Here is a 70,156-nt window from a genome sequence, read left to right on the forward strand (position 1 = left end):
AAAAAAAAAACCCCAAAACCTAAAAAACCCCATGAGACCCATTTATATGCCATCTATAAGAAACTCATTTCAGACCTAAAGACATCTGCAGATTGAAAGCAAGGGGATAGAGATATATTTATCATGCACATCGGTGTCAAAATAAAGCCAAAATAACAATACTTACATTGAACAAACTAGACTTCAAAACAAGACTGTAACAAGAGACAAAGATGGACTCTATTTAATAATGAAGGGGACAATCCAATAAGAAGATATAACAATTGTAAATATTTATGACCCAACATAGGAGCACCCAAATACATAAAAACAGTTCCTAAAAAACACAAAATAACTAACTGATAGTAATACATTAATAGTAGGGGATTTTAACACCCCATTTACATCAACGGATAGATCATTCAAACAGAAAATCAACAGGATTGAATGACACATTGCACCAGATGGATTTAACAGATACGTTCAAGAACTTCCACCCTAAAACAGAATAAACATTCTTTTCAAGAGCACCTGAAACATTGTTTAGATAAAACACATATTAGGTCACAAGTCTCCACAAATTAAAAAAGATTGAAATCATAGCATGCATCTTTTCTGACCATAATGCTATAAAACTAGAAATCAACCACAAGAAAAAAACTGGAAAGACCACAAATACACAAAGGTTAAATAACATGCTACTAAACAACAAATGGGTCAACAAGAAAGCAAAGAATAAATGAAAAATTACATGGAAACAATTAAAATGAAAACATAGTGGTCCAAAATTTTTGGGATACAGCAACAGTGTTTCTAAGAGGAAAGTTTATAGCAATACAGGCCTACCTCATGAAGCAAGAAAACTCTCAAACAATCTAACCTTATGCCTAAAGGAGCTAGAAAAAGAGCAATGAAACCCAAAACCAGCAGAAGGAAATAATAAAGATTACAGCACAAATAAATGAAATAAAAACTAAGAAAAAACATGAGAACAGATCAAGAAACCAGGAGTTGGTTGTTTGAAAAAACAGAAAAAAATCAACAGGATTGATAAACCTAGCTATACTCATTAAGAAAAAAAGGAAAAGGGCTCAAATAAACAAAATCACAAATGAGAGGAGAAATAACAATGTTACAGAAATACAAGGAATTATAAAAATTATGGAAAATTACATGCCAACAAATTGGACAACCTAGAAGAAATAGATAAATTCCTAAAAATATATAACCTTCCAAAACTGAAATAGGAAGAAACAGAAAATTGGAACAGACCAATTATTAGCAAGGAAATTGAATTAGTAATAAAAAAAACTCCCAACAAACAAATTCCAGGACCAGATAGCTGTACAGGGGAATGCTACTACAAGGATGCCCACTCTTGACACTTTTATTGACCATGGCACTGGAAGTCCTAGCCACAGCAATCAGACAAGAAAAAGAAATAAAATGTATCCAAAATGATAAGGAAAAAGCAAAATGCTTAATTGACTGAGTCACTAAGTGTCCCTCAATATACAGAAGTCTGTTGCATTTCTGTACACTACATAATGAAGAAGCAGAAAGAGAAATTAAGAACCCAATCAATTTACAATTGAACCAAAAATAATAAAACATTGGGGCACACGGGTGGTTTAGTCAGTTAAGCCTCTGCCTTTGGCTTGGGTTATGATTCCAGGATCCTAGAATCAAGCCCTGCATTAGGCTTCCTGCTCAGTAGGGGTCTGCTTCTCCCTGTCCCTCTGCCCTTCCTCCCTGCTAGTGTTCTCTCTCTCTCTCTCTCTCAAATCAATCAATCAATCATTCTTTAAAATAAATAAATAATAAATAAATGCATCTTTAAAAAAATAATGAAACACCTAGAAGTAAACTTATCCAAACAGGTGAAAAAGCTATACTCTGAAAGCTACAAATATTGATGAAGAAAATTGAAGATGACAGAAAAATATGGTAAGATATTCATGCTCGTGGATTGGGCCAACAATATTTTAATGAATATTGTTAAACTGCTACCCAAAGCAATCTGCAGATTCAATGCAATCCCTATTAAAACAAACAAACAAAAAAGCCCAGCAGCATTTTGCACAATTAGATTGTTAGAACAAACAATCACAGTTGTTAGAACAAACAATCCTAAAGTTTGTATGGACCCAAAGAAGATGTCAAATTGCCAAAGCAATCTTGAAAAAGAAAAAGCAAAGCTGGAGGTATCACAATTCCAAACTTCAAGTCATATTACAAAGCTATAGTAATCAAAACAATATGATACAGTATGATACTGGCATAAAAATAAGCACATAGATCAGACAGAACAGAACAAAAAACCCAGAAATTAACCCATAACTGTATGGTTGACTAATCTTTGACAAGGCAGAAAAGAAGAGACAGTGGGAAAAAGACAGCCTCTTCATCAAATGATGTTGGGAAAACTGGAGAGTCACAAGCAGAAAAATGAACTCAACTACTTTCTTACATCAGACACAAAAATGGATTCAACATAGATTAAAGACCTAGAGGGGGTATAGCTCAGTGGTAGAGCATTTGACTGCAACATAGATTAAAGACCTAAATGTGAGACATGAAACCATAAAAATCGCAGAAGAGAGCAGAGGCAGTAATGTCTCTGACAATGGCTGAAGCAACATTTTTCCAGATACATCTCCTGAGGCAAGAAAACTAAAAGCAAAAATAAATTATTGGGACCACATGAAAATAAAATGCTTTTGCGCAGCTTTTTGTTCAATAAAACTAAAAGGCAGCCTACAGAATGAGAGAAGATATTTGCAAATGACATATTTGATAAAGGGTAAGTATCCACAAATCTATGAAGAAAGAATACAACTCAATACCCCCAAAATAATTAAAAAATGGGCAGAAGTATTAAAAAATATTTTTCCCCAAAGACTACATCCTGATGGCCAACAGATATATGAAAAGATGTCCAATATCACTCATCACCAAGGAAATGCAAATCAAAACTACAATGAGATATCATCTCATACATATCAGAATGGCTAAAAGCAAAAGCACAAGAAATAACAAATGTTTGTGAGGGTGTGGAGAAATAGGAACTCTTGGGCACTGTTGGTGAGAATGCAAGCTGGTGCAGCTACTGTGGGAGACAGTCTGGGGATTCCTCAAAAAGTTAAAAAGGTAAAAATAGAACTACCCTATGGTCCAGCAAATGCACTACTAGATATTTACCCAGAAAATACAAAACCACTAATTCAAAGGGATATATGCTATGTTTATAGCAGCATTATTTAAAATAGTCAAGTTATGGATGCAGCCTAAGTGTCCATAAATAGATGAATTGATAAAGATTGTGCTGTATAAACATCATGCTGTATATGCACCACGGAATATTATTCAGCCATAAAACAAATGAAATCTTGCCATTTACAACAACATGGGTGGGGCTAGATAGTACAGTGCTACGTGATATAAGCCAGAGAAAGGCAAATATCATATGATTTCACTCATCTATGGTATTTAAGAGACAAAGCAAATGAACAAAGGAAAACAAAAGATAAATCAAGAAACAGACTCTTAACTGTAGACAGCAGATGTTTACCTGAGAGGCGGTGGGTGGGGGGATGGGTGAAATAAGGGGAGGGGATTAAGGGTATGTTTGTCTTGAGGAGCACTGTGTACTGTGTAGACCTGCTGAATCACTATATTCTACACATGAAACCAGTATAACACAGTATGTTAACTATACTGGAATTGAAAAAAAAAACAAACCTAGATGCATAAATCAGTGGAACAGAATAGCATGCCCAGAAATAAGCCCGTGCATGTATGGCCAATTAATTTACCACTAACGAGTCAAGAATATACCATGGGGAACAGTCAGTCTCTCCAACAAATGGTGTTGGGGAAACTGGACGACTCTTATACACAAAAATCAACTCATAAATGGATTAAAAACTTGAACATAAGATCTGAAACCATAAAACTGCAAGAAGAAAACATAGGCTGTAAGTTCCTTGTCATTGATCTTGGTGATTTTTTTTTTATTTTGACACCAAAAGCAAAGATAACAAAAACAAAAATAAATAACTAATAAATAATTAATAAATAATTTTTGAACGACTCCAAAATGAAAAACTTCTGCACTGCAAGGGAAACCATCAGCAAAACAAAAAGGCAGTGTATTGGATGAGAATAAAATATTTGTAGATCATAGATCTGATAAGGGGTTAATATCCAAAGTATATAAAGAACTCCTACAATTCAATAGCAAACAAATAAGGTGATGAAAGTGGCTGAGGACCTGAATAGTCCTTTTTCCAAAGATGGCGTACCAATGGCCAATATGTGCATGGAAAGGTGCTCGACATCATTAATCATCAGAGAAATGCAAATCAAAACCACAATGAAATTGCACTTCATGCCTGTTAGAATAGCTATTATCAAAGACAAGAAGTAACAAGCGTTGGTGAGGATGTAAAGAAAGGGAATCCTTGTGCACTACTGGATCAGCCACTCTGCAAAAGAGTAGGGAGGTTCCTCAAAGCATAAAAAATAGAACTATCATATGATCCACCAGCTCCACTTCTGGGTATTTATGTGAAGAACACGAAAATGGTAACTCGATGTGGTATTTTCTTCCAATATAAGGCTGCTCCATTGACATGGGTAACCTGGGTAGACCCCTTGGTCTTCTTAGCTAGATCTTCCGGAGAACTCGCTGTAGCATCTGCTTGTTGCTTCCCTGGGGCACCTTTATGCTTGGGAAGTAGGTTCTTTCTTTAAACCTCTGCCCGTTTTTCTTCTGCAGCGTCCTCACTTGTCAGTCTTCGTGGAATTGCAGAGTCGGGAGTCTTGCTCTGGAGGACATTTGGGCTTCTGGGAGTGGTGTGGCTGGTTTGCTCTTCATGTAGACCCCTACAGCCTCACGATCAACATTAAGGCTGTTTGCTTTCTTATCATTTGTGTGTTTGCTGGACTAGCACTTTCAGTTTTCTTCAAGAACTTTGCCTCTGCATTCACACTTGGCTAATTGTTTTGTACAAGAGGTCTAGCTTTCAGCCCGTCTAGGTTTTTGTTTTTAATTTTATTTGAGAGAGCGAGACAGTGTAAGACAAGCGGGTTGGAGGGGCAGAGGGAGAGGGAGAAGAAAACTCCCTGCTGAGCCGGGAGCCAGATGTGGGGCTCTATCCCAGGACCCTGAGATCATGACCCGAGCCAAAGGCAGACCTTAACCAACTGAGCAACCCAGGCGCCCCAGCTTTAGATTTAAAGCGAGATGTGGTGACTCTTCCTTTCACTTGTACACACAGATGCCATTGTAGGGTTATTGATTGGCCTGATTTCAACATTGTTCCATCGCAGGGAAGAGAGAGGCCTGAAGACAGGGAGAGTGATGGGAATGGCTGGTGCGGGGAGCGCTCAAGCACACGCAGTATTTATCAAGTAAGTTTGAGGTTTTATGTGGGTTTGGTTCATGGTGCCTCCAAACAGTTACGACAGTAACATCGAAGACTATTGACCCCAGATCACCATAAATAATGGAAAAACTTTGAAAAACTGCAAAAATTACCAAAAAGTGACACCAAGACACACAATGAGCAAATGCTGTTGGAAAAATGGCACGGATAGACTTGCTCAACACACAAGCCTTCAATTTGTTAAAAAAAAAAAAATCTGCAAAGTAAAATCAAGTGAAATGCAAAAAAGGAAATTAACGCAAAAATAAATTACTAGTTAATGATATTTTCAGAACAACTTTATTTCAACTTGGACAAAAATTAAATTACATCCTATAGATTAAAACAAATTCCAGACTTAAAGACTTAACAGCAGAACACAACAAAATAATTATATACATGTTCTGGCTCTTGGTGGGGAAATACATTCTGACTGTTGGAGAAAGAAGGAACACTCTCAGAGTATATATTTCTGAATATATATGAAAAGCTAAAACTTTTCTGCAATATTGCAATCAAGCAACAGAATGGAGAAAAATTTACAAAATAAGCTAATTAGGAAATATCTGCTAATATATTTAAGAAATACATACGTGTCTATGTAGACACATAAATACAGTATAAATGTATGTGGTTTATAAATATATATGGTATATACAAATATACAGTCTGTACTAAGATCTAGATGATGCTTTAATCAAGGAAGAAAAATTAAAGAAAATACGAACTATGATTCAAGGCATTGTTACAGAAAAAAAATAACATCCCACAGCAACTAGATTTTAAAAATGTACATTGAATACAGAATGCAAGAAACTCACAAGAAAAATGCAGTTTTTTTGAATGTAGTTTTGTTGAACAAGTGGCAGTGAGGGTGCGAACACACGGCAAACAGGCTTGAAGTGCCCTTTCCAGGTCCGGGGCTGGGACTCCCCAGGGGCTTTGGTCAGACCAGCTTCAAACTCCCTTTCCATGCAAAGGAAAAGCCCGCATGCAAAGCCCGCGGTCTGGACGGGAGTCGTCCAGGGGAGAGAGAACCCTTCTGCTCTCCACGAGTCCTCGTGTATTTCCGCACCGGGTACGTCCTGATATTGCTGCTTTCCAGCCCAAACTAACGTCTCCGCGTAGGCTCCGTCCAGGTCGGGGTGGGAGAGGGATCTCGTGCCGAGGCGACAAGGAACCTGGACGGAGTGAGACCTGCCGAACCGTGCAACCCGCTTTGCACAAGCAGAGCAAAGCGCACCTCACTACGCGGCGGTCCACCGGGACTTAGGCGGAAACCGGTGCTTGCGTCCCGCCGCGGGCCCGGGGAGGGCGCGTCTGCTCTGCCCTCGCTCTCCGAAGGGCGCGGGGGGAAAGTGCGGGCCGGTCTTCCCGGACCCAGAGCAGAGCAGCTCCGCAGCGCCGCCCAGCCAGCAGCGCGAGGCACCGCCGGGAGCCCCGCCGCCCGCGCTCTGCGCTGCGCCCCGAGCTCCGGGCCGAGTCCCGGGCGCCCGGCCGCGGCCGAACTACAACTCCCGCGGCCCCTCGGGCGGCCGCGCCGCGCCCCCATCGGCCCGCCCAGCCCGCGGAGCCCCGCCCAGGTCGCGGGCGCCGGAGTCGCCGGGAGTGCGGGCGCGCGGCGGCGAGCGGGCGGGCGGCATGGAGGCCCGCGGGCCGGACGGCTGCTTCCTGGGCGACGTGGGTAGGTGCGGGCGCGGGTGCGGGGACTGCGGGCGCGCATCGGGCCCGGAAGCAGGGGCCGCCGGGCTGCTCTCGGGCGGGACAGGTGCGTCCGAGGACGCGCGCCCGGCGATCGTGACGCGCGCTGCCTCCGGGACGCCGGCGGGGCGCTTTGGTGGGCCGGGGCTGGAGCGCCGCGGTTCCCTTTCCCGAGCAGCCTCGGGGATCCCCGAGCATCTCCGGCGCGCTCTGCGTCCGGCTCCTCGACCCCGGCCAGCGCGTCGCGGAGCCAGTCATGGTCGTGACGCGTCAGTCGTGGGACTTCCCGCCTGCAGACCCACCGGCGCGCCGCGCACCGTGGGCAAGGCGCGGGGAGGGGGTGGGCATAGTCATGGCCAAGCTCAGAGCACCCGGGAGGTGCCCGGTGTGAGAAGGTCGTGGCGCACTGTCATTAGCATCCTACAGGTACACCCAGTTGTCATAGAAGGCATCTGCTCCGGGAGGAGGAGATGCCCTTGCGACAGGTCACCCTGTGTTTAAAAAAAAAAAAAAAAAAAGAAAGAAAGAAAGAAAAGAAAAAGAAATAGAAAAAAAAATCTCGGTTCTTCCCCGAATCTCGCTTACCATCCGGGCTACGGAAGAATAAAATGAATTCGAGGGCAAAGGGACATTCCCTGGGGGAAGCAAACATCTTTGCCAATGAAGTAATACTACAGCAGATGAAATGTGCCCAGAACGCACTTTGAAAACCTAGAAGCCAAAAAAAAAAAAAAAAAAAAAAAAAAAAATTGTCTAAAATACCTTTACCTTAGTAAAAACAGCATTGCCAATAAAGGTGGGAAGTCATAAGAGTCAGTTTCCAGTGTGAGGAGTTACAGCACTAGCAAGGCAGGTGTTTGGTCTTGCAAAACAGCCACCTTCAACCAGATCAAAGGCATTTAATAAGCATCTGGTTTGACCTGGCATTCCACCCCAGGCAGGCACAAGACTTTGACCCCACCAGCGTGATCTGTGTTTGGTTCAGTTAAATAAGCAATGAACAGCTAACCAGGGCAGCCAAAACTAGTTGGCATATTTTTGTTCATGTAGAGTGCTTAGTAACAGAGCATTTACTTCTGAGTGCTTTTGTTTTCTTTTTGTGTAGTTTAAGGAATCTTGAAGAGTAAAGCATAATCCAGCAATGGATTTACGGCTTCTGAGGTTCATGGATATTTTTGACTGTCATTGTTTTATTTCCCTTAAAAAAATATGCCCTGACACTTTCATTCTCAATGCTAATGAATCAGCTGAATGTATTGGATCTGGGGACCTGCTATCCCAGCAGAAGCAGAGGCCCACTGTAGGAACTGCAATCCATTTTAACATTCTGATCTGAAATTCTAGATGCATAGTATACTTACATTTTCCATTTTTTAATAGAACACCTCAGAGAGGTAAAGACTGTACTTATTGAGGCCATACTGTAAGGCTCTGCAGAGAATTTAGGGCAAGTCATCTCCTAAGTGAATCCAGTATTCATAACTTTGCAAACATAATACAAGATGTTATGGACCCAAGGTAAGTGTCCATTTGCAAAGTTGAAAAAGTGATCCTATATTCAGGATCTATACTCAAGAGCTGTACTCAAGAGGCTGCCAGAAGACGACAAAAGGGTTCCTTAAGGATTTGGGGGCTCTAAGCCAGATGAACCAATTTTCTCAGTCATTCTTGGCCAAGAACTCCGAACATAGCTCACTACTGTCTGGGGTAATCAGAAGGTCTGATGGAGAGGGAAAGGAGAGTTTCTGGGACCACCGTAAGAGCCTGGATCTGCTAGGTTATGTGCCAGCATTCGTCACCTGTCCTGGGGGAGCTGCAGTCGGTCCCTATATCTGATGATTTAAAGGTACAACTGAGTTCACACAACGAGAAAGAAGCAAGGCTGAAGTTAAACCCAGGAGGATTTTTTCTGGGTTCCTTGTTTTATGCTCAAAGACTCACACCCCTCCCATCAAATACCTTCATCTCTAAATCAATTTGTAGGGTCACTTGAGTGCTTCCCTCCCACCCCCACCACCCCCAGCAGTAAGTCTCAAGACTGGGCTTAAAATACTCCATAAACTGTGTTGTAAACATACACTTTCTCACCTAGGCTTTGTCATTCCATTTATAGAGCATGGGAAGAATTGATTTAGCAGAATTCCTAAGGGTTTAGGATTTTTGAAATGTTCAGTGACCACTGGCTTCAACTTAAAGTCCCCAGATTCATTAACCCCTCACCAGAGAGCCCGTCTGCCCCCTGAAGCCATGCTCTGACTTCTCCTCTCTAGCTATGAAAGTCCTAGATGAGATCTTCACCCCTTAGAAACCCGTTTCATCCGCATTGATAATGTTTGCTGTAGCCACCCTGGTTCGTTTTCTTAGCTAGATCTTCTGGACCACATGCCGCTTCACTTGGCATTTTTATGATTTGGAGACGGCTTCTTTCCTTAAACCTCACAAACCAGCCTTCTAGCTTCTGTCTTTCTTTTACAGCTTCCTCGCCTCTCACCTTCCATGGAACTGAAGAGAGGTAGGGCCTTGCCCTAGATTGGGTTTTGGCTCAGGGCGATGATGTGGCTGGTTTGATCTTCTGTTCAAACCACCTACACCTTCTCCGCATCAGCAGTAAGGCTGCTTCATTGTCTTAGCATTCGTGTGTTCACTGGAGTAGCACTTCTCATTTCCTTCAAGAACTTTTTCTTTGCACCCACAACTTGGCTGTTTGGAGCAAGAGACTTAGTTTTCAGCCTGTCTTAGCCCTTCCACATGCCCCCGTTCCTGAGCTTAATCATTTCTCGTTGTTTTTAAAAACATTTTTTTGGAGATTTATTTTAGAGAGAGTGACAGCGCATGTGTGCGAGTTGGGGGGGAGGGGACGAGAGAGAATCTCAAGCAGCCTCCCTGCGGGGTGCAGAGCCCAACGTGGGGCTCCGTCTCATGACCCTGAGACCATGCATGGCCTGAGCTGAAATGAAGAGTCAGGAGTTTAACTGCCTGAGCCACCCAGGGGCCCCTCATTTCTAGCTTTTGATTTAAAGCGAGAGACATGGGACCCTTCCTTTCACTTGAATAGAGAGGCCTGCGTGGGGTTATTATTGGTCTTAATTTCACTGTGTGGTCTTAGGGAATTGGGAGGCCTGACGAGAGGCGGGCGGGGGAACAGTTGGCTGAGGAAGTCGGGACACCCACATTTGTCGATTAAGCTCCCCGTCTCCTAGGAGCATGGTTTGGGGCCTCCCCAGACAGGTAAGTAACACCAAAGGTTATGGATCGCAGGTCACGACAACAAAGGTAATCAAGTGTGAAATACTGCAGCAATGACCGAAGTGTGACAGGCACAAAGTGAGGTAAAAACCGTTGGAAAATTTGCAACACAGGATTGCCACAGGCCTTCAATGTGTAAAACAAATTAAAAAATTAAAAAAGCAAAAAACCCAAATTACCTGCGAAGTGCAAGAAATCGAAGGCGCCCCCTCGCCTTCCTGAGCTGCAGCCCCATCCTGCTGCGACACTGGGGGCCCCACGCTGCTTTCCCCTTTGTGAGATTGCAACCCCTCACCCTGCCTGCGGGTTTGGCTTCTTCCAGACCGACTTTAGGGTGGTAGCTGCTTTTTACTAGCCCCCAAGACAGGCGTGCCGGTGACTGGTCATTACCATGGGGGAAGCAAACATTCTGGGGTCCCCTCAAGAGAAGGAGTAGAAAGTCCCACAAGCTTGGCTTGTCTATTTTGTGACATGGGGAGAAGGAGAGGAGAAGGGAGTTGGGGGAAATCGGAGGGGGAGACGAACCATGAGAGACTGTGGACTCTGAGAAACAAACTGAGGGTTTTGGGGGGGAGGGGGGAGGGGGGTTGGGAGAGTCTGGTGGTGGGTATTATGGAGGGCACGGATTGCATGGAGCACTAGGTGTGGTGCATAAACAATGAAAAAAAGCTGTTCTAGGGGGATGTAGTAATAAGATGTGCCTTGTAAGGAGAGAGAGCTGCTATCATGAAGAGGTATGTGACGTGATCTCGTCTTTTGAAGTGCTGTGACGGTAAGGATAGGTCGGTATTAACCCAGCATGGTCATTTAGCACTTTTTTTTTTTTAAAGCTGAGTGTCTGGAAGACGCCACTGTACCCTGGGTTATGGACACCGAGTAAACACAGCTATAGTGGGTGCTTTCGGGTAGTTCACGGTCTCAGCTAGTTCGTGCCTTTTTGTCTGCACTTGGCCCAGACGGGCACCCTCATTCCCACCTAGTAGGGAGCCCAGTGGGCAGCAGGGCACCAGGCTCCCGGTGACCCCAGACTCACCACGGTCAAGGCTCCGGCGCTCCGTCCCACCGCTCGTGCAGGCTCCGTGCTCAGGAGGCAGCGGGATGGCTCCAGCACGGCTGTGCTCGGGTCCAGGCCGCGTGGAGGTGAAGGAGAGGGGGGGTCTTCTGGAAGTCCGTGGGAGAGAGGGGAGTTCTGAAGCTGTGAAACCACTGCCAGTCCCCCCTCCCCTCCTGGGAGCCACAGTTGGGTCAGCTGTGCAGCAGGGATTCCTGGGATTGGCTTAGATCACTCGCGGGGTGAGCCGGACACTCAGCCGGCTCAACCGCCCCGGCGCCCATCCCCCAGGGAGTCTGGGGCTGTTGGGACCAACTCCGTGATCACACCTGGTGTCTTGGGTTTCGTAAGGGTCCTTGGGGTTGCATGGGGTTCTCTGGCCCTGGAGGCGGCGGCGCGGCCCCAGCGCTCGTGTGCTCTCCCGCGCAGGTTTCTGGGTGGAGCGCACCCCCGTGCACGAGGCGGCCCAGCGCGGCGAGACCCTCCAGCTGCAGCGGCTGATCGAGAGCGGCGCGTGTGTCAACCAGGTCACGGTGGACTCCATCACGCCCCTGCACGCGGCCAGTCTGCAGGGCCAGGCGCAGTGTGTGCAGCTGCTGCTGGCAGCCGGGGCCCAGGTGAGGGGCCCTGTGGGACGGAGCCCGAGAGGGTAGGGACGCCACCTGCTCCCCAGAACCTAGGGAGGGAGGGAAAAGAGATACGAGGCCCGGGATTAGCCTTGTGCTGTGCAAATGCACGGGAAGGAGAGAAGGCCCTGGACGGGAAGGAGGAAGCCAGCGGGGGCCTTCTCTAGGTCGGCGGCACGCTGAGGCCCAGTGTGGTCATGGCTCGGCTATCAGGAGCGTACTGGTGGCCAGAGAGAGGCCGTCGTCGGCAGGGAGAGGCAGGGGGAGCGCTCTGCATGGATGCAGGGGCAGGAGCAGGCCTGCACATCACACAGGCCCAGGAGCTGATGCTTGGGTCCGGGGGAAGGTTATGGTCCCAGAGGACTGAGCCGGTTGCCGCTCTCCATGGGAGGTAGGGGCGGGCTGGCCCAGAACACAAGGCTCGGGTTTGTTTCCCCGGTGCCTGCCAGGACGCGCCGCAGCCGGTTGTGTCCGGCTGGCGGGGCAGCTGGCTGCGGGGCACTGGGAGGAGCCGACTGGACACCCACAACCCGCAGCCGCTGGAACCCGGGCCCCAGTGTGCATCCTGAGCTTCACCAGTCCCACCGCCACGCCAGCTCCCCAGAGCCTCGCCTCTGACGGTGGCCCCCGAGGAACCGGAACACAGTGTAGTGTGTCCCTGAATAACAGCGGAGTTCTAGACAGACCCTGCCGGCTGATGGAGTCGCCTTCTTCCTTCCTGAGGGTGTTCTGGCTGGAGGGGCCGCGTGAAGCCACCGGCACTCTGAGCAGGAGTTCAGACTCATCCCCTCCTGTGTCCTTAGCTTGCAGTCTGGGGCAGGGGGCAGGTGGCAAGAGGGAAGCAGAATTGAGCCTGTCCCGAGAAGAGCCCCGAAGAGGACGCCTCCCACACTTGCAGGCTGACTGGCACTCCCGACCCCCGTTCCTTTGTCTTTGAACACCCTTGTCTGGCGCAGTTCCTTGGCACACACTTGGACACTGGTGCTCCCAACAAGGGCCTTTGCAAAGATGAATGTGCATCGGGGGAGAGCGGGTCCCGTGGGCTTCCCCTCTGCCCTGATGCCCGCCCCGCTCCTTTCTCCCTGCCACCAGGTGGACGCCCGCAACATCGATGGCAGCACACCCCTGTGCGATGCCTGTGCCTCAGGCAGCATCGAGTGCGTGAAGCTCCTGCTCGCCTACGGGGCCAAGGTCAACCCGCCCCTGTACACGGCATCCCCGCTGCACGAGGCCTGCATGAGCGGTGAGTCCACGTGAGCAGGCAGTGTAGACGGGAAGCCACAGGTTGGTAAGGAGGGTGCCAGACTGCTTCTGGCTCCTGGTCGGGGGTTGCCTGGCTGTCAGAACCTCCGCGTTTTCTCCTTTTTTCCCATCCAGGGGTGCAAGATGGTTTTCACCCAGGAGTCGGGGGGCCGTGGTTTCCAGGTTGGGGTTCTGTTTCTCAGGGTGCCCTCCAGTGCCTTTCAGATGTTAACACTGCAAGTCCCTCCCCCTGCCGTGGCTCCTCTGTCTCCCCAGCCTTTTGCCCTGTGGCTCCCTGTTCTGGTTGGGAGGAGAGACCCAACATATGCCCGAGGACAGGTGCTGGCAGGGGAGGAGGTGCACCCTGGAGGCTCGGAACAGGTGGGATTTCATCTGCCCCGCGGGAATGGATAGGATTCAGTGGAGGGGAAGAGGAAGGCCACTCCGTGCACAGAGAAGGTGACTCATCCAGGCTTACTGGGCCTGAAGTTCCCAGTGGAGGGTCAACAGAGAAGACTGGAAATTTAGGGCAACACTGGCGGGTGGGAGATCGTTAAATGACAGACTACGGAGTCTGGATTCTACTCTTCTGAGCAAAGGTTGCATGCTCCTGGCCGCTATTTGGGTTGGCGGGCACCCTGCTGGTCTTGGTTGGGGGGGGTGCGGGGCTGTGGGGGTGGGGCGTGCTCTTCCACATCTCTTCACGGAGCCACTGTCCTCTGTGGCCTCCCGCCCCGCTGCCCAGTGAGGTCGGCTTTGGTCACCCGGACCTCGTGCTGAGACCGTACCACCGCCATCCAGGTCAAAGGAGCATCGTACAGTTCCAAGGACACTTTATGAAACCCGCTACACTACGTGTGATCGTGTCCTTGGTCCAGTCTCTCCTCGAGGTCCTTGGGGGACCCCCATGACCAGAGGGTGGAAGCCAGAGTCTTCGGCCCGGCCTGTGAGGCGTTGGCAGCCTGCGTCTCACTCAGAAGCTCTCCGAACCCTCTCCCACCGCTGCCCCCCACCACCGCGTCCCCCAGTCCCACCTAGAGCTGCGCAGTGCCCCCTGCCATTCCACACCTGCGTCTCTCTGCATGTGGCCTGAAATCCCCACTTTGCAGAATGTCGGCTGGGACATGAACCATCTCCTGCTTCGGCGTTACCTACCCACTGTCCTGTGCTCTCTCGCCGGGCTGATGTGTGTCTGGATTGTCTCTGGTCATTGATTTGCCCTTCCGCGTGGAGGGCAATACGGACAGCTTTATAAATTTATGTCCCGCTCCTGGGCAGACGGGGGAAGGGGGAGAGCTGGTCTTGTATCTGCTTAATCGCCTCAAACTCAGAATGGTCCTTCTGCTAAAGTAGCGTAGTTTGGGGAGGCGCATCTGCTGCTCCTCAGTAGAGGCCTGAAGGGGTGGGCGTGTCCTGACATGGAGAGGGGAGCCGGGAGTGCAAGGCCCTGGGAGCCCAAGGGGGACGGATTCACTTAGAAGGCTTGGGAGAAGGATCGGCAGGGTTTATATAGTACGAGGGAGAGCAGGGCACAGAGTCAGAGCCGACTCAGGAGCGATGCCGATGACGAGACAGACCGGCCAGGCACAGGGACCCCCAGGAGGGGAGGGAGAGGCCTGTGCGGCGGTCAGGACATCCCCAGGAGCATGGCCGGCAGAGGGCTGGAGCCGCCAGTGACGGAGCGGGAGTCCGTGAGGAGGGGGGATGCAGCCTGGGGCAGGATGGACCTCCGCGCAGACCGAGTTGGAGATGCCGGGGAAGAGGCAGGAGAAGCCCCGGCGGGGACAAGAGCAGGGGACCTACGAGGTGGGGAGGCTTAGGGAGGTTCATCCAGGAGCCGTGGCCTCGGGCTGGCAGCTTCAGAAGCTCACGCCCAGGCTCGCCGCCCGCACACAGCTCGGGAGGCAGCCCGGAGGTGGGGAGCTTTTCCCTAGCTGCCGTGGAGCCGAGTCCAGCGGTTCAGGGTGGTATCCCAGACCTTCCGCTCTCCCCCAAGAGGGTCCGCTGCCTGGCAGGCTCGGTAAACCCTGCAGGCCCTGAAGGGACCTTCTTTGGCTCCCTGGGGCCACACGGTATTGTGAATGGTGTTTGGTTGGGCCACAGCCCTGGTGCCCCCTTCCTCCCCCGTAGCCAGGCTTGGGGCTCACCTGTCCGGCTGCCGCTGCCTTGGGCTGATGGCAAATGCACACATTCATTCATGGTTTCCGTCCTTTCCCATGCGTTTGAAGGAAGCTCTGAGTGCGTGAGGCTGCTTATTGACGTCGGGGCCAACCTGGAGGCGCATGACTGCCATTTCGGGACCCCTCTTCACGTGGCCTGTGCCCGGGAGCATCTGGACTGCGTCAAAATGCTGCTTAATGCAGGTAGGCCGGCCTTTCTCCTGCGCTGCCCAGGGTGAGTGTGTCCTGATTCTCCCTGTGCTTCTCGGGGCAGGCGTGCTGGTGTTCATACCCGCGTGGCTGAAGGCAGGTGTGTCCTGTTTCTCCCTGCACCGCTGGGGCAGGTGTGCTGGTGTTCATACCCGCATGACTTGATGCAGGGGTTTTGGTTACCTGTCCATGTCCTGGCCATGAGCGGGGCAGTGCAATCAGACAGACCAGCTTGGAAAGTGGCTCTCCCACCCACACAGCTGAGACCGTGGGCCTCCGTGTCTGTATCTCTAAAGTTGGGAAGAATAAACCCCGTTTTGTGGGGTTGCTGGAAGGACTTGTACTCACGTTTCTGCAGGATCTGCTGCTCGATAAAGGCCAGTCGTTATTTCGAGTGGGCACGGGGACCAGCCACCGTGCCTGCCTGATGGGTTTGCATCTACATCAGAAAGAGGTAGGGGGCTTCGTGGGAAAGGAGCCGGCAGCACGTTTGGAATCTGGGTCCTTGTTCAGGCTCAGGATAGGGGTTTCGAAATAAAGCATAGCCCGGTCCAGTGAAGGTTGGATTCAGGACCTGTTTACCATGGTGGTTGTTGAAACATAGCCAAAGTGGGTGCTGGCAGAGAGTTTTCATTATGAACCCAGTGTAAATATTTTGTTGGAAAATTGTAGCTCAGCCATTCTGGGTGTAACTTAGGATAAAAAACAAAACTGGTCAGAAATAGAACGATGACATGCTCTCTCCGGACGGCAGTCATTTGAGTGTAAGTTACATGTGCTTTTCTGTTCGGGAGTCTGGTTCACTTTCATGAGCCACTTTTACGTGTTTTTAGTGAAAAAGACTTATTTTGTGTCAGGTTAGCCATTGGGATGGTCTTCCTTCTACACAACGCTAAACCGTCGGGACGAGGAGTAGTCTGAAGCTTTCCAGCAATCACTCTGCTTTGCGGTCAACCGAGGGTCATCAGCTGCTGTGACTGCTGAGCTGAAATGGCCACGTTACCGTCAACCGCTGTCCCCAGAGCGCCTGCTGTGCATGCACTCAGGACACCTGGTGCCCTTTCTTCTTTAGTTCCTTTAGTGGTGGCTGGAGGGGAGAGCATCGAGTCAGGGCCCTGAGCCCCAGCACCCGTCTGTATCAATTAGCACTTTACGGATCCAGTTACTCTTGTAAGCAGCCACGTGCAGGGGGCCGAAGGGAAGTCCTGGTCCAGGAGAATGAAAGGATCAGAAGGAGGCAGGTGTCAGGGTTACTTTGCTCCAGGGGTTGTCTGCATCCTGAAGCTGGCATGTCTCCGAATCTTGCAGGTCTGCTGTCCACTCTGCGGGCTTGATCCTATGCCTGGCGTCCCTAATGAGCTGAAAATGACAGCATCAGGGTTGGGCTCAAATCCACTTTTCTTCCCGAGGCTTTGGGTAGTTTTCTCTAAGACTGAGAAATAGCTTCTCCAGCTGTCTCCCGCACATTTCCCCTTAAATCTCAGGAGCCACATTGGGTCCTGGTTCGGAACCCAACCTAGTCTCTTTGTCCGGGCTTGGCACATTCTGACTGGCTCAGGCTCAGGTTATTTGAACCAGTTACTGGGGGTGGGGAGAGAGGGATTCACCAGTCAGGACCCATTCCCGGGGATAGAGGCCAGGCGGTCCCCCTGCCCTAGCAGCCACTGTCCCGCAAGTTCCAAGGTGTGGGCTCAGTGTGGGGGGCTGGTCAGTCTGGGAAGGCAAGTGGGGGGCTTTCCAACACCTGGGGCATGGAGTGAGGGACAGAATGGAGTGCTCTGGGGAAGGCTCCCCCACACAGCAGTGGTGACCGCCACTACCAGGCCCCGGCCCTGGACTTGACTGTCGCTGTAGGTTTAGATGGTCGCCTTTGACAGCTCCTCCTTCCTAGAGCAGAGGCGGTTTCCAGCTGCCAGCGAGGGCACCCCGGAAAGGAGAGAGAGGGCAGCATGCGGGCTCTAAGGGACGCAGTGATTCTTCACGTGGTGGGGTGGGTCGCAGAGCCCTTGGAAGATCCACGGGAAGCCTCAGAGGCCGGGGTGGGCGCGGAGGCGGCGGGTCTGGTGTGGAGCCGGAGACTGGAGCCGCCGCCGGGAGCGCGCAGAGGAGCGGGGACCGAGCGGAGTGGGGACGGTGCTGCGCACCTTCTCTGCGGCGGGGCCGGTGCGGGCGGGGCGGGGGGGGGGGGTCCCGCATCCTGGTGGCCGGCCCTGGCCTGCGCGTGCGCTTAAGGCTTTACTCCGACTCCGCTTCGGTCCCGTCGTGCTTTGAAATCAGAAATCAGACTTTGACCCCTTTTTCCCTGAAGACTGAGGTTGAGAATTTTTCATGCCCCGATGCCTGAGGTTGTTTTGCTTGGCTTCCTCTCCCCTCCCCCGCTCTCTCCCTCCTCCCTCTCCCCTTCCAGTTCCCCTGCCCCCTCCATCTCTTCCTTCCTCTCCCCACAGCCGGTCCTTCTCTCCGCACCCCAGTTGCAGGTACATCATCATCAGCCCCCACAAAACCACCTTCTCCCCCTTTTTTCTTTCCTCTGTCCCTGCCCCCCAGCCCCCATTTTACTGTGTGTTCGCTTCCTTTCTCTGTGTTTTGTAAGCTACACCCGGAGGGTTGTGTTCCTGACTCTGCCCTCGGTGCTGTTTGTACCGTGTGTGCCCAGGTCCGTGGTTCGCCGAGCCGCAGCGCATGCCAGTGCCCCCTCCCGATCCCCCTCCCGCGTCACCCCCAGTCCACAGCAGCCCGGAGCAGGAGAAACAGCCTGTTTTGTACCTTGGGATGCCACCTGGTGGAAAGAATCACTGTGCGGTGGTTTTGTTGCCTGAGAAGCAAGGGGGGTGTGAGTCCGAGAGCTCTTCCTACCGCCGGTTTTCTCCTTGACAGCCTGGGGCCCCGTCTCTCTTGCTAAACAGAGACAGTCTCTTTCCATCCCGCTTGGCAAGATCATTGCCACAATCAATGACCTGAGGCAGCTCCTGCATTTCACAGTCTGTACACTTTACAGTTTATTTTTCGTCACCGGTTTGCGTCTAGCACTCCTACCCCTATTTGCTTTACGGCCGCGACTATAGAATTCTTTATTCTCCCAGGCGGCACTGGAAGAGCGCCCCCCAGCATGTAGGGGTTTCATGGGGGAGGTTCTTTTTTTAATTTATTTTATTTTTTAATTAACATATATTATTAGCCCCAGGGGTACAGGCCTGTGAATCGCCAAGTTTACACACTTCCCAGCACTCACCGTAGCACAGACCCTCCCCAGTGTCCATAACCTCCCCCCCGCACCCCCAGCAACCCTCAGTTTGTTTTGTGAGATTAAGAGTCTCTTATGGTTTGTCTCCCTCCCAATCCCATCTTGTTTCATTGATTCCTTTCCTACCCCCCAAACCCCCCATGTTGCAGCTCCACTTCCTCATATCCGAGAGATCATATGATAGATCTCTTTTGGGGGACATAACTTCACTAATGCTGGGCCCTTTTCCTTAGCTTCTTTAAGATACTTTTCTCCTATCCCGTTTCTCTTATAACTTCCTTATCCACTAGGAGCAGACTTCAAAGAAGTTGGTTAAAAAAAAATCCTGAGGGTCCAGGAGATCCCCTTGCGTAGAATTGGTGATGGCCATGCCCTAGGAATGATGTTTTACACAAATCCTATTTTTATCAAAATATTTTTGATGCATCTAAAATATTATAATTAGTACTTATTCACCTCTTTCTGAAAGTCTACTGTTTTTTAAAAGATTTTATTTGAAGGAGAGAGAGAGAGAGCATAGACAGGGAAAAGGACAGTGGTAGAGGGAGAAGCAGGCTCCCTACTGAGCAAGGACCCCCCCAATGTGATCCCCAGACCCCGAGATCATGGCCTGAGGTGGAGGTGGACACTTAACTGCCTGAGCCCCCCAGGCGCCCCTCTGAACGTCTACCACTATCCTGAGAGCAGGTGGGTGGCAGAGCTTACGAGACACCTCATCTCTTACCTGAACTGTGGAAGATGTTTGGGGAACATGACCTGTGTTTCTTTTGAGCTTCTCTTTTCTGAAAGCATAATTACTAGGAAGTATTCCGTCCTTCCTGCAGCACAGCTTTCCAGAGCCTCTGTCCTGCACCTGCCGTGCATGTGCTCGCACAAGCAGGAACAGTGTGCACAGGAGCGGGAACAGCAGGGGAGTTTCTGTAGCGCCCCCTGAGCTCTCAGAGCCTCAGAATCCATGGGCACAGCCTGTATGAGGTCTTAGAACTGCCTGTTAACTCACAGGGAAGTTTTCTGTTTTCTTTTTCTTCTTTCTGGTTCCATTTCCAGTTCTCTCACTTTCCTACAGCTGTTGGTCTGTAGCTCTCCTACCATCAGAAAAAAAAAAGTAATTACTGCTTTGGGATCTTGAAAAAGAGGCTTCTCGGCCTCTCCTTGTGATAATTGTTCTCCGCTCTGGACCGGCAGGGGCCAATGTGAACGCAGCGAAGCTTCACGAGACCGCCCTGCATCACGCAGCCAAGGTGAAGAACGTTGACCTCATCGAGATGCTCGTTGAGTTTGGAGGCAACATCTACGCGCGGGACAACCGGGGGAAGAAGCCGTCCGACTATACGTGGAGCAGCAGCGCGCCAGCCAAGTGCCTGGAGTTCTACGAAAGTGAGGCCCTGCCGTCCTTGTCGCGTGGATGTGCTTGGTTGGGTTCGCACAGCACGGGGTAGCCTGCAGATGCTCCGACAGTCTGTCAGTCATGTCCGAGCTAGCCAGCCGTCCTGGGCCCCTGTGAACCACCCCCACCCTCCAGGAGACAAGGACAAAGGATCTGGCTGAGGACCACACTTCTTTGGGTGCAGATTCTTTTTTAAAAGATTTTATTCATTTATTTGAGAAAGAGAGAGGGAGTGCCCAAGCAGGGGGAGTGGCAGGCAGAGGGAGAGGGAGAAGAGGAACCCGAAGTGGGGTTTTTTTTTTTTTTTTAAATTTTATTTATTTATTTGACAGAGAGAAATCACAAGTAGACGGAGAGGCAGGCAGAGAGAGAGAGAGGGAAGCAGGCTCCCTGCTGAGCAGAGAGCCCAATGCGGGACTCGATCCCAGGACCCCGAGATCATGACCTGAGCCGAAGGCAGCGGCTTAACCCACTGAGCCACCCAGGCGCCCCGAGAGGGAAGCAGGCTCCCTGCTGAGCAGAGAGCCCAATGCGGGACTCGATCCCAGGACCCTGAGATCATGACCTGAGCCGAAGGCAGCGGCTTAACCCACTGAGCCACTCAGGCGCCCTCCGAAGTGGGGCTTGATCCCAGGCCCCTGGGACCATGACCTGAGCCAAAGGCAGACACTTAACCGACTGAGCCACCCAGGCACCCCTGGGTACAGATTTTTTTTTTTTTAAGATTTTATTTATTCATTTGACAGGCAGAGATCACAAGTAGGCAGAGAGGCAGGCAAGAGAGAGGGGAGGGAGCAGGCTCCCTGCAGAGCAGAGAGCCCGATGCGGGGCTTGATCCCAGGACCCTGGGATCATGACCTGAGACGAAAGCAGAGGCTTAACCCACTGAACCTCCCAGGCGCCCCATGGGTACAGATTTTCAAATGATTTTATACTGCCTTACCACCACAAGAGGCTTACAGACGCCTCTCAGTTGGGGGAGAAAAAAACCAATTTACTCACATGTTTGCTGGCCCCACCCCACCGAAATCCGTCTGAACTTTGAGGCAGATGCCATCCATATGTGTCCAACATGTCCTGGAGGGTATTTCTTTTCCTGTTCCAAATAACTGGCGGCATGAAGTAACGGGGGAAAATGAATTTCCCCAGGATTTTTTTTTTTTCTTCTTTTCCTCTCAAAGAATTTTTTATTTCATAAATCTTCATCAGTCGAGAATACTGTGTTTGGCGAATTTGTATTTTTATCAAGCAGATGTTTGCAGCGTATGTGGGTTTTTAAAGAATCGAATCATTGTAAAAGCCGACTCTGTTACGCAGGTGCCTTGGTGGCCGGGGCCCCAGGGACCTTCCTTTGTTGGCCCTGGTGTGCTTACCCTCCTGAGCCACAGCTGCAGGCTTCTCCTTTTGTCCCGAGGTCCTGACCCTCAGCCTGCGAGCCAAGCTGTGTCTGTCAGAGCCGTTCTGTGCTGTGTGCGTGTTGTCCCCGAGTCCCTCTCTGCCCCGCGGCTCGGGCGGTGAGAGCAGGGCCTGTGGCCTGGGACCTGCCCGGCGCTGGCCCTCACCCTGTCTGGAAGTTTGAGAAATGAGCCTGCTAGCCACAGAGCAGTCTGGAAGTTTGAGAAATGAGCCTGCTAGCCACAGAGCAGTCCTTTGCTGACGAATCTGTGTGCCAAGCTCTAACATTACAGAAAAGGGGTAAAGAAAAGCCTCCCCAGAACCCCGCAGAATGAAATCCCAGTGGACTCTACCCAAATTCCATTTCCTGATCTTCCTTCCGGGCTCCTTCGCGCCCCTCCTGGTAGCCTTCCCGGAAGGCACGCCGGCCCCGTCCTAGCCCGAGGGGAGGGGAAGCGTTTCCAGGTCTGCCGTGGCGTTTCCTGACGGGGAGGACGGTGTGCTCCTTCCTTCCGCTCACCGCACGGGATTCCTGTTCCGTCTCTTCCAGAAACACCTCTGACCCTGTCGCAGCTCTGCCGGGTGAGCCTGAGGAGGGCCACTGGCGTCCGAGGCCTGGAGAAGATCACCAAGTTGAACATCCCTCCCCGGCTCATCGATTATCTTTCCTACAACTGAGCCGCAGGCCTGGGAGGCAGGAGCCGGCCAGGGCGCCGGGGGTGGGGGTCCCCTGCTGCCGGCCTTGCCGAGCCTAGCGGCTGGGCCGCAAGGACTGGCCTTGTCTGCAGCCGCCCGACTGCCGACTGCTGGAGCCGGAACAGCATTCCCTGCGTCCCGGCTGCCTGCCCTGCTCTGTCTCCTCTGCACACTCGTGGAGGATGCTTCCAAGGCCCTGGGAAGGCGCGGCCTCAGCTTCTGCAGGAGCGTGGCCCCGTGCTGCCTCGCCTGGAATTCCGCACTCTCCTCGGGCCCAGCCATCCGGTGTCCTTTCACTGACCTTCCTCAGGGGGACTCTCAGGGAGGACTCTTCTGGGAGCACAGGAGAAGGCCACGCGGGGCTGAGGGTCCAGGGCCCTGCTGCCCCGGAGCCCGGGGCACCTTCGGCACTAGCACAGTCCTGGGTGTCCGAAGGGGGAAGGACCCTGTGCTGCAGAGGTCAGGTCCTGACCGTGTGGTTGGGGACAGCTGCTTTGATGACATCCTGCTACTTGGACGCTTTTTTCTGGAGCTGTGCTCGGCACTCTACAAGGCCCCCCTGTGCCCAGGCAGACCTGACACTCAGGGGGCTTTGCAGGGGTGTTGGTCGGGGAAGCCTTGGGCAGATTACTCCCCACACCTAGCACAGGAACTCTCCATGCCTCAGCTCTGCAGAAGTTTATGTTGGGGATACAATCTTGAATTAGAGCAGACACAGGCTGCCGCACTGAGGTTTTGTTTACAGGTCTGCAGAACCCCAGAGGACGTGCAGGAGTGTCCACATGTATTCCGGGAGAGGCTTCCAACGTGAAGGACTGTTAGGAGCCCCTCTAGGGAGGACCGCTCCTCTGGATGAATGGATTCTCTCCTTACCCGAGAGTGTGCTCACTCCCCGAAGCTCTGAAATTGTTAGGTCAGGGAGATTGCTGGCTCCCGGGATGATCAGCTGCTAACTCGTGCCTTTAGTAGGGACTTCCGGGATGTCTGTGATGCTGGGAACTGTCCGAGTGCTGAGCTGCGTAGGAATCAGACTCTTTCCCCGAGGCAGGGGAAGAAATCGTTTTTCCGGTTTGTTCCTGTAGTAACAGAGACATGAGCTCTACACTCTCGGCCATGAGACGAACCCTTCAGTAGTACAGTTACATGGCCTCTGTGTCAGATTCTCTCTCCTGATTTAAAAACACAAAAACCAGGCAGTTCAACTAGAGGACGTTTGCATAATTCGTGCAGGTGTATTTGGTTTCTGGGGACACGGAGAAGGCACCACTGGGAAACGAGGCTGGGAGTTGTGCCCGAAGGCTGGTGTCCCGACCTGCTCCCAGGGGAGTGTGTGGGGCAGAAAGAGGCTGCACTGGGGAAGCCAGGCGTGGGCGCGTCTCGTCTCCTCGGGGTTCCTTGGTGGGGCCGCAGATCTGGGGAGAGTTTCATGGTGGTGGCCAGTGGGCATTTTCTGGCTTGAAAATGACATTGATGCATTGTCAAGGTGGTGCCCCGCTGAGTGCCGGGAATGGGTCACTCCCCTTCCAGTGCCATGTGAGATCCGAGTTCGGGGCAGATGGTTTTGCACGTACTAACAACAACAACAATGAAAAACTCTCTGGGTTCTGCCCATCCACCTGTGTAACAGAAACTGGCCTCTAGGCACGAATGCTGATGCGCTTTCTCCCGTGGACTAGAGTGCAGAGTCCGTCCCCACACTCGCTGCTCAATAAAAATTGTTTCATAGAGTCCATCCTGACGTTCACACAGCCCTTTTGTTGGAAGCAGACGCACTGAGGGGGCCTGGCCTTCTCCCAGATTCCTGTCTTCCTGCCTCTCTGTGTCCTGGTGCTGATGTCAGTGACTAGGATTTTAGGGCCTCCTGTAGCTTTTCTCTGTCAGCCTTACCGAGCTGTAACCAACGTGGAACCCACCTGCAGCCTGACCGTAGGTACGTTTCTCTGCTCCTCTGAGCCCAGATCTTCCCAGCCACGGTGCAGGGAGGAAAGGTCAGAATCTGATCATTTAAAGGACATTAATAATCAAGTCCTGAATTGTACGAATGAGACCATGAGGCCCTGATAGCCTGTGTTTTTGTGAGTCTGAAGTTAGGTGATTAACAGAGGCCTTGAAAAACATAAAGTGCTCCCCACACATCACAGTTAGGTGGGTATGTGTGTACTGTGGCTTTACGGGTGTTTGTACAGCTTATAGCTGTGTCAGTGATTCTCTTCTGACTTTGGGACAGTCCCACTTATTTCAGGAGAAACATCAGAAGACCTCTCTGTTGGCATTTTAGAACTCGACGTGCAGCCGACAATCAGGAGGCCCTTGTGGCACAGATAACAACGGACTGGTCATGAAAATACAGAAAGATCTAGAAATCGTAAGGAAAGGTTAGGGCACCTGGGTGGCTCAGTTGGTTGAGTCTCCCTTTGGATCAGGTCCTGAAACCAGGGTCCTGGGATCGAGTCCTGCATTGGGATCCCTGTTCAGTGGGGAGCCTGCTTCTCCCTCTGCCCCTCCCCTTGCTCATGCTCTCTCTCTCTGACAAATAAAATCTAAAAAAAAAATGAGATTGATAACCTGACAGAAGAAAGAAAACAGGCAAAGACTCTGGACAAGAAATTTTATAAAAGAGAAACCTCAACTGTCCCCTGATAGGAAAGGGTAGTTAGTAATGATCAGGGAAATGCGAATTAGGGGCTGTTCAATTCAACAAAAAGATACCAGTATGTAGTGTCATCTTGATGAAAATCGACAGGTTTGACAGTAATGTTGTTGGGTCTTATGGGTGTATAGGGCAGGGGCTACTCGTGGGGTACAGACTGAGAGGTGTATTTTGGAAGGCAGGAAATGATGTCTGTGACCATTAGAAGTACGTACCACATGTACCCAGAATTTCTCCTTTTATAAACTTACTTTAAAGACACTCAGGCGTATCACAAAGAGACTCCGTAAGGAGGTTAGTGCCACAGTGTTTGTAACCATGAAAGGCCCCATTAGTCGGGATAAGTTGGAGAATATAGTCATAGACAGCCTGTTCTCTATTAAGCTGAAAGTGGATTTGAGCCCAGTGCTTTCACAGTAATCGGTCTAAAACTTCTTATGGCAGACAGAAAAAAGTTGCCAGCCTTTGTGTATGTATGATACGACTCCATCTGTATAGACTGAAATACAGAACAGTCTGAGTGTCTAAGGGTGCCGAGTGAATAGGAAATACATGGAATGATGGAACCTATGTGGTGCTCAGGTCCCCTCTGGGCCAGGAAGTGGGTGTGTGACTCCAGGAGAGACACCAAGGAAACTTCAACTATGTGCTGTTTTGTTTCTTGAAACAAAGTTACAAAGCAAATACAGAAGGCCACTCTTTCAGGCTGGGCAGCCAACAGACACCTGCGTCTTTGCTGTCTGTGTGTGGGAGTTTACTGTTTTCAGAGTAACAATTTAAGGCACAGAGGAGGAACAAAGGCAGAAATGTCTTTTTTAAAAAAAGAGGAAGAGATCCCTGGTGCTGTTATAACATGATTCTGTTTCAGAATATCTTTCCGCCTCTTACTGGCAAGGAGCACCTGTTTCGGTGATGAGACCTTGTCTTTTGCAGCAGGACCTGACACTGTGTTCCCTCCATCCTTGTTTTTGGGCTGAGGAAACAGGTCGCAGCTACTTTCTTAGGGTAGATTTTGAAAGCCCTGAGTGCACTTGTGACCTCCAGAACCCCCCTGCCTCTCGTCCAAAGGGCAGTATTGGCTAAATCCCCTTTCCTGCTTAGCTTCACCTGCTCTGGGATGGCCCACCCCCTAGGTGATTGTGAACCTTCTAGATGTGGCTCTATGCAAAGTTCCCAGCCTCAAATCCTACCCTTTGGAGACATGGGAGCCTGAAGAACTGGTTCAGTAGGAAGACCCCTTGTCCGGCTTTGAGGTGCTGCCCACCCCCCACAGGTCAGAGGGGGCAGGCACAGGGAAAGAAGGGGTCTCCTAGCACCCTTCACTCTCCTGCCCCTCTGGGTCCCTTCCCATCGCCAGGGAAGGAAGTGGAGTCTCCTCCTTCCCTTCCTGATGACTGCGCGTCCAGAGATGCTGCGCGTGGTACCCATCTGCACTTGGGTTGAGTCTGTGCAAAGCTTTGAAGTTGTTTGGGACCAAAAGAATGCCTTGGCACATCCGTCCCCTCCCCGGGGTTGCTCTGGTAGAGCTGGCCGTGCTTTCTTTCCAGGGGGCAACCACCCTGACTTGTAAGCAATGGAGTTCTTTATTCAAGAAAACCGTCTTCAAACCAGCTCCGTACGCAGCTCGGCTGCGGGCTCTTGTGAGCAGCTGTGCTGTCTCACACTCGTCAGAGGGCTCGCGAGGGTGCGAGCAGGCTGGCTGCGTGCCCGCCCTCTGGGCAGCTCTAGCATTTACGGTTCTCCCTGTAACAGCCTGGAAAGTATTTCCAGACCCTGGAGTCTTTGCTTTTTCCTTTTCTCGGTGTTGGTACCACATGGCTTTGGCAGCTGAGCCCCAGGCATGTTGGCGTGAAAGTCTTGTGATCTCTGCCACTCCGAACGAAAATATGTCTTAAGTTGTCCAATCTAAACAAGGTGCCTCCTACAAGCCCAGTGCCTCACAACCACAAGAGAAGGGAGAGAAGACTCATGATAGGCCTCCCGCCCCCGGCCCCACACACTTACTTCTTTATTTAAAGTTTTTCTTTCCAGCAGCTGGTCTCCAGGTGTGCGGTTCTTGTGAACCAGACTTCAGAGCGGAGAGGTTGCAACTGAACGCAGAGCCAGGAGGTACAGTGAGTTCAGCTCTCTGCTTTCCGGGTGACCAATACAGAAAACTCCCATTGCTGCTTCTTGTTACTCCAAATCCCAAGGCATATTCCGCGGTGTTAAAGACAGAGCATTAGATGGGACAAGCGGCAGGAACCTTTACTCAAGCCATGGTTCACTTTCCACACCCATCCACCAGCCAGCCTAGCGTCCCTCCAACCATCCCTCCGTCCCTTCCTATCCATCCATCTGTCCATCTGTCTGTCCATCCATCCAGCCAGCCAGCCAGCCTTACAACCAACCCCCCCTTCCACGCATCCAGCCCTCCCTACTCCCCCGTGCAGGTACCCCCCCCATCCACTCAGCCATTCCTTCCTCCTTCCCTCCCTCCATCCATACTCTCACCCTGTTTTCTTTTATTTTTATTTATATATGCATTTTTAAAAAAAGATTTTATTTATTTGACAGACAGAGATCACAAGCAGGCAGAGAGGCAGGCAGAGAGAGAGGGGGAAGCAGACTCCCCATGGAGCAGAGAGCCTGATGCGGGGCTCGATCCCAGGACCCTGAGATCATGACCTGAGCTGAAGGCAGCTGCTTAAACCACTGAGCCACCCAGGCGCCCCTTATATATGTATTTTCAAAGTTATTCTATTTTAAGTTCTCTGCTGCTCACTAAGGATTTTAAAAGATCCATGAGAACAAACCTCAGCCGGGAAGGATTTCAAAGACCATTTCTCAGGGTGCAGACTTGGGAGCAGGTGCTGAGTCAGAAATGTAGCGGTTTAACCGTTTAAGGGCACGAGCCTCAAACAGGACAGAAGAGCCAGCTCTGCTCTTGGCAGGCGGGAGGAGAGAGACGCCCCCAGATGCGGTTCTCAGGTCTTGGGTTAATAAATGCAATTGCATTCCTTTTTGTATTCCTGGTTCTGTGTAGCTTACAAAGCTTTATTTTTTTAAAAATATTTTATTTGATGAAGAGAGAGAGAGAGAGCATGAGTGGGGGATGGGACAGAGGGAGAGAGAGAGGCAGGCTCCCCCCTGAGTAAGGAGCCTGATGTGGGGCTCGATTCCAGGACCCTGAGATCCTGACCTGAGCCAAAGGCTGAGGCTTCAACGGAGACCCCAGGTGCCCCTACAAAGCTTTATTAAATGTCCATAATTGGCACTAGTTTTCTAGAGTGAAGGATTCATTTGGTTTTTGCCTTTTCTCCCAAGCACAGAAGCCAGAGAATGAAGTTCAGTCCTGTGGAATTTTACGAGTGGAGAGTTTACAGTAATCCTTGCTTGTGTTTATGGTTTCCAAGACATGGACCAGACTTTTCCACAAGGCCAGACCAGGCACCCAGGGAGCAGGGGGACTTTGCCATGAACCTGTGGGAATGTACGCTTTGTAGAACGCGTGTGGATCATTAAAAAAAAAAAAAAAACAACTGAAATGAACGGAGCCATGAAAGAGAAATCCATCACAAGCTACTTTCAATGTGTCTGATCTTTAGTGTTTTTATTTTTTGTTCTCGTCTTTTGGGGTAGGGGTCTGAGAGGTCCCTTTTCCTTTTATTTATTTTTTTGGTCCCTTTTTTCTTTTAAAAAAGTATAAAATTTTATTCAAGACACATAGCAAATATATGCTTCAGCCCCGTCTTCTGGACAACTGGAAATGGGATAAGAAGGGTAGCTACAGGGGGGGGGGTGGTGAAGGCTGAGGCATGGCAGAGGGGGAAGGAAGAGACCCGTCGAGCTGGTGGTGGGACGCCAAGCCATGCTGGGGGATGCCACGTTTCTCAGCTGCCCTTCGCAGCCTCCTCTGAGGGGACACCAGCCAGCTCCGGAGGAATGGGGGCTTCCCACTCAGGCAGGCTGACATTTAGGTACAGCTTTGGATGAACACGGCACTGGCCAGAGCAATCCTATCTGAACGCCTGGATGACATCAAACCCCGATGCCCACATCTGCCTCTCCCTGCCCCAGCTCTTCCGCCAAGTGGTGACTCCTGTGACCTGGGAGCCGCACCTGAAACTCGCCGGAGGCCATGACCTAGTCCGTGAGTGGACCCCGTCCCTGCATTGGGGCAGCGGAGTGGTGAAGACTCAATAAAACCAAATGCCATCTCTGATGACAAGGAAACTGTCACCCAAGACGGGAGGCTTTGGTTCCTATTTTGAACACAAAGATCCCAAGTTCGCAAGCCGACAGTATTCCTTTTCATTCTAGAAACATTTAATTGACCTAATTGCTTATGATGGTCAGGATGTTCTGTGGGACTCTGCCCCGGTCACAGAGGAAGAGAACCCAGAGGAAGGCAGCCAGTTGCAAGCACAGGGCTCTGCTCGGGGCTGCGGGGAAGAGTCTCAGGAATGAGCAGCCCCGTCCCATTTGGGAGCACGATGGGGTCCAGAGGGTGGACGGTCAAGAAACACGACTGGGCCTACTCAAGACGGAACGCAACGAGATACGATTGCAGAGTGAGGTCGCTGGTTCATACGGAATGTGAGAAACAGCCGGAAGAGGTGGAAGGGAGGCACTTTGGGGGACTTGGAAGGGTTCGGGAAGTTTGTCACATGGGTGGCTTTCCTTGTCCTCCTGGAAAGTGCACTTCCTGAACTACTGTGCATCACCGGAGAGGCCAGTCTGAGCCAACAAGGGGGTAAGAATAAGAGAGATTTAAAAACAATAGTATGTTTCTCAAGCGAGGGGGCAAAAGTTGGATGAGAAGCAACAAGGTAGGGGTTAGAGATGCTGGAAATCCCGCCCAGCAGCTGAATCACGATCCGGAGTAACATTCCGGGGCACTGGAGAGACACGGGTTCTGCAAGGGAGGTGAGGGTTACGCTGACCAGGGCAAAGGATGCCCCAGGTGGGCAGAACGTGATTTCCAGTGCCTTTGTGAGGAGCCTTCACGGGAGACGAGCATGTGGGTTGTGGGACCGAGTCAAGCGGGCGGCCCTCTGCAGGGCAGGCGCGGTCCCCTCCGCTGCAGGCCGGCGTGACCGGAGAGCCGGAGCGAGACAGAGGCCGCTCTCTCCACCTGAGCTGGGGACATCCCTTTTCTCCTGCTCTCGGACCAGACCAACCCCACAGCTCACTCCCTTCTCCGGCTCCACGACCATGGGATTATGGAACTCGTACAGCGAACGCTTCCCTCGATCTTTCTCGCTCTCCGTCGTCCTGTGAGTTCTGTCCCCGGAGAACGCTGGCTGCCACGAGCCAATGCTCGGCAGACCTCTCCGTCCTCACTCAACACGACGAGTCCTGTCGGACGCGATACCAAGACCAGCACTTGCCAACAGCGCGGTGAAGACCTGGCCTTTAGGTAGGTCTTGTCTTTGGTAGGTTAAGTCTGTCACCTACAAAGCATCGCCTTTTGTCAGGTGTGACGCAGGAACGCAGCGAGGTTGGAAGGGCTCAGGGTCCAAGGGAGCTGGAGCAGCAGATCCAGCCCGATTGGAGGCGGGTTTGCAGCCCCGAGCCTTCAGCGCCATCAGCCCCCCGGAGGGCTAAGCCGGCTTGTTAGGGACTTTGGAGCCCTGCTTCCCCACCCTGAGCCCCTGCCTCTCGGCTCTGGGCTGGGGTCGGAGGGAAGCTCGGGGCTGCTCCAGCTGCTGGGACAGGGACAGGGAGAAGCCGGGCCTTCAGACGACTGCCTTCCCTCCTCACTAGGCTCTCGTTTTAGCTTCCAGCCGCGGGGCACGTCCTTGGAGCCAGCGCTTGAGGGAGACCTGTGGACCCCGATCCATGCCTCCTGCAGGAGGCCCTGAGGGACCAAGATCTCGGAGGCCGAGTCCCCGGAGACATGCCCCGTGGGCCTGGGCTAGGAGGATCGTGCCGTGTCTTCCTCGCCGCTGTGTGTTTGCACGACCGGCTGCAGCCCAGCACACAGCGCCCACAGGCGACAGCACGTCACCTCCGGCCAGGAGCAAACTGTCCTCCTCGGCTGTTCTGGCCGCTGGAGGAAATCCCGCCACGTCAGATCCGTCTCTGACTCGGCCATGAATAAGCACACGCCGCTGGGGGAGGGCAGTTTCCCGTGTGTTTCTATTTCCAAGCAAATCAAAGCCCTTCGTAAACTCTGGCCCTCTTTCCATACGGAAACACTGCGAATAAAGACGTAGCCTGTGGGGGACGGGGCATCCCTGTCCAGCAGAAGGTCACCTTGAGGCAAGGCCTCTCCATGTGTCTCCTGCTCACATTGGGGGGTGACCACTCGGCCGTACCCTATTTCTGCAGGAGGCCCTTTTGCCCAGACTGGGACATCTGGTCCCCCGGGAACAACAGAATGCTCATCTGGGCTTGTAATCTGTTCCCAGGGGAGCACGGGGCATGGCAGGGGCCTGCGGTCAGAATTGGTTCTTACAGCGCTTAGGAAGCTGCGGCCAGAGTAGGGGCCCATCCCCGGCCCTGCGCAGCCAGGACCTCAAACACGGCTTCCGCGGCATCCCCTCTGAGGCCGGAGATGGTGGCTGTTCCCACCCTTGCCGGTCGGTCGGTCTGTGCGTTATTTAGTAGACATTACTGACGGCGCAGTACGTGACTTGGAGCCAGGCATCGGGAAGGGGAACGTGAAGTCTTAGCTCCGCTCTAGGATCTTCCCATTTAGGAGGGCCGAGAAGCCACAGAAGCAGAAGCAACATCCATGGCCGTGGAAGCCGGAGCAGAGTAAACGCCTCCCAAGAGGGAGAAAGTGCTCGACAGCTCTTAAAAGAAAAAGAAACAAAAAAGTATATACCTGGAGAAGCTTCACGAGGGAGGGAACTCGGAACTTTGAAAATTGGATAAAATGCAAGTAGGGAGAGGGAGCGCGAGAGAATCGAACAGGCAGACGGAGGTGGGGGACAGGAAAGCTTAGGTTTTTAGGATGATTTAGGATGTATTCGCCTTCGAGGGGACTCCCAGAATCAAAGAGGAATGTGTTCTCTCAGAGTCTCTCAGGGACTTAGCTGTGGGCAGGCTCCAGGATGGGTCATCAAGCCCCCCGCCCTAGCCCATCCCAGCTTGTCCTCTAGGCATAGGAGGGCTGTGACATCCCCACAGGACAATGTCCAGAGGAAGAACTGATGTCATCTCTTTTCTGTTGTTCTCTTGGGGGTGGGGTGGACATTCCTAAAATCTCCGCAGACAACGTCCCTTATCTCTCTACAGCCCGACACCCTGCTCTCTGCCCCACTCAGCAGACCCAGGGTAGATCTGAACTCGAGTCCAGTCCTGAGCCAGTCGCTGACAAGCAGCCACTGAGACTCGTTCAGACTAATCCCTGCCGCGGGGAGTCGGTGTCGGGGGTCCACAGGGACTGGGACACAGAGGAAAGACCACCCGCTGTGACACCGGGCATCTGATCAGCAAACAAGACGGAAAAGAAGGCCAGGCTGTACTTGCCAGGGCGAGGAGGCCGGGGAGACAGGGAGCGACAGGAGCAGAAGCGTGCGTGCATGTTCCGGGGGGCACGGGGTCTGTGAGAGGTTCTTTTGGGAAAATAAAATAACATTGGGGCCCCTGGGTGGCTCAGTGGGTTAAGCCTCTGTCTTCAGCTCAGTTCATGATCTCAGGGTCCTGGGATCGAGCCCCACATCGGGCTCTCTGCTCGGCAGGAAGCCTGGTTCCCTGGCCCCACCTGCCTCTTTGCCTACTTGTGATCTCTCTCTCTGTCAAATAATAAAATAAAATCCTAAAAAACTAATAATATAAAGGGATGGAGGGTGGGGCTGGTTGCCCAGCAGTGCCCACCTTCCCCCCACACCCCACCTCACTCAGGTTAGGACCCCGGTTCCCGCTCTGCAAACAGGTGCCAGTCGCCTGACCGGGGTGCTCTGAGATCGTGCATCGGACCTTGCTGGTCAGCGTGAGGAGGCAGAGGCCGTGAAACAGCTACGTTGGAAATAGGCAGGCGACTCACGGACTTCAGAGCTGGAGGAAATGAGGGCTGGGGAGCCTTGATCCTGGCCCTGAGCTAACTGGTTCGCCCTCTCCTCAGACTGCAGCATTAACAGAGCTCAGATTCCCGGGTTAAAGAGTTTCCATTCTCCCCACGGGGGCTCAGGATCGCTTGTCCCCGCTGGCATTCAGCAGCTGGATGCGTCTTTGTTCTCTATTGCCAAACGGGGAACTTGCTCTCTACTTATATGTAACCCAAATAAGGACAGGAAGAGAGTCCTGTAAGCTTTACTTGGGGACATCGGCCCCCTGTAAGTGACCCCATGGTTTCTGCGTGTTTCTAGCAGCAAGCTCAGCCTGGGTCTTCATTCTCTCCTGTAGAAACTTTGCTGTCCAGTCTTGTCAGCCCTGTGACCGGGGGCTGCTCAGGGTGGAAGGAATGGGACCCCCCTCTTGAAAGCCTGAGTTCCACTTTGAACCTCCTCTGAGGCTCCGTTCTTCAGTCTCTGTAGGAGTCAGGAGAGCCAGCAGCTGTAACAAATAGCGCCAAATCCCAGGGGCATAACACGGTACAGTTTCTATTTCCCCCATGGCATGGAGGAAATGGCCACGTGGCTCCTTGTGGTCATTAGGACCCAGGGTTCACTATCATGTGGGGCCTTGGGATTCTCCTCTGAATCTCTTTGCACAGATAAGGGAAGAAAAAAAAACACGTGGTGCTCCCCTGCCTCAGCCTGGAGGGGACACCCATCGCGGCCACTTACAGTCTATTGGGGAGAACAGGTCCCACCCAGTCGGAGGGATGCTGAGAAGGTAACATCGCCATGCGAGAGCGGGGAGGTGAAGGCGCAGATACCAGGGAATTGCTAGGCTGAGCACCACCGGCCCGGGAAACAGAAACCCACATGTACGGAAGCACGCCACATGCAACCTCCTCCTAGAATTTCCCTCGGTGGTGAGGGGCCAGAGTTCAACTCACGGGCCACAGTTTGCCAACCCCTAGTGTCAAAGCTGAAACATGCCAGAGTCAAAGTTTTTACAATTTTCTTGACTTTTTCCACATGCGGAGCTGCCACAGCTCCAGCCATCACGTCCTTGTTCCGGGCAGGAAGAAGAAGGAGGGATCAGGGACAAAGACTGTGGGCCGCTAAGTAAGCCTTGTTTCTGGGAGGCCCCACCCAGCAAGCAGCTTCTGTCTCACCGGCCTCCCCCTTCTGCAGAGAAGGCTGGGACAAAGGGTGGTTTCTAGTTTGGGCTCATTGTCATCCCAAGCAACATACGTTTTCTGTTATTACGGAAGAAAGGAAGAATAGGTAACGATTACTTAAATAAATAAAACTTAAGAAGAAAAGTAAGTAGCACCTAGCAACCCCTACCACCACTGCTTTTTTCTTTTCTTTTCTTTCTTTTCTTTTCTTTTCTTTTTTTTCTTTTCTTTTCTTTTCCAAAAAGCTTTCCATGGAATCCATCAGGAAATCCTCTGTTTTCTCGTTTCTGGCCACCTCTGACTTCGCTGCTCCGTACTGAAATCCTGAGAGAAGAGGACAATCTTCACAGTCTAATGCTGCAGGAAGACTAGAATTTTCTGATCCTTGCTGGAAACAACCACCATGAAACCCCACCAAACTCAACGGCTCCTTTTAGGCTGCATCGGTTTCCAGGTTGGGGAACAAGACAGGCAGGGGCAGGGGAGAAAGGACGTGGTGTGGGGCCGGGAGCAGCCTGTGGGGAAAGACGGAGGCTCCCGGCCTCCGGCAGGACTGCAGATGCGCCGTGGGCACCTGGCACTCTGTCCCGCTTGCTTGGGGGTCCGGGGAAGCAGGTTCCATGACGTCTCTTGGTCACCACTTGAAGCCTCCCTCTTCCAAAAGCATTTTATGACCAGGCAGGAGTTCTCGAGCCTCAGATCTTTCCCAACTGCAGCACAGAGAATGTGCAGACTCGGGGAGACCGAGTCCTCCAGGACCCCAAGCGTCATAGTCTCTCTGTTCTCTTTGCCGCCATCCTTCTCTCCTTCCCAGAATGACTTTTGTTTTGTTTTGTTTTTAGAGTCTGGGGACAAGGATAGGATGAGACATCAGCATTAGAACCCGGGAGAGCTGGCACAGACGAGGCGGAGACTGTCGTGCCCCCTCTGAGCCTGTCCCGCTGATGTAGGGGCGGTGCCAGAAGGTCTCACATACACTCTCGGACAGCCGGACAGCCGTCTCGGCCCCTTCTCTCTGGCTCTTTTCTCTCCAGCCTTCCCGCCCCTGCCTCCCACCCTCTCTGGCTGCATTGCTGGGCCTGACGGCTGCACACGGAATTGCGTCCCCCCAGAGGCATCTGCGGAAGCCCCCCTTCCATGGGGCTGTACTGATGGGCTGGTGGGGAGGTGGGGAGCGCGGAATAAGCTCACAGAGGCTGCTGCGGCGCTGCCCCAGGGAAGAGCTCTGCTCAGCAGGGGAGAAGCGAGGATGCAGCATCTGCCCAACAGGAACCCAGCCCTCCCCGGGAACCAGCTCTGGGACTTCCAGCCTCCAGAACCACACGGTGAAACGAGTGGCCTGTGGGGTAAGGCCGGGGCTGTGGGCTTCTGCTCCTACAGCTGGAGCCGACAGAGACAGCGCCCGTGCAGCTGGCCGTTCTGGCGGGAGCAGACTGGTGCTGGAGATCTGGGGCTCTGGGACTGGCCTCTGTACCTGTCGCAGTCACCCGCTGGAAGGTTAGAGAGCCCAGGGGACAGACCCCCTCCCCGCAGACATCCCTGGGAGCACAGGGAGGCATCCTGCTGCCTTCGGACGCCAGGAGGCGCCCTTCACCACTCCCCGAGCTGGGAAGCCCATCCAAGGCCCTGGAGAAGGCTTTATAGTTGGCAGCTAAAATCCTTTTCATCTTTCAGCTCATTTGGGACCCTTTCAGCATCTCCATAAATTCACTCCTTTGCTGGGTTTCCACGTGTGGCTTATACCTCGCCCAAAGCACCTCTACCTTGGTGACAGTCTGATCACACGCCATTCTAGTAATTCACTGACAAGCTTGCGGGGTTTCCCCCAAACCACAGGTGCCCTGAGGATGGCGAGCCCCTCCTGTTCCTCCTACCCGTGACCCCGGTGCCAGCACCCGGCCTGGGTCAGAGAAGCAGCTCCCGTGTGTGCGCTGAGCAGAAGACTGAGGTTGTGCAGGAGTGTGGGTGTCCCGGCCCTGGTACCCAGAGCATGCGGGTCGGAGGTCTGCTGCTCCCTTCCCGTCACTCCGTTGTATGCTCGGCGCTGAGCCAGGAGCCTGAGCGTCTCAGCAGCTTGTTCTCATCCCAGGCAGGCAGAGCCGTGAGCGACAGGACTGCAGACCGCGTCCCGTGGAGATGTTACAAGGTCCCAGAGCAGCCAGTGGCTCCATTTTGAAGCCTGGGGTTTGGATTTTAGTTGCAGCGTGGGGTGGATGGGTGAAGCGGTCCCCGGCCTGAGCTGGTTCCCTGGACAAGGCCGTAAGCCCTCCGTGAAGATCTCCAGAACCTGCCAGAATCTGGCCCAGGTGCTGGTCAACACCAGCTTCGCTCCCACAGTAGCCAGAAGCTCAGTTACCCTCTGGGCTCTCTAACCTTCGAACCGGCAGTGTCCAGGATGTCCTGGGCTCGTGACCAGCTGCAGAACCTCGCCCTCAAGCCACGCTCAGCAAAAACTAGAGACGGAGCAGGGTGACTCCTGTGGCAGAGATCCGTCCTGCCACGCTGGGTGGTCAGGGGTGGGCCTGCTCCAGGAGGATCATGGAGGGGGTCATCTGGCTATTTTTCTGGAACCTTCTGTGCATCTCCCCCAAGGCCAGTCCCCTTTCTCTCCGAGGAAGAGAAGTCCTCCTCTTTCCTCCCTGTACCTCCCCAGGCAATGTGGGACCCTCCCCAGCCCTCCCCGTCGCAAGCGCCGCCATCCCAGGCCACCACCAGAGGGCGTCTGGCCCATCTTTGAACAACTCAGGGTTTGCTTTAAGAGGACAGGGAGGCTTTTGAATCATCAGCCTTTCCTCTATCCGTGGAGCTAAAGAAAACAAGGCTACTTTTTCTGCCACTTGGCAGCCCGGCAAATAATACTGATGGTGGTTATGTGTCTTCCCCAGCCTGGGCTGCCGTCACAAACCACCACAGGCTGGATGGCTTCAACAGCAGTCATGTCTCACACTTCTGGAGGCTGGACGTCCGAGATCAAAGTGCCCGCAGATTTGATTCCCAGTGAGAGCTCTCTTTCTGGGACACAGATGGTAGCCTTCTCTCTGAGTCCTCGTACGGCGGCGAGAGCGAGCTCTGGTCTCCCTTCCTCGTCCTCCCCCCATGACCTGATTTAACCCTCATCCTCTCTCAAAGGTCCCGCTTCCATATACGGTGGCACTGGGGGGTTAGGCTTCAACATAGGAATCTGAGGGGACAGACACATTCAGTCACTAACATTGTTATTATGAAGCTTCCATCTCTTTTTTTTTAATGTATTTATTCTTTTTTTTTTTTTAAGATTTTATTTATTTATTTGACAGAGAGAGAACACAAGTAGGCAGAGAGGCAGGCAGAGAGAGAGAGAAGCAGGCTCCCTGCTGAGCAGAGAGCCCAATGTGGGACTTGATCCCAGGACCCTGAGATCATGACCTGAGCCGAAGGCAGAGGCTTAACCCACTGAGCCACCCAGGCGCCCTTAATGTATTTATTCTTAAAATTCCCGTAGAGTTAACATGCTGTGTTATGAGTTTCAGGTATATAAAACACTGCATCACCAATTCTAGACCTTACTCTGCTCTTCGTGATAAGTATGTTCTTAATGTTCTTTTTTCTTTGTTTTCTTTCTTAAATTCCACGTGAGTAAAATCATGTGGCATCTGTCTTTCTGGGACTGGCTTATTTCACCCATCATACTACCCTCTAGACCCATCCATGTCATTGCAAATGGAAAGATCTCATTCTTTTGGATGGCTGAGTAACATTCCGTTGTATGTATCTGCGTGTGTGTGTGTGTGCACATGACATCTTTATCAATGGACACTTGGTCTGCTTTCATAATTTGGCTATTGTAGACAATGCTGCAGTAAACAGGGATGCATGTATCTTTTCAAAATCAGTGTTTTCATTTTCTTTGGGCAAATACCCAGTAGTGGAATTACTGGATCATATGTTAATTCTATTTCTAATTTTTTAAAAATTAATTTTGTCTCCCACGTGCCTGCACCAGTTGGCATTCCCACCAACAGGGCACAAAGTTCCTTTTTCTTCACATTTTTGCCAACATATTTTACTGCTATTTCTTGTGTTTCTGAGTCTCGTCATTCAGACTGGTGTGAGGTGGTCTCTCACTGTGGTGTTGAGTTGTGTTTCTGTGATCATGAGTGATGTCGAGAAAACACACATCTTCACGTGTCTGTCGGCCATCTGGAGGTCTTCTCTGCAGACATGTGCGTTCGTGTCTCTTGCTCTCTGAGTTTTCCTCTTTCTGGGCTACGCGTCTCCCTGCCTCTCATGCCTGCATCATAGGACTTCGCCTTCCTGGTCTGACCACACTCCCTCGGGTGTCTACCCCGTCTCAGAAAGAAATGAACCCGTCACCGTCTTGCCAACACCCGAGAATGGGCTAATCATGTTCCTCATCTCTGGACACAGTTTTACTTTACTGAGAGCTTCCTGGAGGCAGGAGGCCTTCGGGTCCACATTGTGACTGCTGTGAGTCCTACATAATTTTCTCTCATGGTCACCCCGGTTAGTAAAAATTTAAAAGAAAATTTAAACCACTGTGTTGGCACAAAGGCAAACTTAACCCAGGCTAGATTCATTATTATTATATATTCATATTTCCTTCTCATTTGAAAAGAGCTTAAAGTTAACTCTGGGCCTGAGGCACTGTCCCCACTGTGCCCAGAGACAAGGGACCCTGACGGTCTTCACCCCTGAGCAGGAATTTAGTCACTGGGATGGTGGCTAAGGGCTGCTCCAGGGGAGGGGGCTGTCTGGGATGCGGTCCCTGCTGAGGGCAGAACCAAGGGGGAAGTTCTGCAGGTGAGCTTTTTAATGTCACCAAGATGCTCCTATAAGCTCGGGGTCCTCCACAAGTCCTTAGCTCTCATAAATGAGCCAAGGGTTCACCCCAAAATACTGGTCACCCACTGGCAGGGCACACATTTATAGCCTGAGTCTCATTCTCATTTAAGACCTTCTTAGCTTCACAGGCCAGTGCCCCCCAGGGGTGAGGGGTGCGGGAGGGTTAGGGCAAAGCCTACCAGCAACCTTGGTCCTCAGCCTGGCGTCTTAGCGTTTGGCCACAAGGGGGCATCAATGAGCCGGCCTGCAGCTGCCATTGCCCAGGCCTGGTTCCACCCTGGCAATCCCGGTCTCTGGAGGTCGACCAGTCTGACCCCAGAGGCCTGGCCGGGGTTTGCCCCACTGCCTGAGGCCTGGGCCAGAGCAGGGCCCTCTCCCTGCCACCCTCAGCCACCTCCAGGACTCTGGAGATACTGAAGGCCACTCAGTTCTGGGAAAACACTGAGAGAAAGGGGAGCTGGACGGCCACCTCCCGTGTCATGGTTTGGCCCCGGGAAAGGGATGTCACCTCCCTGGGCCTCGGCTTCCTCTCTGAAACCCCCAGGGTGGACTGTGACAATCTCTAAGGCCACTTCTGCTCTCAAACTGTCATTCCGCTGGAAATACCGCAGGGCCGGAGTGTCTGATTTACATACCACACAAGGCCCTTGGTCGGCTTTCCTGCGGCTTGTTGGCCGTTACCTTGGAAGGGTGACCTTAGACAAGTCACTTTCCCTCTGTGGGTCTCACCCACCTCCTCTGTAAGAGAGAGGCCTTTTAAGGGGGTATCTTCCGACCCAAATGACCTTGGCCTTCTCCCACTTCCCTCCCAGAGGGTGGCTGAGCCAGGTTAGCTGGGCCCTCGGAGAAATAGGGCTGGCTGCATGCAGGCCACGCACACCTGGAAACCAGGACCTTCCACCTTCCTGCAGCGGAGGCTTGGGAGTATGGAAAATGGAGGAGAACTGAGCCCCACTTACATACTCCAGGGTCCCACCCAACAACACATCTTCCAGCAAGAGCTCTCTCTTTGCTCTGCCCAGAGCCCGTGCCAATGAGTAATGCTGATTATTCCCTTTTCATTGAAAAGCCTCTGCAGTGTGTGTGTGTGTGTGGGGGGGGGGGGTTCTCCTGCATTCAAACATCTCCCTGTCTCCAGTACCCCCACCTGCCATGGTGCACAAGAGTCAGTGCGGGGGGAGGGGGGGTTGATTAAGACGGAGGAGGTCCTCGTCTCCAAAGGCAAAGGAAACAAAAGCGAAAATGAGCTTTTGGGACTTTATCAAGATCAAAAGCTTCCGCACAGCAGAGGAAACAGTTAACAAACCAAAGAGACAGCCTACGGAATGGGAGAAGGTATTCACAAATGACACTACAGACAAAGGGCTGATATCCAGGATCTATAAAGAACTCCTCAAACTCAACACACACAAAACAGACAATCACCTCAAAAAATGGGCAGAAGATATGAACAGACGCTTCTCCAGTGAAGACATACAAACGGCTAACAGACACATGAAAAAAATGTTCATCATCACTAACCATCAGGGAAACTCAAATCAAAACCACATTGAGATACCACTTTACACCGGCTAGAATGGCCAAAATTAGCAAGACAGGAAACAACATGTGTTGGAGGGGATGTGGAGAAAGGGGAACCCACTTATACTGTTGGTGGGAATGCACGTTGGTGCAGCCTCTTTGGAGAACAGTGTGGAGATTCCTTAAGAAATTAAAAATAGAGCTTCCCTATGACCCCACAATTGCACTCCTGGGTATTTACCCCAAAGATACAGATGTCATGAAAAGAAGGGCCATCTGTACCCCAATGGTCATAGCAGCAATGGCCAAGGTCGCCAAACTGTGGAAAGAACCAAGATGCCCTTCAATGGACGAATGGATAAGGAAGATGTGGTCCATATACACTATGGAGTATGATGCCTCCATCAGAAAGGACGAATACCCAACTTTGGTAGCAACATGGACTGGACTGGAAGAGATTATGCTGAGTGAAATAAGTCAAGGGAGAGAGTCAATTATATGGTCTCACTTACTTGTGCAACATGAGGAATAACACGGAGGACATTATGAGAAGGAAAGGAAAAGTGAATTGAGGGAAATCGGAAGGGGAGACAAACCACGAGAGACAGTGGACTCTGAGAAACAAACAGGATTTTGGAGGGGAAGGGGATGGGGGGTTGGGTGAGCCTGGGGGTGGGTACTAAGGAGGGCACGGATTGCATGGAGCACTGGGTGTGGTGCATAAACAATGACTCTTGGAACACTGAAAAAAATAAAATAAAAAATTTTTAAAAAGTCATTAGGGGTAAAAAAAAAAAAAAAAAAAAAAAAGAACACGGAGATTCAGGCCCTGTTGCTGAGAGGGACCTCACAGGGCTGGGGTGGGTCCAGAGATGGCCCTTCTCTTCCCCAGCCCGCCAGGTGGAATCAGGCCACAGAAATGTTGAAAGAACAACTTGCATTAGTGGGTGCCATTTTTCTTCTCGCCTTTCTTTTCTGTTTCTTTGTGTTTTACATCGTATCTCAGTGCCTTGGAATCCTGGCAAGAAGGATGTAAAAATAGCCTTTTTCGGAGCCAGCCTTTCCCCTCGTCTGGTGTTTAGTCTGGGGCCCAGGCTCCCGGCCTGTCGTGCACGCGTCGCTGACCCCCTCCAGCCCCATCGGATCGGACCCGGAGGCCTGCGTCCTGCCCCTCCACGACCCCAGGCCCCGGGGGTCGCTCTAGAACCCAGACGCCCAGTACTCGCGGGAAGGGCTCGGTCCCACTCACCTGGGGGACCTCGCGGAGCCCACACCGCTCTCCGGGCGGCTCCGACACCGCACCCCTCCAGCCCGCCGCCCTCACCCCTGCTCCCCGGACACCAGGCTCCAAACCAGCCCTCAGAGCATCACAAAACCAAGAGGGAAGGCACAAAATACATCTCGGCCCCAAAGCCCAGAACACCTGCGGCGGCGCAGGGCGGGCTGGGCCGGGGCAGGGGGTCTGCGAGGCCAGCGTGGGGACGCGCGCCGCGGAAGGGACGGTCCCCGCGGGGCGGCCTCCCCGGGAGTGCGAGCGGTTGCGCCCCGGCCATCCGGGCCCAGCCCCTCGGCCTCCTTCGGGAACGGAGCGCCCCTTCTGTCGCCCACCTTTCCAGCAGGCAGGGCGGCCGCGCGCACGTGGAGCCCGCGTGGTCCCCGGGCAGCCAGGCTGCTGCGGCCGCGCGTTCGGAGCCTTGAGCGGAGGGACCCCGACGCCACAGGCCCCTTCCTCCGGCCGGAGCAGAACGCCCAGCAGACAGCGGGGGTGGGGTCGGTGGCTGCCGCAGGAGAACCCTTTCCCACGGAAGGGCCGCAAGGGTTCACTCACTCTCCCGTTCACGCACCCAGCATGTGAGCATTTCATGAGCACCTACTCTGTTCCAGGCGCGTGCGGAGACTGGCAGGTCCGGCCGAGGGGCGGGAAAGCACGGGCTCTGCGCTCTGGCCCCGCGGCTCCGACGGCGCTCCACCTCCGCCCGGGGCGCAAGACCGTCAGGCCGCCAGATCCCCGTCAGCTGTGGCCGGCGTCGGCGTCCAGGGGCCGTGCTCCCAGGAGGACAGGCGAGGGCCTCCCGCAACGGTAGAGAAGAGCCGGTGGTCCGGCTTGACGGAGCCAGCCCCGAGCCCTCTACTATGTCCACCTGATCCCTCGGGGAACTCAGCCTCCAGGACGTGGCCATCCATATACTTTGTCTCCACCATCACACACACCCTCCCCCCGGCCTTGAAACACTATGTAAGGCTCAGACCAGCACCTCCCTCCTCCTGCCTCTAAGATGAGAAGGGGGGCAGCCTCCTAAATGGAGCGTCGCCCCTTCCATGGCCCTGCCTGTCTCCACATGAACCTCCCAAGGTTCGTGTCCCCACCAGGAGCATGAGGGTTATTGTTGCTCTTACCTCCCAAATTCTCAAAATTATTCAATTTTCATTTTATTGTAGTCTTATACAAGGTATGGTTCCAAGTGCTTACCGTGTCGTGAAAACCTCAGACTGTCCTTATGGGGTAGAAGGTACTGGATTCCTAGTTTGCTAAGGAGGGAACAGAGGCCCAGAGAAAGCCAGGAATGTGCACAAAGTCACACAGCTGTCAGAGGTGCGTTTGCAAGTCCACCTGGAGGTTGGACCGCAGAGCTCAAACGTTCCATCACCAGCAGCCTATGGAGATAGAACATTGTATCAGCAGCACACAGCCCGAGAACCCACATTATAACCATTGCTTGGTTCCACTTCCCAGGGCGGAAAAGCCTCTGAGCCCCCCTTGCTCTTAGAGCCCCTTGGCTTCTCCTTCAAAGCAGATGCTGAGTCCTGCCCCAGCCTCCTCGTCCCGCCTTTGGGTGATGATGGGGTCACCCGTGCAGGTTCTGTTGCCGAAGCACCGCAGGGCGACTGCCCCACAGGAGGCCAAGGATCTTGCTCTGGAGCAAGGCACTCTGAGTGCTTTCAGGAAATTTCCTTCTGACTCCAGCCCCGTCTTGAGGTGTCAAGGGTCCTTCTTGCATCAAGGTCTCAGAGCTGCTGGGTTTCCACGGGGTCCTTTTCTTATGACTTCTATCTGAAGGCCGCTCTGTCCCGCATGGGTTAGGCAAATCTTCTGCCTCTAGTCCTGCCAGGCTCCCTGGACGCTCTAAGAATCAGAATCTTTGGTCCTCAGAGTAAAACCCAATCTCCTTAGCACGGTGTTCAAGGTCCTGCCGCCGGCCCCGGCTTTCCTGTCCAGCCTGCCCTTTCCTGGCCACCTGCGGCCGACCTGCGTGGCGAAGCCAGCACAGGGGGTCTTCCTAGCTGCCTCCCCAGAGGGCCCAGCTCATTTACGGCTGGGTCTGCCCCTGCCCCAGCGGATAGCTCACACTCCCCCCGTCCTGGGAGCCTCCTTCGGCAGTGACGCCCACCTGAGCATCTTCACGTTCCCGTGGGAAACTGCGGAAAGCCGACAGCTGCCGTGCAGGAGAGGATCCAAAGTAAAGACTCGAAGGGATTTTCTGTCGACCCCGAAGAAAACCTCCAGGGCAGTCCAGAGTGCAAGCCCAGTCCCACGGTGTCCCGGGTGGAGCTGTTTAGGGAGCAGGAAGGCCTCCCTTCCGGTGTCCACAGCAGCGCACTGAGAAGGAGCGCACAGAGGGCTGATCGAGGGTCCCCAAATGCCGAGTGGCCATGCTCCCAATGGGCAGGCATCTCCCACCAGGAAAACCTACCTTCTCCCTGCCTCCCCAGGATCCTATATCCAGATAGAGGGAGGGAAGGCATAAAAATGAAAAAAAAAAAAAAAAAGAAAAAGAAAAAGAAAGAAAGAAAGATGTCCCCCAAATCCCGAGACACCCTTTATTAGAGCTAGCTGAAGGATTAAGTCACTGGGGGAGACCACACAGTTTTCAGCCCGGGCTCGTGTGCTTAGACACACACCTGGTCCCGACGGGAGAAAGCCAGGCATGAGGAGAGCGGAGGGCGAGCAAATGGAAACTTGGCAGCCGCACACAGGCTGCGCTTCGGGGCGGCAGCCAGACAAGGAAAACTGAGAGGGTGTGAGCAGACACGGCTGCAAGGAGAAGCCTTTTCCAAGAAACTGTAGAGGGATCTCCTCCTTCCAAGGGGCTTCGGGCCTCTGCAGACATGAGCTCATTGCCCCTCCCCCACGGCCTCCGGGGTACCTGGGGGTCTCTGCCCAGACCCACGTCCAAAGAAAACTCAAACCACCCACTTCCCTGAAGAGGCCTGGATCTGACGTTTGCTCAGCGACAGCGGGAGGACCACAAGGATTCCCCCGAGTGCTGATACAGCAGAAGTTTCCCGAAGCTTCACGCGTCCTTGAAAACACTGGAAGTCTCTCAGGACAAAACAATGACTGGGGAAAAAGCAGTTATTTAAAGAAGAGACTTGTCTCATTCTGTGCCAAGGGGGTTGACTGTCAGGAGGAAAGAGAATGGGACCCAGCGTATTGGGTGGGGTTCTCAGCGGTTTCCTCGTGGTGAGCATCAAATGAGTGTCAGAGTGTGTCCAGAAGAAGAGACGTTGGGTGGCTGTGGACGCTCCAGTAGGGCTTGGTGGGGCCAAGTATGGGGTGTCTGTCCAGCTCTGTGTAAGGGATCTCCATACACCTTCTTGCTCAGTCTTCTTAACAACTGTGGCCGAGGGTCGGGGGAGTTGGGGAGCACACCCCCTCCACAGCCCTTAGCACGGTGCCAGTGATGTAAGAAAATGTTGGCAGTTGGGAGAGAACAGTCGAGAAAGAATTCTTGAGATGCCTTCTGTGCAAAAAGGTGGTTTTATGAAAGCACAGGGGACAGGACCAGTGGGCAGCGAGAGCTGCACTGGGGGCATGAGGAATGGCCCATTATAAGCTCTCAAACTGGGAGGGGGTTAGGGAGAGTGTAAGTCCCTTAGGATTTTGGACGCAAGGTGTCCAGGACCTTGACGGGCTAGCTGTTGTTAGGAAAAGGTCATTTGCTACTGTCTAGTAAAACCTTCGTCATGAGAACATTCAGATGTGTATCATAATGTTGGAGGAGGATTTCTAACATGTATCTTGGAGGTTAGAGATAAAGTTTCCAAAGGAATTTTTATATGTTAAGGAAGACTCACAGGACCCTGGAGCTCAGGAGAATGTCAAGCTAAGGTTGCCTGTTGTGCTTAGCGAAGGATTAACATTGAGGCAGCTGAGTTCCTGGAGGAAGGTCACTCTGCCTGTCCCAAGGAGTTGTCAGTGGGCTGTAGGTTGTAAGGAATTTAATTTTTTTTCTTTTGCCTTTGTTATCCACGTCACCTGCCAGGCAGCGAGTGGGAGGGCAGGGACACCCGCATTTGGGACAGTTGGGGGAAAGGGGTCCTTTCTGGTGCAGCAACGCCTCGGTCCCCTTGCGGCTGACCTGTAGAAACTCCAGGGGCCTTCTTAGCAACTGGCCAGGGCCTGAAGCGAAAATGCCGGTGGCGATGGTGTGTACCCCACGGAGAGAGAGAGACCCCCGGCTCTCAGCCCTCTTTTCCCACTCCGGGGTTTATTTTGGCTCTGGGCAGCAGACCCTCCTGGGGATAGAGGAACCTCATGGACCTGGCAGGCAGGAGGCATGGGAAAGCCACGGGGTTAGTGATGAGATAGTGCAGAACAAACTAACCAAAGTACCGAGTGCAGGCTGGGTCGGGCATGGTGGATTTCAGGGCTATTTCAGGGCCGCCGAGGGCAGTGTGCGGAGCCAACACACCCAGGTTCCTAGCTCCTGACAGACGTCGGTTTCCTGAGAATTATTCCACAGCGGGATCCCACCGCTTTAGCGACGCGGCCCTGGTTAGGTGCCCTTCCTTCCCCCGACAACCACAAGGAGCAGCGCTGAGGCTGGGGAATTGGCCCGAGATAACGAGGCTTCCTGAAGACCAGGAGAGGTTTCCAGTGGCGTCCCCAGCCCCGCTCCGGCTCTCTGGGCTTGTGAGCCCCAGGACATCATGGCCCCAGCACAGACCGGACATGAGCCCTTCCCCAGCATCCCTGGGGGTGCCACCGAGCTCTCCGACCGGCTGGAGCTGCGTGTCTGTCACCAGTAAGCTCCCAGAGCCTGAGCTGCCCTGGAGCTCTAAGGACGGAGAAAACCCGTGGCCATACTCTCCGGGACTGGTGCTTTCAGCCTGTCCTCGGCGATGTTCCTCCTGTCTCCCTCCTCCCGCAGGAGGTGGAGCAGAGAGCTGCAGGCGTCCGGCTGAGACCGGCAGGGCCCAGCCCTGAAGAAGCATGTTCCCTTGCTTGGCTTACCGGGCCTGTTCATCGCCTGTTCACACGCTTGGGTCTTGGGCCCTTTGGATCTTAACTGGATAAAACGTCAACAGTCACCCTCCGTCCCTTCCAAGCTGTCCCCACGTCCCCTTCCCATCAAACAAAACAAAACACACAAGCCAGCAAACGCCCTTCCAACTGCCCAGGCTTTGCCTGCTTAGGGAAATTCTGTCTTGATGACTGGAGAAGCCACCAGATCCACGGGGACTGTGAACACAGGCCTTCTCTCTGCTTCTTTTTTTTTTTTTTTTTTTTTAAGATTTTATTTATTTATTTGACAGATCACAAGTAGGCAGAGAGGCAGGCAGACAGAGAGGAGGAAGCAGGCTCCCCGCTGAGCAGAGAGCCCGATGTGGGGCTCGATCCCAGGACTCTGGGATCATGACCTGAGCCGAAAGCAGAGGCTTAACCCACTGAGCCACCCAGGAGCCCCTTCTCTCTGCTTCTTGATGACAGACGTCATCCCGTGACATGGTTTGGCTTGTGGGCTTTGATAAGGAACCGACAAAAAGGCCAGGACTAAGGTGGCCTGGGTTCTGAAACTTCCCTAGAAGTTTAGGTGTCCCCTCTTTTCTCCTACGTTTCTGTGTGAGGGCGGCAGATCTTTCCAGGCTAAGCCTGGCTGCGTTTCACCTTCTGCGGGAGGCTGTGGGTTCTCTGCGGCAGAGTCGCTTCTAGGTGACGGGGACGTGAGGTCAGGAAAAGGAGCCGCAAGCCTGATTCCAACGCAGCACAGCTGTCCGGGAACGCCGACGCCTCGCCCCCTGCGCGGCCTTCAGCTTTCCGGGTGAGACCCAAAGCACAGAAGATGTTCCTGTTGGAACTGCTCAGGCGCAAGAAACCGTCAAGGATTCAGCTTTCCTTGTCCTGTGGCCCGACCCCCCACGCGGCCTGACACAGGGCTTCCTCCCGGCTGGCTTCAGTTGGTCGCCTCAAGGCAGGGGACATCTTTGAATCCTCAGGGCCTAGCACCCAGTGTCACACAGAGAAGGTTCCAGATACGTTGGGTGAGTGATGGAGAGGAACGGAGAAGTCACGGCTCAGAGGAGTGGGGCGGGGAGGATGGGACGGGTCAGGTGAAGAACTCGTGTTTCTCTCTGACTTCTGGTGCTCCGAGACTCTCCCTGATTCGCGTTTTGGTTCTCTCCTGGACTTTTACTTCAGGTGCCGGAGAGAGAGGGGGTAGCCCGTCGTGAGCCTCCCACCGGGTCCTGGCTCGCTCTGGGGACCCCGGCTCCGGACCGCTCCCGCCCAGCCTGTGCGCTCTCGAGGGCTGCTGGGGGCCGGTGAGCCGCTCATTCCCCACGCTACACCTGTCACTTCCCAGGACGTGGATCGGACACGCACGCAGAGACACACCATGCAACACTCCAATGTGCAGACCTGGTCCACCAACAAGAGGGCGACACCCCGTGCCAGGCCTGTCCCTGGCCTCTGGAGCACCCCGCTTCAGCAGGACCACGGGCGCCCGGGGGACAGGACAGGTGGCGAGGTTAGCTGAGATGCGCAAGCATTTCAGGGCGAACCTAGAGTCCTCATTCAGATAACCGATGGCCCCTTTACTGTTAGACTCCTGGCTCTACACTGACCTGGGTCATGGGCAAGGGTATCTGTGCAGAGATGAGGAGACAGAAGTCAGGCCCTCCATGCAAAGCGGGGTACATCCTGTTGTCCAGCATGGTGAGTGCCACGGACCCAAGACTCACTGTCATCCAGTCACCAGGGGCACAGAGGACAGCCTGGCCCTGCTGCCTCCCCGGACGGCAGTGGAGGGGGTCCGGGTGCGGGAAAAGTTGGACTGGGTTTCTTCTCCTGGGCCTGGATTTTGTCCTCTTTAGAAAGGACCTGGCAGCTTTGCTACGGTCCCTTCTCTAACTTGTCCACAGGCAAATGACCAAGTTGAGCTGCTGCCCAGAAGGAACACGAGATTGGACGTGACTGGGGGTCCAGGCCCGCCGGCCACATCCGTGAGAAACGTCGACCCCGTGAGAACCTTCCGCTGCTCTCTTGCCCTCCTGCTCAGCCATGCATTCCTGAGCAGCCGCCGGAGGCCCGGCCCTTGCCTGACGGTCGTGGCCCACGCGCCAGGCACGGGCCCAGGCCTGCCCATCGGCCCCCACAGCTCTGAGGACCCCAGAGACTTGTGATGTCGTGACTGTTGAGCTTGGGTTTGCAAGTGCGTGGGAAGTGTGGATTGTGTGTTGACGGTGGGGAGGCGAGCCACACGCCCCACCTGCGTCTGCGTGCACCGTCCTGACGGGGCCCCGCTGACCAGCTGCTCGGCAGTGAGCTCTGAAGCTGCTGTCGGGGGGAGTCCCGAGTGGGCGAGCATTGCAAGGTAGGTCTGGGGTCACTCACCCATCACCCCCAGGAGACAGGGGGCCCCTTCCCCAGCCCTGCATCTGGCCCCCGAGGCAGAAGACCCTGGGCTTGACACTCGCTATATCCCAATCTCTCCTCTGGGCTCTCACGCTCGCCTAAGAGAAGGACGCGGTGATTCTACGTCCTCGGGGTGTCCAGACTCGGCAATCTTGGAGGTAACGGGCCGAATCACTTACTGTCCACATCAGGCCCTCTCTGTGGTGACGGGGGTCTGCGGTGATGACGCCGGGCATAGAGGGACCCCAGACCCTCACGCAGGGACAGGAGACCCGCACTGGTCTTTCCGGGCCTCAGTTTCCCCCTGTGGCCAGAGGGTGTTATTCTGACGTGACCTGTTTCTGCCTCTAGTTCCTCAATACACGCCAGCGACCGCACAGTTCGTCTGTCTCATTTCTGGGGAGGGGGCGCGGGCGCTTCCTGCATCCTAGAAGAGCTCCTGGGCGGGCGGGCCTTCCAGCGGGGCTTACCTTCCAAGGAGCCGCGAGGCCAGTCCGTGCGCAGGGCGGCTCCTGGGCCCTGAGACCCGTCGGGGTCTTCATGGTGAAATACAAGGACCTACTTCCCCGCCTCCATCTCCGCTTCCTCCCGCAGAAGAGCGACTGCTCACCCTCGCAGCCCCATAAATCTCCTGCGGAACCGCTGGCTCCCACGCCGCGTTGCCAAACTAAATAGTGCTCAACGCAAACAAATTGGACAAACTTGCAAATGGTCTAAGACCGAGACAGACCCTCCCTCGGCTCCACTCCTGCGGGCACTGGGGTTCATTTAGCCAAACCCCTACACCCGTCTTCCCGGCGTGCACCCCCCACCCACTTTGCCTTCGTGAGAGGCGTCACCGTGTGCTTCGAGGCTGGGTGCCCTGCTGGCCCCTGGGTCTCTCTAACTCCATCAGGCCGTTGCTCCTTTTAGGTGTCCCGCACCCCCCTCCTTCCTCTGCCTTCGGCCCCATCCCTGCCGGCTGCTGCTGGCCTGCCCAGCTCCGCCAGACCCAACACCTCGTCCATCACGCCGTCCCTTCTGCTCAGGAACCTGCGGCCTCCGGGTGGGGGGCAAGTCGGGATGTTGGATGCGCCTTTTGGGGAGGCTCCAGGATATCTGGGTGGGGGGCGCCGGGGGCGGTCTGGCGGGAAGGGAGGGGTATGGACATGTCTTGGAGCTTCTTTTTTGCAGCAAGCATGTGGGTTTCCTTCTTCGGGACGACGATGCCTACGGATAGGAAAGGTTCCAAAAGATGGCTTTAGCAGAGTGCATCAGGGCTCAGTGAAGAAAATCTATATCCGGTGGCACGGGGCACTTGTCGGCCACAGCACAGGAATACCCAGGTGTGGGGGAGCTTCTTCCTGCAGGCTCTTGGTCTCATCGATGCTCCGCAGTGCATCGGTCCATTACTCTCTGAGCCCCGTCTCTTCCCAGCGCAGCTCGTCCTCAGGCTGGTTTCCCCGTGGTGGTGGCACCAGCTTCCTTGTTCGCCTCTCAGAGGAGGGAGAGGAGCCGTTTCTCCCCAAGGAGGACGCAGCCCTGCATTCCTCTGTGAACACACGGGCTGAGTTTTTGCGTCCACCCTGAGCTTCTGGGGCAAGAGAGCAGTGTGACCTGCTGTGACTTGCTGGCCGCGTACCTGGGCCTATGTCCTCCTGGGCTCGGGGCCGTGTCAGTCTGATGCAAACTGCAGACGTGGGCACCGCATGGAGGACGAGCCAGGTCAAGGGGTGGCTTGCGTGAGGGCAGTTGGTGGGGATTACGTGTGAGCGTGGGGACACTAGAGTCCTCCCGCCTGCCTGGCCCCCAAATGCTGGGCTTCTGGGCATGACAGCGCTGGTTCAAGACAGAGGGTGGCATTTGAGAAATGGGATGGGTGGGTGGGTTCTCTCGGAAAGAACCACGTAGTCTTTGGAAAGGGGGAATGATGGTTCTGGAAGGATCTCCTCTTGGAGTTCGGCTTGAGTACAAGCCAGGTTCCCGAGAGCACATCAGGTCTATGGGAAGAAAAAGAGGGAGATATAGGATGTGGGTTCTCTTGTGCCCCTGTCCCGGGACAGCCCGCCTAGTGATGTCCGCCCGGCAGGGCTGGAGTCATTACTGCACACTGCACCTCCCCCTCTTTCTTGGCACTATGGCTGTTCAAAATCAGCTTTTTGCATGACACTTGAGACCTGGTTCAAGGAGGCCATAGAGTCGGTGAAAACCTCCAGCAAACCTCGGTTTCCCCAGGCAAGAAGCCCAGAGGGAGAAGGTCCTCGTTACCAGCCCTCACCTTGAGGAACAAACTGGTAACGTGATTTCCTCAGAACGGGGTATCCGTGCTTTCTGTTTCTTTTCTGGCAGAAAGTCCGGAAAGGCCCCTGCCCACCCCGTTCGTGTGACATGTGACCTCCCCATTCTTCGCTTCCTGTAGGCAGGAAACAGCGGGCGGCGGGTTGCTTTACTCCACATCCAGACGCACACCATATCCTCCGCTGGAAAACACATTAATCCGTGTAGCAACGGGATGGTGCCTGGGCTCTGAGGGATGCTGTGTTCTGTGGGGCTCAGGAGTGGCTGTTTTCGGGGGCTCCTGCACACCCTCGCAGCCACCGCCCTGGGGGTCACACAGTAGCCCCTGGGAGGCACTGGGTTTGGTGGCCCTCGGGTCTCAGAGCAGGTAGATCCCTTGAGCCAGTGGCTGTGGGACCCGAGAGGACTGGCTCTTGGACACCAGAGGACACCGTTGCCGAGGGTGGACGAAAGCCAAAACAGGATAACCCAGGGCGAGTTGAATCAGATGCTGGCGACCCAGGAGGGACTCTCGAGGTCGCTGGATTCCCTCCTGTGAGCTGATGCAGGAAGATACCGAGGCCTGGGGAGGGGGGCAGGCTAGTTAAGCACCAGACAGCGATGGATTTAGACCCATTGCCTCCTGATGTCCACTCCTGGCCTTGTTGTTACAAATACATCATGTGCACAGATACACGGAACGTTTTAAAGAATTCATTGCTCCAACACTGGGCGCGGCTGACTCTTCGGGGACCTAAAGGCAGACATCAAGGCAGCCCGGGGAGCGTTATCACGTCACTGTCCCTGGCCTTCCCCTCACACAGGACAGGTGCTCTCCAGACACAGATGCCCCCGGCCTTCATGGGGCTCACTGGCTTGGGAGTGGCTCCCCAGTCTGTGTCTTGGGGTCGGGGGGAGTCTTCCCTTAAGATGCTTTGAGAAAGTCTGACAGGTGTGAGAGAGCTGAAGGAAGACTTTAACATGAGCCGGTGGGGTATTCCCGGAGGCATCCTGTGTCCTTGGCACTTTCTTCAGCGACACTGTGGGCACAGAAGGAGGTGAGAAAGCGCGAGGGGGTCTTCATAGGGTCTCCCCGACAAGATCCGCTCTCGCTCACGGCACAATTGTTGCATCTTCCCATCGTCCCTGCTCCCTGTGCCTCCCGCAAGCCCGTGGGCTTCAGCAGGTGATGCTTTCCGGGGGAGAGAGAAGTTATGCCATAGGTTTTACGGGGAATGGGACTCCTGCGGGCTGACCTTGTTCTGGGAATTGACGTGGTCTGTTCACCCGAGTTCGGGGCGTCCGGCTGCCTGAGGCCAGTTGCTGGGATGCCACAGGGGTTGGCGGTCCTCCTCAGGCCTCCGCGGACACCTCCCCTTCTAGGTCTTCCTCAGAAGAATCTCATGAAAGAAGATCCTCAATCTGAGCCTCATTCTGAGGCCGGCAGGGAGGGTCTTGGCCAGCAGCGCGTACCAGGTCTGCGCCCCCATGCGGGGCTTGAACTCACGACCCTGACATCAAGAGCAGACGCTTCGCTGATGAAACCACCGAGGCGCCCCCAAAAGGGAGATTTTTACCTTTCACCCTAGTCGACGCAGAAAGAAATAAGGAACGGACAGTTCCTGGACATATGTCCTCCTGGGGCCACGTTGGTCCCCCGTCCTGTGCAAAACACCTCTGTGCATGCAGATGCTCCCGGGAGCGCCTTCGGGCTTCAGCAATCCCACAGACGGCGGGACCTGCGTGTCAGGAGCCTCGGCACGTGAAGCACCTCCAGGTGTTCTCATTGTCCGACCCCGGGAAGCGTCCTACCGCTCCCCAACCCCCTTCCTCTCCCCCAACCGGAGCTGAAGCAGAGTCACGGCTTTCTGAACACTCTCGGTAATGAATGTGACAATTAATGACCCAGTTCGAGGCTCTGTCCCACTCTTGTGGACCTCCTTTGAGGATTTGGTTCTTTGTATTAGTTTGCTAGGCTTCTAGAACAAAATCCCACACACTGGTTGGGGGCGGGGGTTGCTTCAGCAAAATGATTGCCTCACAGTCCTGCCTCAGACCCGAAATCTGAGATCCAGGGGTGGGTGGGCACTTTCCAAGGCTGTTCATGCCCCTCCCCTGCCTCTGGGGGCTCAGGAGCCGTCTCTAGTGTTCCATGACCTGTAGAGACATCACCCCGATTTCTGCCTTCATCGTCACACGATGTTCCTCCTGTGAGTACTGGGTCCAAATTCCCCCCTTTTATAAGGATATTGGCTTGTTGGGTTAGGACCACCTGCCTGCAGTGTGACCTCATCTTAACGGATTACACCAGCGAAGACACTATATTTTTTTTAAAAGATTTTATTTATTTGACAGACAGAGATCACAAGAAGGCAGAGAGGCAGGCAGAGAGAGAGGAGGAAGCAGACTCCCCATGGAGCAGAGAGCCCGATGTGCGGCTCGATCCCAGGACTCTGGGATCATGACCTTAACCCACTGAGCCACCCAGGCGCCCCAGTGCTTGCAGTTCCAGTGCGAAGACCTTCTGCTCTAGAATGCCCCCTGCTCAGGGAACATCAATCTTCTGTTCTATTCAGGCCTTCAACAGATTGTGAGACCCTCAAATGAACGTGTCACCCTGATTAGTTAATGTTAGCAAGGGCCGTTCGATAGCGTTGGCACATCGAAGAATCCTTTTGACATCAGGACCCAAACACAGAGATTTGCTCAAGGCCAGATCGGGGTCGACAGTTCGGCTCTGTCTTTTCCACCAAAAGCTTCAGCGCCTTTTTTGGGAATTCAAGCTTATCATCGTGATGATGTATCGTAAATGTTAGCCTGCCAGACCCCCACATTCCAAGCCCCTGGGGAGGATGCTGGTGCCGGGGTCTCCTAGGTTACCTGCCATTCCGGGCTGAGTCGTTCACGACAGCAGCTCTGCAGAAAGGAGCTCAGCAAGACATAGAATGTTTTCTGTCTTTCGGGACCCTCGAAGGGTTTATGTCGTCGCTCCAGAGCTAAGAGTGCCCGGAAGGGGATGGACATCTCTGAGCACCTCACGCGTCAGCCCCGAGATGTCCGGCTTGCGGATGAGGGAGCACATGAAGAGTTGAGTACTGACGTATGAACCCCTTTCTTTCAGGGGCCAGGGGTGGTTTGGGAGCTTGTTTGCTCAAGGGTGGGATGCAGGGTGCAGAGAAATGCAGAGAATGAAGGTCAAGCCCAGTGAGATCCTTTGGGGAACACAGAAACCAGGAAGCCAAAGCCAAGGTCAAATCCGCAAAGTGCCAGCCGCCCAGCTGAAGTTAGGGAGACACGCCCAGGTATGCTGGGGGAAGATGGGTGGGATCTGGAGTGAGGGCAGATGAGGAGCCGAGGAGGGCTTCCGATGGTCCTGGGATGGCTCTGAGGAGCCCAGGCCTGGCTTCTTGGGTACGTGGTGCAAGGTCCGGCTGGGGCAAGGACCTGGGCTGAGGACCCAGCCCAGGAGGAGCTTTAGCTGTGGAGGGCATAGTTCTGTTCCGCTAGAATTTCTGAAGAGTATGGGGAGCTCACCCCATGCCTGACATCCCAGCAATCACTCACGAATGAGCTGAATTACCGAGTCTTCCAGCCAAGGGAGAGAAGGGTGCAGTGCTGACACAGCCTGCTTCTTGTGGGAGGAGAAAACAGGGGCATGAGAACAATATTTATGGGGTTCACCTCGCCCAGACAACACATGCAGCAAAGAGAACCATTTCCAGTGGCCCCAGGGCTCTTGTGAGAAGGGTCTTAGTTAGCCCCAGTGCCCTTCTCACCCCAAGCTCCTTTCCTGGTGCCTCGAGTCTCTCCAGACTTCAGTGGGTCCGTTCTTTCTTTCCAGCTCTCTCTCTCCCTCTTTTTTCTGGTTCTTTTGGGATTGGGCACTTCGTAACATTGCTCTGTGGCTCACCCTCCATCTTGGGAATTTCCCCTTTGGGTCTGCCGGCGCCGAGGGACTAGGAAAGCCCAGTCCAGGTTGTTTTTCTGCGTGCCATCACGATTGCCGGAGAGGAAGAACAGGTCCCCCCCGCCCCCGCCTCCATGTTCTCTGAACTCTCACTGCCCCCCCACTCTCCCCCCACCTTCCCTCTTGCCTCAGGCTACAAGATGATAAGATTTTTAAAAAATGGAAAGAGAAAAACTAAAATTAGGCTTATGTGACTAACGATTCTGCTCTGGGCAATGGAAAAATAAACCATACCCGCATTTCTGTTTTTCCCAGGATCTGAAGAACAACCTTGGCTATTTGGGTAGCTGGCTATTCCTGGTACATTTCAGAAATAACTCCTGTTTATTTATTATTGGGTATTTATAACAGTGTTTCAGAGCAGGCTTCCAATAGCCCCATGAAGAAGTGTGGGCTCCAGCACCGGCTGGGGTGGGGTGCGGTAGGGAGGAGGGATGCCGTCCCTGCGAGGAACCACGACATGACCCGCTCAGCAGCACTTCTGCCTGCAGAGGCCACAGCTGGGGGCGGCTGGGGGGCGCTACCTGAGCTTTGTTTCTCTTCTGAGGCTTCCCAGAAAGGACGTCAGAGCACAAATCGGATTACTCGGAGCATTTGATGGAGTACGTACACACACACACACACACACACACACACACACACCCCGCACTCTGGGCTCAGGCAGAGACTCGAGGTGACGTTTCCCGAGGAACAAAAGGATGGTGGATTCCTGAGCAGTCAGCCACAGACCGGAGCCTCCAGGAATGCTGACAGCTCCCAGGCACTGACATCATCCCCACTCTCGGCTCTGGGAGGAACCCTCTGACCCCCAGGTCTTAGGGCAATTATTTTTAGCCAGAAAACCCATCCTGTGGCATTCCCGTGCTGCACTCAAGGGAGCCAGAATTTCCAGAGAGGGCCCTTTTGAATTTACGGAGCCCCCATCTCTTCTTCTGCCTGCGATGTTAGAGATTGTTAAGGTTGGAACATTGGAGTCCATTAGTCTGCTGCTTCATTGGGTCGATGAGCCTGGAGAGGCGGAATGTCTTGTTCAAGGTCAAACAGCCGGGTACAAATCCGCCCTCCTGTCTCTTTCACCTCACCCCTCCTCCTGCTCTTTGTCTGTTACAGCAATTCCCAAACCATTTGTTCTTCTGACCCAGGAACTCTCAGAAGTTACTGAGGGTCCCCAAGACCTTGTTTACATGTGTCGTGTCTATCGATACGGCCCCTGTTAAAAATTAAAGCTGAGAAATTGTAAAAATGGGATCCATTCGTTCCTTAAAAATACATTTTAATAAACCCATTGCATGCTAACATAAAATATTTTATGACTAATAGCTGTGTTTTCCAAAATAAAAGAATTTAGCCAAAAGAGTGGCCTTATTCGACATTTTGCAAATGGTTTTAGCGTGTGGCTTAACAGAACAGTGGGACTGTTGTATCCGCGTCCACATTCGATCAGTTGCAGTATTACCTGTCACGCTGCCTCCGAAAAACCCCACTTTTTTCCATGAGATTGAAAAAAGCAACTTCATGTCATTGGATTATTATGAAAATGTCTTGGACACCCACAGGGGTCCCTGTACCACACTTTGAGAACCCGTGATCTATACCGTCTCCGCACTGGCCTCATCCCTAACACAGCTGCTTTCCCGCGGCTCATTCAGTCATTCAAAGAACACGCCGTGAAGAACTCACAGGTGAAAAGCTGGGAATTTAAAGACAAAGGCCTCACATGCGATCTCGGTCCAAAAACTCAGTCACAAAAGAAACAGAACCAACTTTGTCTTTCTTAACGACGTATTGTCTGATTTCGTTCCCACCTCCTGCCAGGCTGCTGGGAAACAACCTCAGCCCTTCCTGGGCTTTGCCCATCCAAAACCTGTGGAATATTCCTGGGGTCTTGTTTAGTGCAAAAGCCTTGGGAGGGAATACTGTGGCCCTTGGAGCTCACCGTCCCGTCCAATGACATTTCAGCCCCGGGCTTCCGTGTCAGGAGCGAGGCAGAGGGGTCTGGCCGTTTCCATCTGTCTCCCTCAGAAGAGGCGAGAAGGTGGGCGCCGTTCCCTTCCACCCCAGAGATCACAGATCTTCTCCCTACCCCTACGCTCTCCCCCTGCTTCTCCCCTACAGGGCAGCGGAGTCCTTGGCCAAAGGGAAATCGTCCCTGCACGTGTCTTCAAGACGTTCTCCAGTTCTCCCAACAAAAGCCAGAACAATGTGCAGGTTATTTCTGATTCCTCTCCCTGCCTTGGGCCTCTCCTTGGGATTAAAGAAGTTAATAATAAACACGCCAGCCACACACTAGGAACCCTGTAAGTGTTGCTATTAATATTCTTTGAAAATTCTTCTAGCTTCATTGGGATATAATTGACATGTGACATTGTGTAAGTTTAAGGTATTCAACCTCGTGATTTGATACACGTATGTGACTATTAATAGTCTTGCTACTTTTGTTCAGAGCTAAGGAGGCACAAAGTTTGAATAGGGAAACGGGAAAACGCAGGAAGGGAAACCCTCCGGAGTTCACATGCGCACCTGTCCCATGACAATGACACATGGCCCCCTCTTCTCTAGCTGCCTCTCGACGCCAAGTGGGAGGCTGAGAAGCGCCCCCAGGCCCCCTTTCCTCCTTAGCCACTCTTTTCTCTTGGGTCAGAGCACATTTTTACTCACAGAGACGTGTGCTCCTCCACACGCAGGTGGTGGGGAGTCATTACCATGGAATGTGAGAATCAGCGGGGGCTTTGGAAGGTTCCGCAGAGTCCCTGGGTCCCCCAACACAGCCCTGCTGAGCCCCCTTCACAGATGGGCAAATCCGCAGAGAACCTCCCCCCCCCACCATTTCTCTTCAGGACCTCTTTCCTCCAGGCAACCACCTGCCAGGACTTTCCAGGGGCATTCGCTGTGAGCTCAGCGTGTCGTGGAGAGCGTCCCCTAGCAGTCTGCTGGGAGCCGCGGGCCAGTTCAGGCCACACTGCGGGCAGGCGGACCACGGACAGCAGGTCCGTTTTGTAGATGGTCGGTAATGAGTCATGGACTAACAGGTGCGAACGGGCCGCGCGCTTCTATGTGCGGACGGACAGCGTCCTCTGTGGGCTGCGGGGGGAACGGCCACCCGCCCGCCTCGCGGGGCTGGCGTTCACGATGCTTCTGTCTTCTCCCAGACCCATTCCAGTCCTCATTCCGGCTGCCCATCCTGATGGGGCTGGTAAGGCTTGGTCACGACTAGTGGTGTGTGTGTGTGTGTGTGAGAGAGAGAGAGAGAGAGAGATGTGTGTCCACAGTCACACTATACGGGGGCCTTCTGTCTCTCCTCGAGGCTGTCAGCTGCAACCCCCTCCATCCACCAGGCCTTGGAGGTGAGTCTGCAAGAATGTGCTTGGTGGACCCTGGAGCCCTTTTTTAAGTGGAAAATGCCCTTTGCATTTTTCTCAGGGCGTGAGGCTCCTGGCTGGGTGCGTGGCAAGCCCAGCGAGAGCGGCTGCTGACGTCCCCTGGGATGCGCGGCGGGGGGGTCAGGTCCGGACGGCGCCCTGCGGGCCACACACCCTGCTCACGGGCTGCTGGGCGGCCTTAGCCTCATGTTCCTCGAGCGGAAACCGGAGCGGACCGGGATCCATTCCAGGCAACCCCCCACCCAGGTAGGAGCAGAGAAACGGGATTGAGGCTGAGCCCCCCCGGCCCCGGGCTTCCCGCACACGCGACATGACCTGTGGGGGCCGGTCCAGGAGCCCTCGAGATCCCAGCCCAGGAAGAGCCAGGCTGTCTGGTTCTGGGCAGACGCGCGGGAGGCGAATCCCAAGTGAGTCGAGTGCTTGCCGAGGAGGAAGTGACCCCCAGCCTGCCCTTCCTCGCGGGGCCTCCTTTGGTCCCTCGCAGGAGACAAAAGCGCGAGAAGACAGCCGGCAAGCTCCTGGGGTTGGGGAGGGGGTGCCGGCCTCCCCCGACCCAGAGTCAGGCCCCGACGGTGCGGTGGGCCAGGTCCCCGCCGGCAGGGTACCTCCGCTCCCCGCGCTTCTCCGCGGCCGGGCTCCTGCCGTGCGGGGTCACGGCACGGCCTCTGGGACGTCATCGGTTGATCATCTTACTTCCGCATCACATAAAGGTGCTTCAAGTCCCAGAGAGTCAGGGACCGAGGGACCTTCAGCTCATCTACACCCATAATCCGACAGCAGAGGAACTGGAGATGCCATGTCTGGGACGTGCCCAAGGTCATGGAGCAAGTTCACGGAAGCACCTCTCCGGTGGGTCCAAGGGGTGTTTCATGGTCTCCACGAGGCTCATTAATCCAACTACACCTTTCCTACGCTGTGAGGAATAATAACCCTTAACAGCATTATGCCGCTCCTGGGACGTGGGTCTCTGAGCCCGTGTGTGAGGGCAGCTCCAGAGGCTGGGAACGGCTGGGGGTTACTCGGCTGTTCAAGCCCTGCAGGGTGGTTTGTCTCTGGAGCCCAGACTCCAGATTTCTCCCTCCTCTCTTCTCAACGAAGGCAGGACTCCCGCTCCGTACCGTCTGGGGACCGTCCCACCACCACGGGACTGTCATCATTTCATTTCACACCCCCATCGGGGAACACAAGGGGCTGTAATTGATGTGGTTCAGCGACCCGCGTCGGAGCAATAAAAATGAGTCCTTCATGACGGCCTGCAAGAGTGCGGCGGGCCCGGCGTCTGGCTTTAATGGGAGCGGGAAATCGCAAGCAGATGACTGCAGTGTTCCCGGGCTAGAGGCTCGGGCCCTCCCACTAAAACCGCTCCCGACGGCGGCCAGCCCTCCCCACATGTGCTCCCCAGACGTGGGTTATTTGCAGGACGCCCGGAGCGAGGCAATGCTAAATGCATAGGAGCGGGGGGCTGCGTGTGTGATGGCTGAGGTCATGGTTATTCATTTCAAGCTGCAGAGACATTTGGTTTAAAAAACCCCAGCGACTCCACTGGGATTGGCTTTCAGAGAAGAAAAACAGCCCCAGAGTTCTTTTCCTGTCCAAAGCTGGTGGGATCGCGCTTACATCACTGGCCCCCACTTAACCCTTTGGGGGTAGGAGAAGGTCCTGCCTCCTCTAACTTGCTCCGGGCAGTTTTGCCTCTTGGAGAAAATGCTGTGAGTCACTGTGATTTACCATGAACTTGCTAAGAATGTGTCTGATGGTCTGATGCCTCTGGTGTCAAATGAGAGGCACAAAAACGGCTAAGACATCACACGAGGCTCAGAGACCAACACCTCGGGGATTTGCAGGAGGCCTTTGGACAAGTCCATTTCTGGAACCAGGCCTCTCATCAGTGGCATAAATGTGCCTGGGGCACAGCGACAGGAGTGTTTCCCAGTCCCTCTCCGACTCGCGTTATGCAAGGCCAGGAGCACACTCGGTCACCCGATGTACATCTGTGTTTAATCTGTGCGCTGCTTCTCCCACGACAGGCATTTTCTGGAGGTCAGGGGCCACATCTGGGTACACACGGCCATTTCTCTGTGTCTTCCTGCCCCTCTGGGTTCACTACTCTTGAACCGAACAGGTTCAATGAGAGGTTGATAGGGATGCCTCCCCTTCTGCACAGGGTCCCAGACACGCAGCAGGGAAAGCCAAGGGGAGATGGGTGGGAACGTCCGTGATGGTGCGGGGGTGAGGAAATGGGGGGGGGGAGGGTGCCTTTACTTTGTGCAAAGATGTCTAGGTTCAAGGTGCATCCAAGCGACGGTGTGACAAGTGAACGTCCTCCCTCCCAAAGGGTGGCTCTTCCCAGGCCTCCGGTGCATGAAAAGACGGCCTCACTGTCACTGGGCAGTTGAGCAAGACGGTGCTCTTGCAGAGAAAAAAGACTGGCAGGACCACGTGTTGCCGCAGGTGACAAGATACATGATTTGCATTTTCTTCCGCTTGCTCATTTGTTGTTTATAAATTTTCAACCATAGATATGGATGAATTATCTCGGGAATGAGGAAAAGATGTTAATCCCATTTAATGGGTCATTTAGGAACGATAGAGCCGGGGGTACAGCAGCCGGGGGTGGGGGGTGGGGAGTGGTTCTCAGGATGGGTTTCCTAGGGCCCCCGGGGACAGAACCGTGCCCACGCTTCCTCCCGCGGGGATCTGGGCGGTTCTACACGCTCCTCTTCCCAAACCCAGACGCCTACCTCCCGGCTCCTGGCTTTGATATCAGCGCGTCATGCAGAATGACAGGACTGCGCCCGTGTGACGCTCAGACTGCCGCGAGCCCCGGCCTGGGGGTCGCTCTCCCTCCTGAGTCTCACTCTTGCGGGGCTCCGCGCCTGCCTCGCCGGAGTCCTCAGCGCGCCTCTCCAAATCCTACAGCAAGCCATTCGAAAGGGGCGATTCCGTCCTTTTCTCTTGAGTTCTTTCCTCTTTCTCTCATTCCCCCAGCAGCTTTATAGAGATAGAATTGTCGTATAATGTGGTATACATTTTAGGTGTACAAAACACAGTTATATATATATGTGTATCTCTGTGTAAATATTGCAAGATAGATGTCCATATTGCAAAATGACTACGATGGATTAGCACACCCAAAAATCTGGAAACCTTCTCAAGTTTGTGTGTCCTCCTCGCATAGGGGTCCAGGAGAACCACGTCTGCATTGGAACACCATTCTAGCACTTAAGTTATTTCTCATGGCCTAGCTCGGTGCGTGTGATGAAAAGCATCCAGAGGTAAGCGCAAAATGCACTCGCTTCGGAGCAGCCCTGAGAGGAGGGTCCCGAATGCTGAGTCTATCCGACAAGGACTCAGAGACATTCCCCATGCAGTCTGGCAACGTTAGGAAGAGGAAGAGCTCCAAACGTCAGGGGTGTGACCCCGTGAGAGGCGAGATATGCTGGGAACGGCCATGGATCCCCGACGCCTCGTTTGTCACAGGTCACCTGTTTGCATTTGCCTCCCGGGTGGCCGGGGAGCAGCTGTTGCCCTCGGGGCCTGGAGGGGCTCCTGGAACAGACCTCAGTCCCTAGAGATCCACTTACACAGCCGAGAGAACGGGAGGTCCATCCTGTTGGAACCAGGCCCTGGACAAGCACAGCCTCAGGGGTGGGTCAGCCAAAGCTCCCCGTCGTGGGGCATCGGCGTTTGGACGCTGTGGGTCCTGCACCCAAAGGCTCCGGCCTGAGTCTCGGCCACATTCCAGAGGATTCGTCTGGCACAGTGTGGGGCACGGTGTGGGGCACGGTGTGGGCCGGCCCCGGCCCCACGGGCTGCAGCCAGCCTCCCAGCTCCGTCGCTGGCCCAGCTCGCGGCTCATTCATCTCCCGCAGCTGTCGGGCCGGAGGACAGCAGGTGAAAGCAGGCCTGCTCCTTGTTCCCCTCGAGGCTGCACAGACCTCCAGCTTGCTGCGTTTCATGCTGGGAGGCCCGCTCTCCCAACCACTGTGACCCGGAAAGGCCTCAGTCCAGGCCCAGCCCTTGAAAGTTCCCCATGTCTGGGCCTTGGGGCCTCTCGGGTAGCGCATGACGTGCAGGGACAGGTGCCGCTCGCCTCTGGGGAGCTGGGCCGGGGGCCCTGGTGGCTGCCGGTCAGAGAGCACATTCCAGGCCCGCCCCCCCCTTCAAGCAGGCCACTGGGGGGCGGTAACTATATCATCGTCCTCTTAATTTATGTCTAATGGCACTTTATACATCCGTGTCAAGCCTTGAGAAATAAAGGCAGAAGGCTAGCATCCTGCTGACGTCCTCGGGACTGTGAGATAGTGCTTCAAGGCCTCCGGAGTGAGGCTTGCCAGCCACGGCAGGAGGAGAAAGCCCGACCAGCAGCGGACCCTGAGGCGCAGGGGTGGGGGTGGGCGGTCGGGTCTCACTCCCTGCGGAGGGCAGCCTGGCCGCCGCCCCCCTTCCTTGGCTCTCCTGCTTTCAACCTTCCCCCCTTTGTCACCCCGTTGCTCTCCTGCCCTGTGCTGGGTGGTGGGGTGGGCAGTGAGCAGGAGAAGCAGGTCTCGGGAGGGGGGAGGCTGGGAAGAGGCTGTGGAGGAGGGAGGCGGTTGGGGGCGGGGGCTGGGCGGCCAGATCTCGAGAAGAATGTGTGAAATCGAGGAGGTGAGGGCGGCGCAGGCATGGCGTCCCATCAAACCTAGAGTAGCGTTCGTGCTCCTTGCAAACAGGCCTGGCGCCAGCAGCTTCGGGAGCGAGTAGGCCCCTTTCTGGGGTGGGGGGTGCAGCCAGGGCTCCCCAAAGTCGGGAACGGGAGGGGCCGCGGAGGGCGGATCCTGGGGCGGGGGCCGGCCGCTGGTTGAAAGAGAAGGCTTTCTTCTTCCATCCCTGAGGGTTTTCTCCTTTTCTCCGTGGCCTCTGCCGTCCAGATGGCAATCCCCGGACCCAGGCGTCTGCACAGAAAGAGGGCAGCGAGACAGGGCGATTCACCCCCAAACTGCGCGCCCGCTGTCTGAAGTCCCGGCAGCAGCCCTGCTCCTCACGGAGCTGCTTAAAAAGGTGCCATTTAATTAGGCAGCTCAAGTCCTCTGCGAGGGCAGCTCCTTAGCGACCCTGGATGAGGCTTTCCCGTCTGGAAACTGGACTCGTCCTTCTGCTCGCCTCTCTCCTCCCCTGCCGCCTGGAGTCCGCTGACTCTGCAGCCTCCCTCGGCCTTCTGCTGACCCAGCTCCCGCCCCCCAACTGTCCTCTCTTCTCATCTCCCTGCCCCCCGTGTCTTCAGGGTCGCAAGGAAGTGCAGGGAGCCCAATAAACTGGCTTCAAAGTAGCTTCACTAAGCCCCCTGGGGACACAGTCTCCCTGGCTCCTGCTCCCCCATTGCCTTGCCACGTGGTCCCAGCTGTGCCCACGGGGAGGCCCGGAGTGCAGGCCTATTGGTAGGCGGCTCCCAGTGCACGCCAGCCTCTCTCTGGGGCACTCCCCACGGTCCCCAGGTCCCCAGGTCCTCCCTCTCAGACCCACAGCTGCTGAGCAGCCTTTGGCTTTTCTTAAGGAAAAGTGGCTCCGGCCAGGGGCATCCTGGAATCTAGCAGAGGAGATACTGGGGAAGACATGGCGAAGGGCTCCTGGAGAGAGGTTTTGGGGGGCTAGGTGTTGGCGGCTCTCCTTGCAGTGGACAGGGGGATAACTGGATCTGGGGACCACAGGGTCCTGGCTGTGAGGCCTGCCTTTGGCTCTGTGCCAGAAGGGTTCTAGGGCACAGGGACGAGGTGAGGCAGGGGGATGCCCCGGCCCCACGTGTAAGGGCTCCCTCTGAACCATGGGCAATTCCCCCCTGGCTCCCCTGTCCCCTTCGGGGCACCCTCACGCCCCCAGCAGGGTTCTAGATGGAAAGTGCCGGAATTAGAGTCTGCACAGCACTGTCCCCACGTCACGTCCCCAAACCCAAGAATTCTCTTCTGTAAAATGGGTGCAGGAAAACCCTTAAAACCCTGCCCTACCTACTTGTGCAGGCTTTCTGTGAGCACCCACATCTGAGGGTACCCACTGGAGCCCATAAGATGCCGGCAGCCCCCCAAGATGCACCCAGCGCCAGGGCGCGGCCGTGCAACCTGCTGGGACCATCACCGGGAGTTGGCTCTTGTCCTGCCCAGCGCAGCGTCTCCAGCGAGGAGGCTTACCCGGGGGGAGAGAGGGTGGCCAGGGCTGCAGGCACTGGCAGAGACCTCCAGCCCGGGGCCCTGGAAGGAAGGCCTCCGGTGCCAGGGCCAAGCTTCCTCTAAGAACAATGAGAAAGGAGATGCTGTTTTCGCTGACGGGGAAACTGGTGGGGCGGGGTGGCTGCCGGTCTCGGGGAGGTCAGGGAGAGCATGGGGAAGGCCTCCCTGTAGAGCAGGCAGCGCCGTGCCCAGCCCTTCCCCGGACCCCTGGGCCAGCGGCAGGAGCTGGTTTCTCCTGCTCCCCAGGGCCGGGGAGTGGAGGTCCGTGATGCTGGGTGGTCGTGGCTGCTTGTGTTCATGGCTACCAAGGCCCTCCAAGCCTCTTGTTGATTGCCTTCAGTGCCCACCGTAAGATGTTTTTGTGAAGATGCTAACTGGACTTTCTAGAAGATTCCGGGCTACCTACGGAAAATGCAGAACTGCATGGCAGAATGAAAGGCAGCACGGTGGGCTGAGGACAGGGACCCTGGAGCCTCCCACCCCGGTGTGAATCCCGACATGTGAATCCCGACATGGCGACTTACGGGCGATATACCTTGGGCGTGTTCCTAACCTGCTCCGTGCCTCAGTTTCCCCTCTGAAAATGGGAGTGAAGGTAGTTATGGCATCACTTCACACAGCTGCTGCGGGGATCCAGTGAGTCACTGTGCGCAGCGCCCTCAGGACCGCATCTGGCCTTGCAGAAGCAAGCAAATAACACGGAAGGGAAATAACTTGTGGCCGCACAGACGGGTGGGCTTTAAGGTGAAGTCTGGCGTTTTTCCAGCACGGGTTTTGTTCTCAAGCCTAGTTTCAGGGGCTCCGACTCCATTCCGGGTTGTGGGCACGGCGCTCCTAGGAACAGCAGCCCCGTTCTGGCAAAGCATCGTGCGACTCACTTCTCTGACACGTCGGGGTGGACGGCAAGGGCTCCAGGGGCTCTGGGAATCAGGGCCGCTGTGTAAGCTGAGAGAGGCCTCGGAGCACGGTGGCGTCTGAGGGAGCGTGTGGGGCCGATTCAGACCAACGGAGGGGTGGGGTGACAATAGGACGATAAAGACCGCGACTTCCCCACTGCTCCAGCCCAGACTGGGTGCGTAGTTGGGGTGGAAAACATGCTTTCCTGGCACCCATGAGACCTCAGAACCGTGGGTCCCTGTGACCCACACACAGGGGGCAGCCCTCTCATTAGTGGGTCCCACCAAGGGCCGTAGTGTGGGCTGCGAGAGAGTCATTGGTCCCTCTAACGGACGGTGCGGACCTTACCCCTAATGGGCACAGCCCGACAATGTCAGGGCGGCTGGGACTTTGGAGGTTGAGCTGTCCAAGCATATCAAGGCTGGCCAGGCGTTCAGAGCCCAGGGTCTTCCAAACAAGAATGACCCCTGAAGCTTCTAAAAGCACAGGTGAGCCATGGACCCTAGTGAAAACCACGGACAAACGTTTGTTTACCGTGCACTGGTGCTCAACCCTAGGAGCATTATCTCCATCCCATAGACGAGACAACGGACATACAGAGAGGGTAAGTCACTGGTTCAAGGACACACAGCTTACAAACATGAGAGCTGCATTCAAACCCAGCCATTGTGGCTCCAGAATTCTTGCTCTTAACCACAACATTCAAGAGCCCCAGAGTCACGCCATGACATTCCTACGAACTAAATACAGCCCTGCAGCCCGGATTCCCAGATTCCGAACGCATCAGCCACCAATTTTGAAGACCTGTACGCACGACCTCCGGGCATCCCTGCCCTGGGCCAGTGCAGGGGAGCAGGTGATAAGCCGGTGCATCCTGGGGGGCTCCCCGCCCGCCTTCTAAGACCCCTGGGGTTCCTACTGGCCCCATGGGGTTTGTGGGTGATTAGAACCCTCCAGACAATTTCCCTGCAGCGGACCCTCCCCTGGAGTGAATTTCTCAGAATTACGGGTTTGGGCCATTCCCCTCATCTAATAACATCTCTGTTGTGAGTAACTCTCCAGTCATTTGAAGCTCGCTCTGCCCGCGGCTCTGTGTCATCTGCGGGTCTGATCGGCCTGTGTCCACTGCAGCCACTGATAAAACAGTGAAAGAACTGGACGGGGCACAGACACGTTCTTTGCTTACTGTCATTTAATCGACTACAGATGGGTCCCCGGTGACTCTGGAAAGCTCCTCCCTCCCCGCACCCCTGCGGCAGCCTGCCCAGCTTCCAGGCTTCTGCGGCCCTGTTTACCTTTCCTGGGATCCTGTGCCCTCCCCTGCTGTGGGGGTGGGGTGTGTCCTTGGGGACAGGTTCTGAAACCAGAGCGGTGCGTCAGCATTCCCTCTATTGTCTTGAAAGCCACCGGAGCAGAACAAACCTGCCTGGGATTTGCATTAAGCTTGGTGCTTCAGGAGGCCCCGGGCCAGCGGGAGCGGTTGTCAAGGCAACCGGTGGGGCAGAAAAGAGGAAAAGAAAAGAGCCCGGTACCTCAGCCTCTGGGGGTCAAGGAGTTGAGGGGAGGGCCAAGGGTTGGGCCCAGGTCCAGTGTTCTCAAGCAATTGTTCCAAACGTCAATGGCGGATCCCCCCCACTCCCCTGCTGGCTCTGGCCACTGGCTGACAGGTGCCCCTGAGGGACCGCCTCCCTGGTCAGGGGTCTACCGGCCCAGCCCTCCTGCCGGCCCAGGCCTGAGTCAGAGCCTGCTCCCCTCCGCAATTCCTTTCTCGAGACTCTGACAGCGCCCCCCACCGGCCCTCCTTTCCCAGGTATGAGAATGACAACACCCAAAGACTGAAACGTCAAATAAAAATCAGACAAAAACAAGGCCTGGGAGGGACGGGTGCTGGCCACACGGGGACACCTGGAGCTCCGGGGGGCCTATCCCAGCAACCACCGGCCCAGGTCATCCACGCACCAGACACCACAGGGACGCCTCCCACGATGGTTTTCTCCCTGGGGAATCAGGTGGCTTTTTCCTTCGAAGACTGGAATTCCAGAGACTGGCCTAGCCTCGTCCTCGGCTCCCTGTTCTTCCCAGCCACACCCGGGAGCCAGCCTTCACTCCGCGTGCCCGGCCCCCAGCCAGTCCCACTTCTGGAAGAGGAAAACCCTGCGGATTCTAGGTTCTCGTGGACTTCTCCGTCCGAGCACGGGCTCAGACCATTCCTCCCTTCTTCAGACCATCCCCGCTCACTACCCCCCCCACCCCGCAGGCTCTGTGTCTTTGGTCAGCTTTGGTCAGCTCTGCCTTTCTCAGGATATCCCGATCAGAAGGATCACTCAGGGGCGTGTGTTTAGAATTCAGACTCCTGAACCTCACGTGAGATCTGCAGAATCAAAACCTCTGGGAAGGTTAAATAAATAGGTGAAATCTAAAAAAATAAAGAAAGAAAAAGGGCGCCTGGGTGGCTGGGTCTGCCAGGCATCGGGCTCTGGATTTGGCCTCAGGTTGTGATCTCAGGGTCCTGAGATAAGCCCCGCGTGGGGCTCTGCGCTCAGTGTGGAGTCGGCTTGTCCCTCTCCCTTTGCCCCTCTCCCACCTCCCGCACCCCCCAACTCACCCCCTATGCCTCTGCTCATGCACGTGCACGTGCGCGGGCTCTCTTACCCCCCCAAACAAACAAACAAACAAACAAACAAACAAAATCTTACCCATAACTTCCCCCCCAACCCAAAAACCCAGCTGGGGGAAGGTTGCCTGGGACTCCGCCTCCGACAAATGCCCCCACTGATGCTTACATGTGGGCAAGCCTGGGGAGCCCAGGCCAAGTTGAGTCTCTCTTCTCAGGTGCAGCCCCTGATCGCTGCCTCTGGGCCTCAGGGGCACCCTCTTAGGGGCAAGGTGGGACCCATCTGCGGAGTTGGGCGGGTCTGCCCCACCCTGTCCCCGCCGGGGAGGCCCTGCGGGAGGTGGTGCCGGTGAGCATGGCCCGACCCAGGGCCCACCTTCGGCTTCCTGCTGGCCCCTTCCTGTTGGTCATTCCGGGGGTCATCTGGGTGCTGCTGGGCCCCTGTGCTGTGGTTATGCATCAGTGCCCATGGGCTGGCAGCAGCTTGAGCCCCGTAAGAAATGGGTGGGAGCCTAGCCATGCCGACCGGGTATCTCACGTCTCCTGGCTCCAGGAGCTGGACAGGAGGTGATACCCCATGACCCAAGCTGCCACCACTGTGTGCATCTGCCCTGCCAACACTCGAACATTCTGTCTTGCTGCAGCACTGTGCCAGCACCCGGTACTGCAGGGCTGCGCTCAGTAGCTCTGCGTGGCAGTCCTGGAGGCCGTGGCTCACTACTGGGATCTCAGAGCACTCAGTTTCCTTACCTGTCGGACATGATACAATGAACTTCACAGGGTTACTGAGAACATTACGTGTGTAGAAGGGGCAGCAGAGTGTTTTGCAGACCAAGCACTCAACACAGAATGGCTCCCTTTCTGTTTCTCTTTTTTCTTTCTGTTCGCATATCGTCTGGTTGACCAAACCTCTCTCATTTCTCTTTCTTTCTGGTCCTATTCTTTTATTTTAAAGATTTATGTTTATCTATTTGACAGAGAGAGACACAGTGAGGGAGAAGCAGGCTTCGTGCTGAGCAGGGAGCCTGATGTGGGACTTGATCCCAGGACCATGGGATCATGACTTGAGCCGAAGGCAGACTTGTAATGCCTGAACCACCCAGGTGCCCTGTGTGGTTTTTGTTTTTGTTTTTTGTTTTTTTTTTTTAAGATATATTTATTTGACAGAGAAAGAGAGAGATCACAAGTAGGCAGAGCAGCAGACAGAGATAGAGGGGGAATCAGGCTCCCCGCTGAGCAGAGAGCCTGATGCGGGGCTCGATCCCAGGACATAGAGATCATGACCTGAGCTGAAGGAAGAGGCTTAACCCACTGAGTCACCCAGGCGCCCCCTTTCTGGTCCCACTAAAGCATTTCTGAAAAAGGTCAACATATAAAAAACAATTATATTTCTGTATGTTAGCATTAAACAGTTGGACATATTTATTTACCTACTCGTTTATTTATTTTAAAGATTTTATTTATTTATGTGACAGAGAGAGACAGCAAGAGAGAGAACACAAGCGGGGAAGTGGGAGAGGGAGAAGCAGGCTTCCCACTGAGCAGGGACTCCCCCACCCCCATGCAGGGCTTGATCCCAGGACCCTGAAGAGCTGAAGGCAGATGCTTAACTGACTGAACCACCCAGGCCCCCAGGACATGATATTTAAAACTACCAATGTCATTT

At 54.2% G+C, this 70,156-nt stretch overlaps 1 protein-coding gene and 1 long non-coding RNA gene across 2 annotated transcripts; both read left to right on the top strand.

Moving 5' to 3' along the window:
• Positions 1-6,962: 6,962 nt before the first annotated feature.
• On the top strand, positions 6,963-24,097 carry ASB13 (ankyrin repeat and SOCS box containing 13). The gene is made up of 6 exons (XM_032349846.1): positions 6,963-7,092; positions 11,836-12,023; positions 13,125-13,275; positions 15,503-15,637; positions 20,073-20,264; positions 22,220-24,097. Exons 1-6 carry the CDS (start codon positions 7,050-7,052, stop codon positions 22,345-22,347), a joined length of 837 nt encoding a protein of 278 aa, XP_032205737.1. The 5' UTR covers positions 6,963-7,049; the 3' UTR covers positions 22,348-24,097.
• A 1,725-nt stretch (positions 24,098-25,822) lies between these two features.
• On the top strand, positions 25,823-28,569 carry LOC116594443. Its single transcript, XR_004287222.1, has 2 exons — positions 25,823-27,124; positions 28,327-28,569. It is a non-coding gene; the product is annotated as an uncharacterized LOC116594443 (long non-coding RNA).
• Positions 28,570-70,156: the final 41,587 nt, after the last annotated feature.

This window comes from Mustela erminea, chromosome 6 (genome assembly GCF_009829155.1).
Source record: "Mustela erminea isolate mMusErm1 chromosome 6, mMusErm1.Pri, whole genome shotgun sequence".
In the NCBI taxonomy this organism is placed as follows: domain Eukaryota; kingdom Metazoa; phylum Chordata; class Mammalia; order Carnivora; family Mustelidae; genus Mustela; species Mustela erminea.

Excerpts from the sequence above, each read along its gene's own strand:
- ASB13 (XM_032349846.1), top strand. The coding sequence starts at position 7,050 with ATGGAGGCCCGCGGGCCGGACGGCTGCTTCCTGGGCGACGTGG. Across the intron at positions 13,276-15,502 it reads GCACGAGGCCTGCATGAGCG|GAAGCTCTGAGTGCGTGAGG; the intron begins GTGAGTCCACGT and ends ATGCGTTTGAAG. Across the intron at positions 15,638-20,072 it reads CAAAATGCTGCTTAATGCAG|GGGCCAATGTGAACGCAGCG; the intron begins GTAGGCCGGCCT and ends CTGGACCGGCAG.